Source organism: Salmo salar, unplaced genomic scaffold (assembly GCF_965601325.2).
Source record: "Salmo salar unplaced genomic scaffold, fSalSal1 ptg000117l, whole genome shotgun sequence".
NCBI lineage: Eukaryota > Metazoa > Chordata > Actinopteri > Salmoniformes > Salmonidae > Salmo > Salmo salar.
This window is the reverse complement of record NW_027675317.1, coordinates 185096-257184: the sequence shown is the minus strand read 5'-3', so window position 1 is coordinate 257184 and position 72089 is coordinate 185096. Positions and strand designations below refer to the sequence as shown.

Sequence of the window (72089 nt, the reverse complement as noted above, 5' to 3'; positions counted from 1 at the left end):
TCCTACATTTCTTTTGGACAAGTTTGCCTACCACCAACAGAAAACAACTTAATTTCCCATTATAATCAACTACAATGCTTCACCTTCACCAATATAAACATGGTGTCTACTGGCTGTCAACAATTAAAAAGAAGAAAAAAAACACGTATTTCTAAATAATAATATACAATAGTATCTTTTGTCCTTTTTCTTTCCATAGAATCCTTCCTAAAACTCACTAGCTTCTAGAACTCTCGTCTTCCTAAAACTCACTAGCTTCTAGAACTCTCGTCTTCCTAAAACTCACTAGCTTCTAGAACTCTTGTCTTCCTAAAACTCACTAGCTTCTAGAACTCTTGTCTTCCTAAAACTCACTAGCTTCTAGAACTCTCGTCTTCCTAAAACTCACTAGCTTCTAGAACTCTCGTCCCCTTGGAACGAGCCCAAACAAAACTCATCTCCAATACGGAAAAACATGCAGTCATAATAAATTGTGATCCATGGCAATGCACTGGCTAAACACAAAACACTCAACTTTTTAACTGCCCACCCTTGAGACAATCAGCAACCAAGTTGTCCTCACCACTGACATGTCTGATTTCAAGAGGAAACTCCTGCATTATCCATAGTAACTTTCCACCTCACTGCAGAGCTTCTCTCTCTTTTCAGGGTTCACTAGATAGGCATGTTGTTGGATCGGGGCCCAGTCCCCAATGTCATGCTCCAGTACATTTGGGTTGGCACATCTGAGAATGAACCCTGATATTATAAAAGCAGGGTAACAATGTCAATATAATAGTCAGTTGGTTACATAAATAATTATTACTAAATGTTACATGAAATGTAAATATGAAATATTTGGTTGCATAGTCTTATTTTCAACAGCTTTTCAATTACATGTTGCTAGGTGGGATATCCCCAATGTCAAAACACAATTTTAACATGTCCAAATCTAAACATAAAATGTGCTATATACACAAACATCTGCCACAATAATCATATTACTTGTATTATTTAAAACAAGCAGCTTATAAACTGCACAAGCACGAAAAACGCTGTTGTTTTGACAAGTAGCAATAAATCACTGATATCCATTTGGGGGGAAATCAGGTTGAATCTGCTCTTCAAACTAACACAACAAAACAAAAAACACATGGAAATGGAGATATATTTTACCTCACTGGTTAGAGGACAACCTGCAGAAGACAGTCAGCTACATTTTGGAGTGATGCATTTAAATTTAGGGGTCGCTAAACAAAGGAACACAACACTTATTTGTCATAACTCATAGATATCATGTTGAAATCAATTGTGCGAGAGGAGGGAGATGAGGTTGCACCTCCTGTTAAAACTAACAGCTCAAAAACCACACAGAATCTGGGAATAATGTGTACATCCCTGGTTAGAGGACAACTTGTAGAAAACAGCTATCTACATTTTGAAGTGGTGCGTTTTGATTCCAGTGGGTCACCAACATGGTAAATGTAACACAGCTCTTTTTTTGTTAGTCACTTTTAGTTAAATCTCATAAATAGTACTCTTCCATTTCAGAGACTGGATTTTCCCCCTGAGGCTAATATCCATATCATGTTGAAATCAATAGAACAGGGGACAAACGTTTAGGGTTCTACATTGTGACATCATTAAAATACTCCTTCTACAATGTTAAAACATTCTACATTGTGACATCATTTCATTGATATCATGAAACAACTCCTTCATGTATTTTCTGATGTTTGATCAGAGATCTTTTATCAGAGTATCTCTTGTCACATTGACCACAGTTAAAGTTTCTCTCCTGTGTGTGTTCTCTTGTGTTGAGTCAGATGTCCAGATTGACCAAAACTCTTCCCACATTGATCACACCTATAACGTTTCTCTCCTGTGTGTATTCTCTGGTGTAGAGTCAGAGAGCCAGATCGACCAAAACTCTTCCCACATTGATCACACCTATAAGGTTTCTCTCCTGTGTGTATTCTCTGGTGTAGAGTCAGAGAGCCAGATTGACTAAAACTCTTCCCACATTGATCACAGCTATAAGATTTCTCTCCTGTGTGTATTCTCTGGTGTAGAGTCAGAGAGCCAGATTGACTAAAACTCTTCCCACATTGATCACAGCTATAAGATTTCTCTCCTGTGTGTGTTCTCTGGTGTAGAGTCAGACTGCGAGATGCAGCAAAACTCTTCCCACATTGACCACAGATATAAGATTTCTCTCCTGTGTGTATTCTCTGGTGTGATACCAGATGGCCAGATTGACCAAAACACTTCCCACATTGATCACACCTATAAGGTTTCTCTCCTGTGTGTGTTCTCTGGTGTTGAGTCAGAGAGTCAGATCGACCAAAACTCTTCCCACATTGACCACAGCTATAAGGTTTCTCTCCTGTGTGTGTTCTCTGGTGTGATATCAGATGGCCAGATTGACTAAAACTCTTCCCACATTGATCACAGCTATAAGGTTTCTCTCCTGTGTGTGTTCTCTGATGAATTTTAATGCCTGATGAGGTGAATCTCTTCCCACAGTCAGAGCAGCAGTGAGTTCTCTTCCCTGTGGATGTCTGCAGGTGTTTATTGAGGTGTTCTAATGTGGAGAGACTCTTCTCTGCCTCTTCAGCATCATGATGTTGTTGAGGCTCCCCAGAGGATCCACGATAGTTAAGTATCTCTCCTGTGTGAACAACAAAGTCAGACAGATGATTAAAGGCCCACAACAGCGGTAATCCACTGTAAAAGGTGATGCCAACAGCGGAGCCATGATGTTGTACAACAATTGACGTCTGTAATGAATGTTAAAATTATTTGATATTTGCCTTAAAATGAGCAAGAAAAGTTATATTTTGTCTTGTTTTCACATTAGTAGTGAAATCGATGATTGTAGGCTAGAAATAAGTTATTCATGTTGTTGAAACTCGAAGCAGTGTGCCAGACGACTTTTGGTCTCCAATATAGGCCCCTTTCTGTGTTTGCTAAAATTGCAGCACGAGGGCAATTTGATTGTAGAAACACCTCCCTGCTAATGAGGAAACCGATAGTTATGGATGTAGTATATCTGGTAATGAGGAACCCACTAGTTATGGATGTAGTATATCTGGTAATGAGGAAACCACTAGTTATGGATGTACTATATCTGGTAATGAGGAAACCACTAGTTATGGATGTAGTATATCTGGTAATGAGGAAACCACTAGTTATGGATGTACTATATCTGGTAATGAGGAAACCACTAGTTATGGATGTAGTATATCTGCTAATGAGGAAACCACTAGTTATGGATGTAGTATATCTGGTAATGAGGAAACCACTAGTTATGGATGTAGTATATCTGGTAATGAGGAAACTACTAGTTATGGATGTAGTATATCTGGTAATGAGGAAATCACTAGTTATGGATGTAGTATATCTGGTAATGAGGAAACCACTAGTTATGGATGTAGTATATCTGGTAATGAGGAAACCACTAGTTATGGATGTAGTATATCTGCTAATGAGGAAACCACTAGTTATGGATGTAGTATATCTGGTAATGAGGAAACCACTAGTTATGGATGTAGTATATCTGCTAATGAGGAAACCACTAGTTATGGATGTAGTATATCTGGTCATGAGGAAACCACTAGTTATGGATGTAGTATATCTGGTAATGAGGAAACCATTAGTTATGGATGTAGTATATCTGGTAATGAGGAAACCACTAGTTATGGATGTAGTATATCTGGTAATGAGGAAACCATTAGTTATGGATGTAGTATATCTGGTAATGAGGAAACCACTAGTTATGGATGTAGTATATCTGGTAATGAGGAAACCATTAGTTATGGATGTAGTATATCTGGTAATGAGGAAACCACTAGTTATGGATGTAGTATATCTGGTAATGAGGAAACCATTAGTTATGGATGTAGTATATCTGGTAATGAGGAAACCACTAGTTATGGATGTAGTATATCTGCTAATGAGGAAACCACTAGTTATGGATGTAGTATATCTGCCTGGAGCAAAAAATGGTGAGCAAAGATTTTCGTTTTCACAATGTATTCTGAATATTACAGCACTAGATCAGGAGTGCTACTCAAGGAAACTCACATTAAGCTCTGTGTCTATTCACTAATTCACCACCGTGGGGGAAACTCAGGGGAGTTCTCATAGGCTGACAGCAAAAATAGCCTCCATTTACAGGTTGATTATGAGTGCATTTCACACTACTTTGGATTATAACTGTAAGGCTCGTTTGAATGTCCTGTTTAATATAATATAATAGTCTTCCCTGTGGCTCAGTTGGTAGAGCATGGTGTTTGCAACGCCAGGGTTGTGGGTTCGATTCCCACTGAAGGCCAGTACAAAAATAAAAAAATGTATGAAATGTATGCATTCACTACTTTAAGTCGCTCTAGATAAGAGCGTCTGCTAAATGACTAAAATGTAAAAAAATAATGTTTGTGTTATTGTTGCAAATCAACTGCTTTATACTTAACGCTTCAAATGCTATTTGGCTAGCTTTGCCATCAGCCTGACAATGAGGGTTTGTCCACTAAGTGTTTAACATAACTTCACCTAACAATAACATAGACCTACTGTAGGACCCATAACTTCACCTAACAATAACATAGACCTACTGTAGGACCCATAACTTCACCTAACAATAACATAGACCTACTGTAGGACCCATAACTTCACCTAATAACAACATAGACCTACTGTAGGACCCATAACTTCTAACAACAACATAGACCTACTGTAGGACCCATAACTTCACACAACAATAACATAGTCCTACTGTAGGACCCATAACTTCACCTAACAATAACATAGACCTACTGTAGGACCCATAACTTCACCTAACAATAACATAGACCTACTGTAGAGCCCATAACTTCGCCTAACAATAACATAGACCTACTGTAGGATCCATAACTTCACCTAACAATAACATAGACCTACTGTAGGACCCATAACTTCACCTAACAACAACATAGACCTACTGTAGGACCCATAACTTCTAACAACAACATAGACCTACTGTAGGACCCATAACTTCACACAACAATAACATAGTCCTACTGTAGGACCCATAACTTCACCTAACAATAACATAGACCTACTGTAGGATCCATAACTTCGCCTAACAATAACATAGACCTACTGTAGGATCCATAACTTCACCTAACAATAACATAGACCTACTGTAGCGCCCATAACTTCACCTAACAATATAGACCTACTGTAGGACCCATAACTTCACCTAACAACAACATAGACCTAATGTAGGACCCATAACTTCTAACAACAACATAGACCTACTGTAGGACCCATAACTTCACCTAACAACATAGACCTACTGTAGGACCCATAACTTCACCTAACAATAACATAGACCTACTGTAGGACCCATAACTTCGCCTAACAATAACATAGACCTACTGTAGGATCCATAACTTCACCTAACAATAACATAGACCTACTGTAGGACCCATAACTTCACCTAACAACAACATAGACCTACTGTAGGACCCATAACTTCACCTAACAACAACATAGACCTACTGTAGGAACCATAACTTCACCTAACAACAACATAGACCTACTGTAGGACCCATAACTTCACCTAACAACAACATAGACCTACTGTAGGACCCATAACTTCACCTAACAATAACATAGACCTACTGTAGGACCCATAACTTCACCTAACAACAACATAGACCTACTGTAGGACCCATAACTTCACCTAACAACAACATAGACCTACTGTAGGACCCATAACTTCTAACAACAACATAGACCTACTGTAGGACCCATAACTTCACCTAACAATAACATAGACCTACTGTAGGACCCATAACTTCACCTAACAATAACATAGACCTACTGTAGGACCCATAACTTCACCTAACAACAACATAGACCTACTGTAGGACCCATAACTTCACCTAACAATAACATAGACCTACTGTAGGACCCATAACTTCACCTAACAACAACATAGACCTACTGTAGGAAACATAACTTCACCTAACAACAACATAGACCTACTGTAGGACCCATAACTTCACCTAACAACAACATAGACCTACTGTAGGATTCAGATTCAGATCAATAACCTAAACCACAAGGCCAAATCTACACTGGAGGAGCTTACCAAGATGACATTGAATGTTCCTGAGTGGCCTAGTTACAGTTTGGACTTAAATCATCTTGAAAGTCTATGGCAAGACATTTGCTCAAAACATGTATTTGTTTCCTTTTAGTGTGTTTATACTTCACTGTATTTATCACTTTTCAACAGGAAAAGTTTAAAAAAAATCACTGTAGGACTTCATGGACAATTCCGACAGTACAAAAACATATTTGAGTGTAGAATGCACTTTTAAAAATCACACATTAGTTCAACAACTGCAGAGTTTGTGTCCCTGTTTTATTAGATAGTACTCACTGTATTTACTGGTGTTAATCAGATCAATGTCCCTGTTTTATTAGATAGCACTCACTGTATTTACTGGTGTTAATCAGATCAATGTCCCTGTTTTATTAGATAGCACTCACTGTATTTACTGGTGTTAATCAGATCAATGTCCCTGTTTTATTAGATAGTACTCACTGTATTTACTGGTGTTAATCAGATCAATGTCCCTGTTTTATTAGATAGTACTCACTGTATTTACTGGTGTTAATCAGTTCTCCAGTCTTCTCTTCTTCGTCCTCCTCTAATGTGACAGTAATCTCCCCCTCTTCATCCTCCACTCCAAAAACTGCATCTTCCTCCTTTTCTTTCACAGTAACATCCTCCTCCTCTTTCACTCTGAAGGCGTCTTCCTCTTCTTTCACTGAAACGTCTTTCTCTTCTTTTTTCACGGTAACAGCCTCACCCTCTACTTGTTTTTGTATTGTAACAGCCTCCTCTTCCTCCTCCTCTTTCACGAGAGCTTCTTTCTCCGTCCAGCAGACCTCTTCTTTAGCAGGAGGAGAGTAGCTTAGTGAACTCATGGTCGGGGATGTTAGCTAGCTAGGCTAGTGCTAACTTAACCAGCCAGAGAGTTGACTTACAACGTAAATATTACATTAAATGGGTAGCTAGTTGTTCCCACATAAGTATGTTTAAATCATAGTGACAAATAAACCAGGAAAGTGTCTAAAGAACTTGAATGTTCCGACTTTGTCGGCTAGCGAGCTACCGAGGTGGCTGCAGTTGTTGAAGAAGCGTTCCGTCCACTAGATTATACGTCACACTAGAAACATCGCCTGAAAGACACATATCGCCATCTGCTGTCTGGAGGGAGGAAACGCAGTTGAGGAGGGAAAACTATTTTTATTCTTCATTGAATTATAATATTATAAAGCAGTTCAGGGAAACGTTTTTTTCTCTCCATTAAATATGAATATTATATCAACACGTATAAAGAGCAACAAGTGTTGTTTGATTAGTTCAGATTTTAATGAGAATTTAAAACAAACTCTACATCTACTCCACATCTGTATTTCTGATTCAGTCAAATAACTAGATATCAAAATAAGCACCTAGTTATTGATACCCTTGATAAAGATGAGCTAAAATGACTGTATGAAATAAATAAATTAACTTTACCCACTACCAGGATATTTTAGCCCAAAACCTGGTTACCTCTCTGCTAGGAGGCTGAAACTTGGCCATAAGTGGATCTTCCAGCAAGACACATCAACATCCACAAAGAAATGGTTAATTGGGCACAAAAATCAACATTTTCAATGGCCATCTCAGTCTTCGGACTTGAACTCCATTGAAAACCTGTGGTTTGAATTGAACAGGGCAGTCCACAAGCGCAGACAAAATAAATCAAGGACATGGAGAGATTCTGTATGGAGGATTGGTCTAAGATCCCACCCAATGTGTTCTCTAATCTCATTAAACATTTCAGTGTCGTTATCCTCCCAAGGGGAGGGTGCTGGAGTATTGAAAACATGGGTGGCAGTAATTCAGACCCTTACCTTTTGAGAATAACATGTTCAACTAAATCTCTTTCTCTGAGCAATTGTTTCAGCATACAATAATATAATTCACCCTTTTTTTTACATAGAAGTATTTGAATTCTTTATTTTATAGAGTTGTTTTTGCTCATCTTTATCAAGGGTGTCAACAATTTTGTCCCCCACTGTACCTCCATACTGCTGCTACATGGTGTAACAATACATCATGCAGATGTATATAATGAACAGACTAGGTCTATACTGCTCCTACATGGTGTAACAATACATCATGTAGATGTATATAATGAACAGACTAGGTCTATACTGGTCCTACATGGTGTAACAATACATCATGTAGATGTATATAATGAACAGATTAGGTCTATACTGCTCCTACATGGTGTAACAATACATCATGTAGATGTATATAATGAACAGACTAGGTCTATACTGCTCCTACACGGTGTAACAATACATCATGTAGATGTATATAATCAACAGACTAGGTCTATACTGCTCCTACATGGTGTAACAATACATCATGTAGATGTATATAATGAACAGACTAGGTCTATACTGGTCCTACATGGTGTAACAATACATCATGTAGATGTATATAATGAACAGACTAGGTCTATACTGCTCCTACATGGTGTAACAATACATCATGTAGATGTATATAATGAACAGACTAGGTCTATACTGGTCCTACATGGTGTAACAATACATCATGTACATGTATATAATGAACAGATTAGGTCTATACTGCTCCTACATGGTGTAACAATACATCATGTAGATGTATATAATGAACAGACTAGGTCTATACTGCTCCTACATGGTGTAACAATACATCATGTAGATGTATATAATGAACAGACTAGGTCTATACTGCTCCTACATGGTGTAACAATACATCATGTAGATGTATATAATGAACAGACTAGGTCTATACTGCTCCTACATGGTGTAACAATACATCATGTAGATGTATATAATGAACAGATTAGGTCTATACTGCTCCTACATGGTGTAACAATACATCATGTAGATGTATATAATGAACAGACTAGGTCTATACTGCTCCTACATGGTGTAACAATACATCATGTAGATGTATATAATGAACAGACTAGGTCTATACTGCTCCTACATGGTGTAACAATACATCATATAGATGTATATAATGAACAGATTAGGTCTATACTGCTCCTACATGGTGTAACAATACATCATGTAGATGTATATAATGAACCGCCTAGGTCTATACTGCTCCTACATGGTGTAACAATACATCATGTAGATGTATATAATGAACAGACTAGGTCTATACTGCTCCTACACGGTGTAACAATACATCATGTAGATATATATAATGAACAGACTAGGTCTATACTGCTCCTACATGGTGTAACAATACATCATGTAGATGTATATAATGAACAGATTAGGTCTATACTGCTCCTACATGGTGTAACAATACATCATGTAGATGTATATAATGAACAGACTAGGTCTATACTGCTCCTACATGGTGTAACAATACATCATGTAGATGTATATAATGAACAGACTAGGTCTATACTGCTCCTACATGGTGTAATAATACATCATGTAGATGTATAATAATGAACAGACTAGGTCTATACTGCTCCTACACGGTGTAACAATACATCATGTAGATATATATAATGAACAGACTAGGTCTATACTGCTCCTACATGGTGTAACAATACATCATGTAGATGTATATAATGAACAGACTAGGTCTATACTGCTCCTACACGGTGTAACAATACATCATGTAGATGTATATAATGAACAGACTAGGTCTATACTGCTCCTACATGGTGTAACAATACATCATGTAGATGTATATAATGAACAGACTAGGTCTATACTGCTCCTACATGGTGTAACAAAAGTTTGGGGTCACTTAGAAATGTTCTTGTTTTTGAAAGAAAAACACTTTTTTTGTCCATTAAAATAACATCAAATTGATCTGAAATACAGTGTAGACATTGTTAATGTTGTAAATGACTATTGTAGCTGGAAACAGCTGATTGTTTATGGAATATCTACATAGGCGTACAGAGGCCCATTATCAGCAACCATCACTCCTGTGTTCCAATGGCACGTTGTGTCAGCTAATCCAAGTTTATCATTTTAAAAGACTAATTGATCATTAGAAAACCCTTTTGCAATTATGTTAGCACAGCTGAAAACTGTTGTGCTGATTAAAGAAGCAATAAAACTGTCCTTATTTAAGCTAGTTGAGTATCTGGAGCATCAGCATTTGTGAGTTCGATTACAGGCTCAAAATGGCCAGAAACAAATCATACTACTCCCTACACAGAACAGCGCAAACTGGCCTAACCAGAATGGAAGGAGGCCCCAGTGCATAACTGAGCAAGAGGACAAGTACGTTAGTGTCTAATTTGAGAAACAGACGCCTCACAAGTTTTCAACTGGAAGCTTTATCAAATAGTACCCGCAAAACACCAGTCTAAACGTCAACAGTGAAGAGGCGACTCCGGGATGTTGGCCTTCTAGGCAGAGTTGCAAAGAAAAGTCCATATCTCAGACCGTTTTAAAAAAAGCAAAAGATTAAGATGGGCAAACTAACACAGACATTGGGCAGAGGAAGATTGGAAAAAAGTGTTATGGACAGACGAATCTAAGTTTGAGGTGTTCGGATCACAAACAAGAACATTTGTGAGTTCCAGAAAAAATGAAAAGATGCTGGAGGAGTGCTTGACGCCTTCTGTCAAGCATGGTGGAGGCAATGTGATGGTCTGGGGGTGCTTTGGTGGTGGTAAAGTGGGAGATTTATACAGGGTGAAAGGGATCTTGAAGAAGGAAGGCTATCACTCCATTTTGCAACGCCATGCCATACCCTGTGACGGCGCTTAATTGGAGCCAACTTCCTCCTACACCAGGACAATGACCCAAAGCACAGCTCCATTTAGGGAAGAAGCATTCAGCTGGTATTCTGTCTATAATGGAGTGGTCAGCACAGTCACCGGATCTCAACCCTATTGAGCTGTTGTGGGGGCAGCTTGACCGTATGATACGTAAGAAGTGCCCATCAATCCAATCCAATTTGTGGGAGGTGCTTCAGGAAACATGGGGTGAAATCTCTTCAGATTACCTCAACAAATTGACAACTAGAATGCCAAAGATCTGCAAGGCTGTAATTGCTGCAAATGGAGGATTCAAAGTCTGAAGGCCACAATTATTATTCCAATTATAAATCATTATTTAAAACCTTGTCAAAGTCTTGACTATATTTACTATTCATTATGCAACTCATTTCATGAATGTTTTCATGGAAAACAAGGACATTTCTAATTGACTCCAAACTTTTGAACGGCAATGTAGGTTCAACAGGTTTGAGCACCGAATCGCATGCGCAGTGTGGCCTTTTTGTCATCTACTAAACCACTGGCCGTGTTCGAGAGCATCAAATCCATGCTGCATTGTGGGTAAATGGTGACTGGCTGACTGATTTATAAATAATAATGAGTAGTTATTTATGATGTAAGGTGATTTGTAGATCAGTCAGTCTGCAGTCGCCTGCAGTGTCGAACAAGCCCAATACCAAACCAATCAGGTGGTTGTTTGATCAAATGAAGCTTCAGACGCCATTGATGACGTGCTGCTGATAAAGTGATACAGGCATCGGTACACTGCTTTGAAGTTTACTGCTTAGCGATTTGGACGCAGGCCTCGTAGCTCCGGTATCAAACATAACATCCCTAATGAAAAGTTGTCAAAACTAAAAGTAGCAAGCAGGTTGATTTCCTCTGTCGATTTGAGCCCACAGCAAGAAGGCACCAGAGCCTACCGTGCTAACGGGTTCCCTCTAGATAACCCAATCACACAGTACATGGAAAGGTGTGGTTAACGTTTGCAAGCTTGAGCTAGATATCAACCTAGTGTGACCTTCCTGGTCCCTCAAGTCAGTGAGTCAACACAGGAAGGAGCAATGGATGGACAGTTCATTTATTTCCAAAGCTGCAATGATGGGACACACACAGTATGGATGAATGATCAGTAGTGACGGGATATAAATAGCACTCCCATAGCAATTCTCCATAAATCTGCCCTATAATATACTAACAAAAAACAATCAAGATGTCTGTCAAAGTTATTATGATCATATAGTGGATTTAACAGTTCCTAATAATTCCTAATTTACTATAATAAAATAAATACATTGTTTCCATGTGTAATCTCATATTCACAACATCAGAATAAACTGTCATCCATTTTAGTATCAAAATATATCAAATTAACCTGAAATATTACTCAACGTCCCCCTCTGGTGGTGAAGAAGTATAATCCACCTAAACTAACAGAACCGGGCTGATAAACTGGCTGGTGTTCATGAGTTTATAAAACACATACTTTATACATGTCATAAATTACCTGCATTGATGAGACACACAGTGTGGATGAATGATCAGGATATAAATAGCACTCCTAAAGAAGATGCAGTGTGGATGAATGATCAGAATATAAATAGCATTCCTAAAGAAGATGCAGTGTGGATGAATGATCAGGATATAAATAGCACTCCTAAAGAAGATGCAGTGTGGATGAATGATCAGGATATAAATAGCACTCCTAAAGAAGATGCAGTGAGGATGAATGATCAGGATATAAATAGCACTCCTAAAGAAGATGCAGTGTGGATGAATGATCAGTAATGACAGGATATAAATAGCACTCCTAAAGAAGATGCAGTGTGGATGAATGATCAGGATATAAATAGCACTCCTAAAGAAGATGCAGTGTGGATGAATGATCAGGATATAAATAGCACTCCTAAAGAAGATGCAGTGTGGATGAATGATCAGGATATTAATAGCTCTCCTAAAGAAGATGCAGTGTGGATGAATGATCAGGATATAAATAGCACTCCTAAAGAAGATGCAGTGTGGATGAATGATCAGGATATAAATAGCACTCCTAAAGAAGATGCAGTGTGGATGAATGATCAGGATATAAATAGCACTCCTAAAGAAGATGCAGTGTGGATGAATGATCAGGATATAAATAGCACTCCTAAAGAAGATGCAGTGTGGATGAATGATCAAGATATAAATAGCTCTCCTAAAGAAGATGCAGTGTGGATGAATGATCAGTAGTGACAGGATATAAATAGCACTCCTAAAGAAGATGCAGTGTGGATGAATGATCAGGATATAAATAGCACTCCTAAAGAAGATGCAGTGTGGATGAATGATCAGGATATAAATAGCACTCCTAAAGAAGATGCAGTGTGGATGAATGATCAGGATATAAATAGCACTCCTAAAGAAGATGCAGTGTGGATGAATGATCAAGATATAAATAGCTCTCCTAAAGAAGATGCAGTGTGGATGAATGATCAGTAGTGACAGGATATAAATAGCACTCCTAAAGAAGATGCAGTGTGGATGAATGATCAGGATATAAATAGCACTCCTAAAGAAGATGCAGTGTGGATGAATGATCAGGATATAAATAGCACTCCTAAAGAAGATGCAGTGTGGATGAATGATCAGGATATAAATAGCACTCCTAAAGAAGATGCAGTGTGGATGAATGATCAGGATATAAATAGCACTCCTGAAGAAGATGCATTTTCCAGTTTGCTACCAACTTGATAGAGGGAACTTTAGCATAAAACCCACATGGAAAACTGAGATTCGGCAAATAACATATAAAGAGAGGCCAAACCAACAACAGAAGTTACTAAAACATAAATTGCTAATTTATGATGTAAAAGGTGGATTTTATGATGTAATGTCAACTTTATACATTTCTATCCCAGGACCACCCAATTTTCAAATTCTCCATAAATCTGCTGTGGATTACCCAGAATCCCATACCTTTATCACTGAATGTAATGTAAACACACGAGCAGCAGTCTAAGGTCCTGCATCTCAGTGGTAGAGGCATCACTACAGACCCGGGATCAAAACTACAGACACGGGTCCGTTATTGTAAATAAGAATTTGTCCTTAGCTGGTTTGCCTTGTTAAATAAAGGTTAAATAAATGTTTTAAATGTAACTTCATTACACCGTTACACTGGCATACAAACCCGGTAGCATAGAGTTGATAATACATATGACGTTGGAAAATAGTGCATTGTGGGTAGTTTAGAAGATTTCCCTAAATAAGTTAATACTGTAACGACCCTGGGTTTATAAGCACGGATATTGACTCTGCCGTTCGATCTTTTGCGGCACAGTCGATAGCGCGCTGGACTTCGGGCTTGAAGGTCGAGGGTTCGAGACCTGCTCCCTGCTGTTTCATTACAATACATTTGTAATAACGCAAAAAACATAACTGTTTGTCCTTATAGGGAACCAGATCGTGACTACAACTAGCTTACTAAGTCTTTAACCACACTGTGTTGTTACACTGGTGAGTAAAAAAATCTTCCTACAATCAAACTTGTCTGAAAATAAAGTATACATTTTACTCAACTGCGTTACCCACTCCAGTCAGCAGATGGCGGTCTGGGAATTTAAGGTAATGCTGTTGGTGTGACGTATAATGTAGTGGACGGAACTCTTCTTTCAACAGCAGCAACAGTTATTCAGCCACCTCGGTAGCTTGCTAGACAAAATAGCCGAACCAATAAAGCTCTTTAGATGCTTTAGTGTATATTAGCCACTGTGTTTTAAACCCACTTCTGTCGTCTAGTTAGTTATCCGTTTTAATTTCATATTTACGGTGTTTTTGTTATTGATCAGCTAGCGGGCTGGTTAAGTTAGCATTAGCCTAGCTAACATCCCCGACCATGTGCTCACTAAGCTACTCTCCTCCTGCTAAAGAAGAGGTCTGCTGGACGGAGAAAGAGGGACTGTGGCTGAACGTTTTCGTGAAAGAGGAGAAGGAAGAGGAGGCTGTTTCAATACAAAAACAAGTAGAGGGTGAGGCTGTAACTGTGAAAGAAGAAGAGAAAGACGTTTCAGTGAAAGAAGAGGAAGTCGCGTTCAGAGTGAAAGAGGAGAAAGACGTTTCAGTGAAAGAAGAGGAAGACCCGTTCAGAGTGAAAGAGGAGGAGGATGCTACTGTAAAAGACGAGGAGGAAGAGAAAGAGGAGGATGCAGTTTATGGGGTGAAAGAGGAGGAGGGGGAGATGACTGTCACATTGGAAGAAGATGAAGAGGAGGAAACTGGACATCTGGGCCCGGTTTCCCAAACGCATCTTAAGGCGTCCAATGGTTCTAACGGTGAACTTAGCCATAAGATGGTTTTGAGAAACCGTTCCCTGATTAACACTAGTAAGTACTGTCTTAAATACAGAGGCACAAACTCTGCAGTTGTTGAACTGATTGTTACGGAGTCTAGTTGATAGGTAATCGACTAGCCGGACTGTTCCCCGGACTCCGCGTGTAGGGATTTGTACAATGCATGAACAAGGCTATTGAACTAGACATTGGTGTCTGTCTTTATTACTTTATCCAATATATCATACAGAAACATGGTATCAGAAGTGGCTCGAAAACCATACGTTTGTTATTTTTGTAGCTAAGTACAGTATAGGCGCGGTTACGTTCCATATGCGAACACTCGCCGATTCCTACTCACAACACTGATCAACTAGTTGTTAGCTGGTTAGCTAGCATCACTACCTACCTCGATGACTGAAGGCAAAGAAGTCTCCTATTCCATCGCTATGGCAGCGAACATTCCGCCACCTAATCCCATGGTTCTCACAGGGGACTGGAATACTAATTGGGACAATTTCAGGGATGAATTCGAGGACTATGCGCTGGCGACCGGTCTACATGAGAAACCCAACGAGGTACAAGCGGCAACTCTGAGGAGTTTAATGGGCAGCGAATGCAGGCATATCTACCGGCACAATCTCACCCTCACAGCGCGACAACAGTGTGATGCAAAGGCTATATTGGATGCATTGGAGAATTACTTCAAACCCGCCAGAAACGTAATTTACGAGCGGTTCGTTTTCGGAAGCTGCAAACAGGAAGAGGGTGAGTCAGTACACAACTTTGTAACCCGTTTGAGAGAAAAATCCGCCACTTGTGAATACGGGGGATTGAAAGATGAATTGATTCGTGACAAAATAGTACTGGGAATTGCAAATGAGGATACACGCCGGCGTCTACTGAGAGAGAGAGGCTTAACATTAGTAACTGCCATCGAAATGTGCCGCACTGCTGAAGTCACTGACATGAGAATGAGAGCAATGGAAATCGAAACCCCACGCTCCGACGTTGACACTGTTCACGCTGTTGCTAGGCAGACATTCAGGCAAAACCAATCAAGGCAGAGTAATTCACCACGAACGGTGAACACAGAGAGCCCAGTAGCATGTATATACTGTGGGAATACGCACACACGTGGCAAAGAGCACTGCCCTGCCTATGGAAAACCATGCAGAGCTTGTGGAACTAATAATCACTTTGCAAAAGTGTGTCTCAAAAGCAAAAGAAGGGTGAGTGAGGGCAAGATTCACTGTGTTGATGATGTCACTCAATGTTCAGGGCTGAACAGTGAAAGTAACATTTACATGCATGAATCCATTGGGGCTGTACACTCAAGAGGGAAGAAATGGTTTGTGACACTACGATTACACAACAAGCAACAACAATGTCAACTGGATTCCGGTGCTACATGCAACGTAATGAGCTACAAAGACAAAATCAATCTGGCACCTGACACGCATCTATTGCCCAGCGATACTAGACTAAAGCTGTACTCAGGAGAGCTAATGAGCTCTATGGGCACCTTTGAGACCGAATGTGTTATTCGGGGACGCAAACACAAGCTGGAGTTTGAGATTGTGAAAACCAGTCAACATCCTCTCCTCTCAGGCTCTACATGCGAACGCCTGGGACTGATGCAGTTCACTGTACCAAATGACCTGCACATTGTGGATCATGTCCAGCATGGACCCCTGTCCAAAGAACAACTACTCAACAGATATGACGATGTATTCAACATGCCCGTTGAATCAGTGCCTGGTGAGGTACACTTTGAAGTGGATGAGAGCATCACTCCAGTCCAGTGTGCTCCTCGCAATGTGCCCATTGCAATGAAAGTGGCTGTGAAGGCCCAGCTGGACAAGTATGAGGCCGATGGCCACATGACATCTGTGACCGAACCAACTGACTGGATCAGCAATATGGTCATAGTGAAAAAACCAGAGAAGCTGAGGGTCTGCATCGACCCAAAGCATCTGAACCAAGCATTGAAACGATCCCACTACATCATGCCGACACTAGAGGATGTCCTCTACAAGCTTCCCAAGGCCAGGATTTTCACCTTGGTGGATGCCCGAGATGCATTCCTTCAATGCAAGCTGGACGAAGAAAGCAGCTTCATGACTACCTTCTGGACCCCCTGGGGTCGGAAACGCTGGCTCAAGCTCCCGTTTGGTGTCTCAGTGGCACCTGAGGTATACCAACGCAAGCAGCACGAGTTACTGGCTGGGCTCAAGGGCATTGAACCCATCGCTGATGATGTCCTGATCGTAGGCTGTGGTGACACAGACGATGAAGCAGAACGCGACCACGATGTGAAGCTCCTGGCACTGATGGAGCGCTGTCGAACAGTTAAGCTTCGTCTTGGCCTGAAGAAGCTACAGTTCAAGGTGAAAGACGTCCACTTCCATGGCCACATTCTTTCGGCAAAAGGCCTGAAGCCGGACCCAGACAAGGTCCGAGCGATCCTCGACATGCCAAACCCATCTGATGCAAAAGGAGTACAGCGTCTCATCGGTTTTGCAAACTATCTTGCAAAGTTCATGCCACACCTATCAGCAGTCTGTGAGCCTCTGCGCCGGTTGCTGGACAAAGACACACCATGGCACTGGCTACCCAAGCACGAGGCAGCGGTGCAGGAGATGAAATCTCTGGCTTCATCCATGCCAGTGTTGCGCTACTACGACGTCACGAAGCCTGTCACAATCCAGAGTGACTCCAGTCAAAGGGGACTTGGATGCTGCCTTATGCAGGAAGGCCAACCCGTTGCGTTTGCCTCGAGAGCGCTCACCCCCACCGAACAGAACTATGCACAAATTGAGAAAGAGTGCCTCAGCATCGTCTTCTCTTGCCAGCGATTCCATCACTACTTGTATGGTCGAGAGCTGGTCACCGCTGAAACTGACCACAAACCACTCATTGCCATATTCAGTAAACCTCTCCTCAACGCGCCCAAGAGGCTTCAAAGCATGCTCCTGACTCTGCAAAACTACAGCCTGAAGGTCATTTACAAGCCAGGACCAGAGATGTACATCAGCGACACACTGAGCAGGGCAACGGCACAATGTACAGGCAGAGGCACTGCCTATCAGCGGCAGGCCATCTGTTCGCTACAGCAGGAACAACAAGATGTTCAACAGATCAATCAGGCAGACTACTTAAACGTCACAGATCACCGCCTAGCCCAGATCAGGCAACACACTGACAAGGACGAACACCTACAATCACTGAAGTCCATGGCTCTCGCAGGTTGGCCATACCTGAAAGAGGAGACACCTTTCACAGTGAGAGAATACTGGACCTTTCGAGATGAGATCAGCGTGCAAAATGGCGTCTTGTTCAGAGGTCAGAAGGTCATTATTCCCAAATCACTACGTCCAGAGATGCTTACCCGCATACACTCCAGTCACGTTGGAGGTGACGCATGCTACCGCCAGGCTCGTGAAACATTATACTGGCCAAACATGCAAGCAGAAATTAAAGACTTTGTCAGCAACTGTACCACGTGCAACGAGTACGCTCATGAACAGCAAAAGGAAACCATGATGTCACACGAACTGCCCACAAGGGCCTGGCAAATCGTCAGCATGGACTTATTCAGCCACAGACAAAAGGACTATCTTCTCATTGTGGATCACTACTCTGACTTTTGGGAAATTGAACTGCTCCCTGACTTGTCTGCAGAGACGGTCATAAAGCGCTGCAAGGCGCAGTTTGCCAGGCAAGGTCAGCCTGACAAGGTAATCACGGACAATGGCCCACAATTCACTGCACAGTTCAAGCGTTTCGCCTCAGAATGGGAGTTTGACCATGTAACCTCCTCTCCAAGACACCCAAAAGCAAATGGCAAGGCAGAGTCAGCTGTCAAGATTGCAAAAAACCTGTTAAGCAGGGCCGCGCGCGACAGCAACGACCCATGGAAAGCGATCTTACAGTGGAGGAACACACCCACCGAAAACATGGACAGCAGCCCAGCACAACGCCTTCTGTCCAGACGTCTGAAGACTACCATCCCCGTAGCTAACAAGCTACTTGAGCCCTGCGTCATGGTTGGCGTCACGGACAAACTGCGTCGCAGAAAGCAGCTCGCTAAGTGCTTCTACGACCGGACTGCTCGAGACCTACCAGAACTGGAGGTGGGTGAAACGATAAGGATGAAACCGCTGCCGGGAGACCACACAGGACTTTGGAGGCTGGGCACGTGCCTACAGAGAGTTGCACCACGCTCTTACCTGGTGGATGTTGGTGGCTCCCTCTATCGTCGCAATCGGGTGGATCTGCGCATAGCAGAGCGGACAAACCAGAACACGCCATACACTCACCTAGATGAGATGGATCACAGTCCAGGCCTAAGGGTAAGAGGTGCAGAATTGAGACATGAGCCAACTGAAGGTGAGGCTTCTACCCCACCAAGCTCTCCAGCTCGTGGCCCTAATCCTACCCCTGTCAGAGCCAATACTTACTCACGGGTGGGTCGGCTGTGCAAGCCACCGGACAGGCTTACTCTGTAAGCAAGAGACTGTGTTAACTTGTCCTCCTGTTTATAAAAATAAACATTTAAAAAATAAAAATAAATAAAATAAAATAAAATAAAGAAAAAAAGAAAATTTAAAAAGAAAGGAAGATGACAACTGAAGTAAAAAGAAAATGTCATGCGTTCTTAATTGTTATGACTTGATTGTTAAGAATTTAATGTTATGCTGTTATGTTTGCACTTTCTATTGAAAAGGATGATGTTACGGAGTCTAGTTGATAGGTAATCGACTAGCCGGACTGTTCCCCGGACTCCGCGTGTAGGGATTTGTACAATGCATGAACAAGGCTATTGAACTAGACATTGGTGTCTGTCTTTATTACTTTATCCAATATATCATACAGAAACACTGATGTTTGGTGTTAAAGTGGAAATATGCAATAGCTACATCCATATTTAGACTTTTTACATTATTTATTTATAGCCATTGATTCTTGAAGAATATAACACATGCCTCATGAGCTTAGTTCAACTGTTGTACCCCATCATAACCCTAAATAAGCTTTTTTTACTCCAATGTTTAGAAACAATGTAAATCAACACTGTATAGCCTCAACATGGTTAAAACTATAATGTTGATATCATGGATGGTCAGTCCTTGCATCCGCAGGTCTGTCTATGAATTTGAGATTAGTTACATTTCTCCAGCCCCATCATCATCTTATAACCAAACTAGTGGTGGAATGACAGCTTTGTTATTGTATGAACTGCAGATTGGTTGATAGATGTGTGGCTATTTTATAGGGGTAACCTAGGATTTAAACAGTAACAAAATGCCTGCTCAGAGACTTGGTTTGGTAAACAGCTGAGGGATGGGGGAAGGAGGAATCTAACCACTCTCAAATTCATAGAGAAAGCTATTGTAGCAACCGTAACCCAAAACCTAGGGACCTCGTCAAGAAGTTCAGACATCTTGACATAACAGTTATAAGGTGTTGGCTTGACAGTTGCTGGACCCAGGTTTGAGGTCAGCTCAGGACAACCCCCTGAATTGACTACACTATAAATACAAGGACTGGCCATCCATCAGGTCAAAATGATAGTTTTAACCAGATTTCACAGCTATACAGTGCTTGTTTACAAACAGTGGCGTTATACAAGCTTATGTTTTGGTTTCTGGTGGGGTAATACAGTTTGAGGCATTTATAATTTATATTCTTCAAGAATCAATGGTTATATAGTAAATGGGTCTTTCTATAACTGCCAGTGAAGATTTCCTGTGGGGGTCAAATTGTTAACCAGGTAGGCTAGTTGAGAACAAGTTCTCATTTGCAACTGCAACTGCGACCTGGCCAAGATAAAGCGTAGCAATTCGACACATACAACAACACATGGAATAAACAAAACATACAGTCAATAATACAGTAGAACAAAAGAAAACAAAAGGTCTATATACAGTGAGTGGAAATGAGGTAAGTTAAGGCAATAAATAGACCATGGTGGTCAAATAATTACAATAAAGCAATTAAACACTGGAATGGTAGATGTGCAGAAGACGAATGTGCAAGTAGAGATACTGGGGTGCAAAGGAGCAAGATAAATAAATACAGTATGGGGATGAGGTAGGTAGATAGATGGGCTGTTTACAGATGGGCTATGTACAGGTGCAGTGATCTGTGAGCTGCTCTGACAGCTGGTGCTTAAAGCTAGTGAGGGAGATATGAGTCTCCAGCTTCAGAGATTTTTGCAGTTCGTTCCAGTCATTGGCAGCAGAGAACTGTAAGGAAAGACGACCAAAGGAGGTGTTGGCTTTGGGGGTGACCAGTGAGATATACCTGCTGGAGCGCATGCTACGAGTGGGTGGTGCTATGGTGACCAGTGAGTTGAGATAAGACGGGGCTTTACCTAGCAGAGACTTGTAGATAACCTGTAGCCAGTGGGTTTGGCGACGAGTATGAAACGAGGGCCAACCAACGAGAGCGTACAGGTCGCAATGGTGGGTGGTATATGGGACTTTGGTGACAAAACGGATGGCACTGTGATAGACTGCATCCAGTTTGTTGAGTAGAGATTTGGAGGCTATTTTATAGATGACATCACCGAAGTCGAGGATCGGTAGGATGGTCAGTTTTACGAGGGTATGAAGGATGCTTTGTTGAGATATAGGAAGCCGATTCTAGATTTAATTTTGGATTGAAGATGCTTAATGTGAGTCTGGAAGGAGAGTTTACAGTCTAACCAGACACCCAGGTATTTGTAGTTGTCCACGTATTCTAAGTCAGAGCCGTTCAAAGTAGTGATGCTGGACGGGCGAGCAGGTGCGGGCAGTGATCGATTGAATAGCATGCATTTAGTTTTACCTGCGTTTAAGAGCAGTTGGAGGCCACGGAAGGAGAGTTGTATGGCATTGAAGCTCGTTTGGAGGTTAGTTAACTTCTCTAGGGCCAGTGGGACGATTTCGTCCCACCTACGTAACAGCCAGTGGCGCGTTATTCAAATACCTTAGAAATGCTATTACTTCAATTTCTCAAACATATGACTATTTTACACCATTTTAAAGACAAGACTCTTGTTAATCTAACCACACTGTCCGATTTCAAAAAGGCTTTACAACGAAAGCAAAACATTAGATTATGTCAGCAGAGTACCCAGCCAGAAATAATCAGACACCCATTTTTCAAGCTAGCATATAATGTCACATAAACCCAAAAGACAGCTAAATGCAGCACTAACCTTTGATGATCTTCATCAGATGACAACCCTAGGACATTATGTTATACAATACATGCATGTTTTGTTCAATCAAGTTCATATTTATATCAAAAAACAGCTTTTTACATTAGCATGTGACGTTCAGAACTAGCATACCCCCCGCAAACTTCCGGTGAATTTACTAAAAATGTACTAAATTACTCACGATAAACGTTCACAAAAAGCATAACAATTATTTTAAGAATTATAGATACAGAACTCCTCTATGCACTCGATATGTCCGATTTTAAAATAGCTTTTCGGTGAAAGCACATTTTGCAATATTCTAAGTAGATAGCCCGGCATCACAGGGCTAGCTATTTAGACACCCAGCAAGTTTAGCACTCACCAAACTCAGATTTACTATAAGAAAAATGTTATTACCTTTGCTGTTCTTCGTCAGAATGCACTCCCAGGACTTCTACTTCAATAACAAATGTTGGTTTGGTCCCAAATAATCCATAGTTATATCCAAATAGCGGCGTTTTGTTCGTGCGTTCAAGACACTATCTGAAAGGGTAAATAAGGGTTACGCGCCCGGCGCGTTTTGTGACAAAAAAATTCTAAATATTCCATTACCGTACTTCGAAGCATGTCAACCGCTGTTTAAAATCAATTTTTATGCAATTTTTCTCGTAAAAAAGCGATAATATTCCGACAGGGAAAGCGTGTTTACGTTCAAAGAGAGAGAAAGTAAAAGCATGGGATCCCCTCGTGCACGAGCCTCAGTCTGATGGCCCTCTGATCGACTTCCATCCAAACGCGCTAAAGTTTTTCAGCCAGCGGCTGGAATTACATCATTCAGCTTTTTCCCGGGTTCTGAGAGCCTATGGGAGCCGTAGGAAGTGTCACGTTACAGCAAATATCCTAAATTTTCTTTAAACAGAGCCAAGAAGCCCAAGGAATGGTCAGAGAGGGTACTTCCTGTTTGGAATCTTCTCAGGTTTTTGCCTGCCATATGAGTTCTGTTATACTCACAGACACCATTCAAACAGTTTTAGAAACTGTAGGGTGTTTTCTATCCAAAGCCAATAATTATATGCATATTCTAGTTTCTGGGCAGTAGTAATAACCAGATTAAATCGGGTACGTTTTTTATCCGGCCGTGTAAATACTGCCCCCTAGCCCTAACAGGTTAACACAGTGTCCAAAGAGGGGCCAGAAGTATACAGAATGGTGTCATCTGCGTAGAGGTGGATCAGAGACTCACCAGCAGCAAGAGCGACATCATTGATGTATACAGAGAAGAGAGTCGGCCTGAGAATTGAACCCTGTGGCACCCCCATAGACTGCCAGAGGCCCGGACAACAGGCCCTCCGATTTGACACACTGAACTCTATCAGAGAAGTAGTAGGTAAACCAGGCGAGGCAATCATTTGAGAAACCAAGGCTGTCGAGTTTGCCAATAAGAATGTGGTGATTGACAGAGTCGAAAGCCTTGGCCAGGTCGATGAATACGGCTGCACAGTAATGTCTCTTATCGATGGCGGTTATGATGTCGTTGATGTAGTTAGTATGCCAAAAGTTCCCGGATGTCGTACTAAATTCGCCAAAATATGACGTATACACGCAGTACTTTAGGGCCCATAATGCAATTCTTCAGGAAATGGACGTAGCTTCACATCATTTTCAGATTTGAAGAAAATGGCGGAAAATATGCAGCCGAAGTCCAACGAGAGCCGATACAAATTCATTGCTTTAACTAATTATGACAAATGTTAAGAACATGTTAAGCAATGTAATAAAGACATTTCTTTTCAAGTAAGTTACCTTACACGATATTTTGGCTGACAATTTGCTTGCATGTTATTACAGCAGTATGTACCGGCATGTTAAAACCTCTCTGGGGTAGGTGGGACGCTACCGTCACACCTCGCCAACAGCCATTGAAATAGCAGGGCGCCAAATTCAAAACAACAAAAATCTCATAATTCAAATTTCTCACACATACAAGTATTATACACCATTGTAAAGGTACACTTCTCATTAATCCAACCACAGTGTCCGATTTCAAAAACACTTTACGGCGAAAGATTATGTTAGGACACCACCTAGACAAGAAAAACCACACAGCCATTTTCCAAGCAAGGAGAGGCGTCACAAAAACCAGAAATATAGCTAAAATTAATCACTAACCTTTGATGATCTTCATCAGATGGCACTCATAGGACTTCATGTTACACAATATATGTATGTTTTGCTCGATAAAGTTCATATTTATATCCAAAAACCCCATTTTACATTGGTATGTAATGTTCAGAAATGTTTTGCCTCCAAAACCCCCGATGAATGAGCACATCAATTTACAGAAATACTCATCATAAACGTTGATAAAATATACAACTGTTATGCATAGAATTAAAGATATACTTCTCCTTAATGCAACCGCTGTGTCAGATTTCAAAAAAGCTTTACGGCGAAAGCACACTTTGCAATAATCTGAGTACAGCGCTCAGACACCAAAACAAGCCATACAGATACCCGCCATGTTGTGGAGTCAACAGAAGTCAGAAATACCATTATAAATATTCACTTACCTTTGATGATTTTCATCGGAATGCACTCCCAGGAATCCCAGTTCCACAATACATGTACGTTTTGTTCGATAAAGTTCATGTTTATGTCCAAATACCTCCATTTTGTTCGCGCGTTAGGTTCACTATTCCAAATGCAGAAGGCGCGCGCACTAAAGTCCAGACGAAAAGTCAAAAAAGTTATATTACAGTTTGTAGAAACACGTCAAACGATGTGTAGAATCAATCTTTAGGATGTTTTTATCATAAATCTTCAAAAATATTCCAACCGGATAATTCCTTTGTCTTCATAAAGGAAAGAGAACTGAGCTTGTGCTCATGGCTGCGTGCGTAACTAAAATAATGGCTGACGGCCAGACACCTGACTCAATCAGCTCTTATTCTCTCCCCATTCACAGTAGAAGCCTGAAACAACATTCTAAAGACTGTTGACATCTAGTGGAAGCCTTAGGAAGTGCAATATGACCCCATAGACACTGTATATTGGATGTATATTGTGTGTTAGATAGGCAATCACTTGAAAAACTACAAACCTCAGATTTCCACACTTCCTGGTTGGATTTTTCTAAGGTTTTGCCTGACATATGAGTTCTGTTATACTCACAGACATTATTCAAACCGTTTTAGACACTTCAGTGTTTTCTATCCAAATCTACTAATTATATGCATATTCTAGCTTTTGGGCCTGAGTAGCAGGCAGTTTACTCTGGGCATGCTTTTCATCCGGACATGAAAATACTGCCCCCTACCCCGATGAAGTTAAGCATTTCCAATCCAAAATGAAATCTAGAATCAGCTTCATATTTCGCAACAAAGCCTCCTTCACTCACGCTGCCAAACATACCCTCGTTAAACTGACTTTCTTGCCGATCCTTGACTTCGGCGATGTCATTTTCAAAATAGCCTCCAACACTCTACTCAGCAAACTGGATGCAGTCTATCACAGTGCCATCCGTTTTGTCACCAAATCCCCATATACCACCCACCACTGCGACCTGTATGCTCTCGTTGGCTGGCCTTCTCTACATATTCGTCGCCAAACCCACTGGCTCCAGGTCATCTATAGGTCTTTGCTAGGCCACCTTCACTCAGCTCACAGGTCACCATAGCAACACCCACCCATAGCACGCACTCAAAGAGGTATATCTCACTGGTCATCACCAAAGCCAACACCTACTTTGGACACATTTCTTTCCAGTTCTCTGCTGCCAATGACTTGAACGAATTGCAAAAATCGCTGAAGTTGGAGACATATATCTTCCTCACTAACTTTAAGCATCAGCTATCTGAGCAGCTTACCGATCGCTGCAGCTGTACACAGTCCATCTGTAAATAGTCCATCCAACTGCCTACCTCATCCCCATGTTTTTATTTACTTTTTTGCTCTTTTGCACACCAGTATTTCTACTTGCACATCATCATCTGCACATCTATCACTCCAGTGTTCATTTGTTAAATTGTAATTACTTCGCTACTATGGCCTATTTATTGCCTTACCTCCGTACTCCATTTGCACACACTGTATATAGATATTTGCACACACTGTATATAGATTTTTCTATTGTGTTATTGACTGTACGTTTGTTTATTCCATGTGTAACTCTGTATTGTTTGTGTCGCACTGCTTTGCTTTATCTTGGCCAGGTCGCAGTTGTAAATGAGAACTTGTTCTCAACTGGCCTACCTGCTTAAATAAAGGTGAAAAACAAAATGTAATTAAAAATACATTTAAAAAATCATAACTTTATTGACAACACCCAAATGGATACGGTCATTAACTCGGTTCTTAATACTGTAGCAAACATTATATTAAGCAGGACATTCAAGCGAGCTTTACAATTATAATCCAAAGTAGCGTGAAATGCACTCATAAGCAACCTGGAAATGGAAGTTACTTCCCTGAGTTTTTCCCCGTTCACATTCAGAATACATTGTGAAAAACGAAAATCTTTGCTCACCATTTTTGCTCCAGGCAGATATACTACATCCATAACTATCGGTTTCCTCATTAGCAGATATACTACATCCATAACTAGTGGTTTCCTCATTAGCAGATACACTACATCCATAACTATCGGTTTCCTCATTAGCAGGGAGGAGTTTCTACAACCAAATTGCATGTGCATCGCCCTCGTGCCGCAATTTTAGCAAACACAGAAAGGGGCCTATATTGGAGACCAAAAGTCGTCTGGCACACTGCTTAGAGTTTCAACAACATGAATAACTTATTTCTAGCCTACAATCTTAGATGTTACTACTAATGTGAAAACAAGACAAAATATGACTGTTCTTGCTCATTTTAAGACAATTGTTAAATCATTTTAACATTCATTACAGACGTCAATTGTTGTATAACATCATGGCTACGCTGTTGGCATCACCTTTTACAGTGGATTTCTGCTGTTGTGGGCCTTTAAATCATCTGTCTGACTTTGTTGTTCACACAGGAGAGATACTTCACTATCTTGGATCCTCTGGGGAGCCTCAACAACCTCGTGATGCTGACGAGGCAGAGAAGAGTCTCTCCAGATCAGAACACCTCAATAAACACCTGCAGACATCCACAGGGAAGAGAACTCACTGCTGCTCTGACTGTGGGAAGAGATTCACCTCATCAGGCATTAAAATTCATCAGAGAATCCACACAGGAGAGACATCTTATAGCTGTGGTCAATGTGGGAAGAGTTTTGTTCAATCTGGCCAGCTGACATTACACCAGAGAACACACACAGGAGAGAAATCTTATATCTGTGATCAATGTGGGAAGAGTTTTAGTAAGTCTGGCTCTCTGACTTTACACCAGAGAACACACACAGGAGAGAAACCATATAGCTGTGGTCAATGTGGGAAAAGTTTTGCTGCACCTAGCACTCTCACTCGACACCAGAGAACGCACACAGGAGAGAAACCTTATAGCTGTGATCAGTGTGGGAAGCGTTTTGGTCGATCTGGAGATCTGACAGTGCACCAGAGAACACACACAGGAGAGAAACCTTATAGCTGTGATCAATGTGGGAAGAGTTTTAGTAAGTCTGGCTCTCTGACTTTACACCAGAGAACCCACACAGGAGAGAAATCTTATAGCTGTGGTCAATGTGGGAAGAGGTTCACTCAGTCAACCAGCCTGATATCACACCAGAGAACACACACAGGAGAGAAACCTTATAGCTGTGATCAATGTGGGAAGGGTTTTAGTATGTCTGGCTCTCTGACTTTACACCAGAGAACACACACAGGAGAGAAACCTTATAGCTGTGGTCAATGTGGGAAGAGTTTTGCTGCATCTAGCACGCTGACTCTACACCAGAGAATACACACAGGAGAGAAACCTTATAGCTGTGATCAGTGTGGGAAGAGTTATGGTCGATCTGGAGAGCTGACAGTGCACCAGAGAATACACACAGGAGAGAAACCTTATAGCTGTGATCAATGTGGGAAGAGTTTTAGTAAGTCTGGCTCTCTGACTTTACACCAGAGAACACACACAGGAGAGAAATCTTTTAGCTGTGATCAGTGTGGGAAGAGTTATGGTCGATCTGGAGAGCTGACAGTGCACCAGAGAATACACACAGGAGAGAAACCTTATAGCTGTGATCAATGTGGGAAGAGTTTTAGTAAGTCTGGCTCTCTGACTTTACACCAGAGAACACACACAGGAGAGAAATCTTTTAGCTGTGATCAGTGTGGGAAGAGTTTTGGTCGATCTGGAGAGCTGACAGTGCACCAGAGAATACACACAGGAGAGAAACCTTATAGCTGTGATCAATGTGGGAAGAGTTTTGGTCGATCTGGAGAGCTGACAGTGCACCAGAGAATACACACAGGAGAGAAACCTTTTAGCTGTAATCATTGTGGGAAGAGTTTTGGTCGATCTGGAGAGCTGACAGTACACAAGAGAACACACACAGCCTTATAGCTGTGACCAGAGATAATCTGATAAAAGACCTCTGATCAAATATCAGAAAATACATGAAGGAGTTGTTAAATGATATCAATATATTTTAATGATGTCACAATGTAGAATGTTTTAACATTGTAGTAGGAGTATTTTAATGATGTCACAATGTAGAACCCTAAACGTTTGTCCCCTGTTCTATTGATTTCAACATGATATGGATATTAGCCTCAGGGGGAAAATCCAGGCTCTGAAATGGAAGAGTTACTATTTATGTGATTTAACAAAAAGTGACTAACAAAAAAAGAGCTGTGTTACATTTACAGCATTGGTGACCCACTTGAATCAAAATGTAGCCAGCTGTTTTCTACCAGTTGTCCTCTAACCAGGGATGTACACATTATTCCCAGATTCCGTGTGGTTTTTGAGCTGTTAGTTTTAACAGGACGTGCAACCTCATCTCCCTCCTCTCGCACAATTGATTTCAACATGATATCGATGAGTGATGACAAATAAGTGTTATGTTCCTTTGTTTAGTGACCCCTACATTTAAATGCATCACTCCAAAATGTAGCTGACTGTCTTCTGCAGGTTGTCCTCTAACCAGTGAGGTAAAATATATCTCCATTTCCATGTGTTTTGTTGTGTTAGTTTCAGGAGCAGGTTCAACCTGATTTCCCCCCAAATGGATATAAGATTTGTGTTTTGTGTTTAGGCAGTGCGTTGCCATGGATCAGAATTTATTTTGACTGCACGTTTTTCCGTATTGGAGATGAGTTTTGTTTGGGCTCGTTCCAAGGGGACGAGAGTTCTAGAAGCTAGTGGGTTTTAGGAAGATGAGAGTTCTAGAATCTAGTGAGTTTTAGGAAGAGGAGAGTTCTAGAATCTAGTGAGTTTTAGGAAGATGAGTGTTCTAGAAGCTAGTGAGTTTTAGGAAGACGAGAGTTCTAGAAGCTAGTGGGATTTAGGAAGACGAGAGTTCTAGAAGCTAGTGAGTTGTAGGAAGACGAGAGTTCTAGAAGCTAGTGAGATTTAGAAAGACGAGAGTTCTAGAAGCTAGTGAGTTTTAGGAAGACGAGAGTTCTAGAAGCTAGTGAGTTGTAGGAAGACGAGAGTTCTAGAAGCTAGTGGGATTTAGGATTCTATAGAAAGAAAAAGGAGAAACAAATAATCCTATTGTATATTATTATTTAGAAATACGTGTTTTTTTCTTGTTTTTAATTGTTGACAGCCAGTAGACACCATGTTTATATTGTAGAAGGTGAATCATTGTGGTTGATTATAATGTGAAATGGAAGTTGTTTTCTGTTGGTGGTGAGCAAACTTGTCCAAAAGAAATATAGGATATATTTGTTGTCTTAAGGTGTTACAGGCTTTGGTTTTTACATTTATGTTTTGAGGTTGGACTTTAGCACGTCTAGCTCGTTAGCATGTCTAGCCCGTTAGCCCGTCTAGCTCGTTAGCACGTCTAGCACGTCTAGCCCGTCTAGCTCGTTAGCACGTCTAGCACGTCTAGCTCGTTGGGCGCACTGATTGGTGTCACCTCGTTAGTCAGTATGTGTTACACCTGTGCTGGCTTGTCCATCTCGTTAGTGGGAAGGTGTTTCACCTGAGCTGGTCCAGGTTCTATTTAAGAGTGTCTGGCCCAGTGCTCCAGTTGTCTTGATACATGTGGAGAGTCAACACCTTTAGTTGCTCCACCTTTTTGGTTTGCTTCCTGTTTTTAAGTTTGGTGTGGGTTTTTATTTTGTTTTACTCTTCTTGGGCAGATTTAGTGGGTCTCATGGTGGGTGTCTTTTAGGTCCCAGTTGTTGTTACCAGTCAACTTTCAGTGGACACTGAGAGAGCAAAACTGCAACATTGTTATAATACTTTTATTGCATCAAATGGTTGTTTTATGCAACAGAATAGAGGGTTCTTAGAACTATTGTGTCTGTGTGTTCTACTGAGGATGGGCCTCTGGGAGAAAACACTGACAGGAGATTTACAATGTCTTTTGGGTGATAAAACCTAAAGAGACTGCATTCCAGAACATGAGTTAATGTTTCTGTTCTATATGGTACCAGGGAGAGATGACCTCAGGGCCAGACCCTGGTCTCTACATAAAGAGTACTGTTTTTACAGAAGATACTGTCTGCTGAGAATTATAAGTATCTTTCATACAAATCTTAACCTTGTGACCCGTTCTATACATCTGTTGTTGGTCATGTAGGTTGAAAGGGGTGTATCTTGGCTGTAAAAGACCTTTGTACTTTTGTATCGTGGCTCTCAACGAATCATCTGGGGGTGATTCATCTCTCAACGAATCATCTGGGGGTGATTCATCTCTCAACGAATCATCTGGGGGTGATTTGTCGACCAGCCATCATTTTCGTAGAACACTCAATTGATTCACTTTATATGTGTGTTGTATTGACCTGCTCCCGTATTAATAAGTGAATAAAGATTTAGTTTTAGAATAACGCTGACTTGTGTGATAAGTTTGTTTCCTCAATTGATATTAAAGAAATTAACCTCCACATTTGGCGATGGGGATGTGAATCTTGACCTGACTCCTGACGACCTGGGTCAATGACCTGACTCCTGACGACCTGGGTAAATGACCTGGCTCCTGATGACCTGGGTAAATGACCTGATGACCTGGGTAAATGACCTGACTCCTGACGACCTGGGTAAATGACCTGACTCCTGACGACCTGGGTAAATGACCTGACTCCTGATGACCTGGGTAAATGACCTGACTCCTGATGACCTGGGTAAATGACCTGACTCCTGATGACCTGGGTAAATGACCTGACTCCTGACGACCTGGGTAAATGACCTGTCTCCTGATGACCTGGGTAAATGACCTGGCTCCTGATGACCTGGGTAAATGACCTGACTCCTGACGACCTGGGTAAATGACCTGACTCCTGATGACCTGGGTAAATGACCTGTCTCCTGACGACCTGGGTAAATGACCTGACTCCTGATGACCTGGGTAAATGACCTGACTCCTGATGACCTGGGTAAATGACCTGGCTCCTGACGACCTGGGTAAATGACCTGGCTCCTGACGACCTGGATAAATTACCTGACTCCTGACGACCTGGGTAAATGGTGCACGAGGGATCCCTCTAACTTGGGATCTCAGGGAGACTTCGGGAACGGAGCAGATGAACCCACCTTTGATCTGAGTGGATACCACAACTCAAACCTAATTTTTAAAAAAGAATGAGGTGAGCGAAACACGCAAAGTGGAGATTTTAGAAAATCCTCGTAGGCTCTGTGTGTATTCCTGTGTGGAGGTGTGAACTGGATGAAAACTAGAATCTGTGTTTACTAGTTAAGACCATTTATGATATAGTATAAGATAGTAAGGTGCACCTGTAATTGTTTTAAACCTGGACCCCATTTTAGAAGTATTGAGAGATGTAAATGTATGACTTACATTATCCTAGGAACTAACCATGAGATAGAAATGTGAAAATATTCCTGCAGGTTAAAATATTGTTGAAAAACAACTAATTGATTAGGTATGTTTGGGAATAGCATTGTGTGACTGTGATATGAGAGTTGTGTGACTGTGATAGAGTTGTGTGACTGGTATGAGAGTTGTGTGACTGTGATATGAGAGTTGTGACTGTGATATGAGAGTTGTGTGACTGTGATATGAGAGTTGTGTGACTGTGATATGAGAGTTGTGTGACTGTGATATGGGAGTTGTGTGACTGATATGAGAGTTGTGTGACTGTGATATGAGTCTTAATCTGACGTTTGGATAGTAACATAGAAATATGCTTAATCAGATGATTGAAATGTGGATAATAAGCGGGATGATATTTTAGAAAGCAGTGGAATGTCTATAGTTCCTGGGAGGCTTGATTTTGCCGTGGTCTCTGGGAGGTTAGAGAACCGTTGAGGATCCCATGGTCATTGTTCGGGAAACAAAAGTTAATTTTTTGTTCTGCTGGGAGTATGTTTGGAGAGTCCTTGAAAAAGCAAATGGAATGGTTGTTGTGAGTACCTGAGAATTTCTTACGTTTTATATGGATTCTGTGAATATATGAAAATATGATGAATTGTATGCGTGTATAATGATTACTAGAGATTTGATGAAGTAATACTGGGAATATAATTAGATTCAATTTAAACAATCCATATGTAGACGAACGTAGGTTTTGAGTTGGTATCTTTAATGGATCATTTGATAAAGATGAGTTTTAAGCATTATTAAACTGTCTACAAAGTCTGGGCAGTTGTCTCAGAAACTGATGGGAGTGTGTCCACTTTAGGTTAAGTTACCCTAACGATGTAACTATAAAACGCTAATTGGATTTTCTCCATCCAGGTACTACATTTGAAATAAAACTGCCCTTAAGGCCTGTGGGGGGGGGGGGGGGGGGGGGGGTTCTTCCCAGTATGAGAGGAGTTGCTAGATTTATTGAATAAACCTTTTTCCATAAAGTTAGAGTGAACCAAGGTGGCTGACTAGCTGTTGATGCTGAACAAGCGTCCTGTCCACTAGATTATACGTCACAGTGGCAGAATCACCTGAAAGACGCACATCGCCATCTGCTGACTGGAGTTGGTATCGCAGTTGAGAAAATACTTTCAGACAAAAAGCTCAAAAGCGACTGCCACTAAAAACCAACGACTCCCTTTGAAAACGGATGATGTGGCATCATAAACATTTATTATAGTGTAAAAATGTACTACAAGTGTAGACAAATAGAATAACTTTGGTCATACCTACTCAGCACGTGACGTCCAAGGATGTTGAATTATGGTCGATATCAGGTCTGTCTGTTGTGGCCGCTATTTCGCCCTAAAATAATCATCCCAATTTGGGCTGTGTATAACTATGTAAATGTCTCTCGGACAAGGTGACTTTTATCAATATACACTCTAAAAAGTAAAGGTTCCTGGAGTATCCTGTAGGGGTTCTTCAAATTGAAACTGTGGGGGAACCCCTAAAAGTTATTTGAAGAACCTTTTGTGGGAACCTCTAAGTTCTTTGAAGAACCCCTTATCATGGTTCCTCAAATAACCTTTTGGGGTTCATTTTTTAAACTCCCTGTCCACCCTCCCTCCATTATAAAAACATATTTTAATATTAATAATAGCAATATTGACAGTATTGATTTAAATAATTCATTGTTTATTTAGTGGCACCACAAATGTAAATTCATATTAACAAAACAATTTACCAAACAAAACACATTACAAAATTGCAACATTTCTGCAGGCATGTCAGACCATAATACATAATACATTTACTTTGTATAGTGCTTTTCATGACATTTTTTTTACATTTTACATTTTAGTTATTTAGCAGACGCTCTTATCCAGAGCGACTTACAGTAGTGAATGCATACATTTCATTTCATGCATTTTTGTTGTTGTTGTACTGGCCCCCCGTGGGAATCAAACCCACAACCCTGGCATTGCAAACACCATCCTCTACCAACTGAGCCACAGGGGAATACATGACATGACATTTAAAAAATACAACTAATGATGTACAATAAAAACAACATTAAAGATGAATCATAGGTAAACTAACAATATTGTAGACTTGATGCTAAATACAGATTTCTTCAGCTTTAGTGTGTATTGTCACGTCCTGACCAGTAAAAGGGGTTATTTGTTATTGTAGTTTGGTCAGGGCGTGGCAGGGGGTGTTTGTTTTGTGTGTTTTGGGGGTTTTGGGTGATGTTCTATGTTATTCTATTTCTATGTTTAATCTAGGTTGTCTATGTTGGAACTATTTGGGGTTGGTCTCTAATTGGAGGCAGCTGAATCTTGTTGCCTCTGATTAGAGACCAAATTTAAGTAGGGGGTTTTCTCATTGTGTTTTGTGGGTGATTATTTTCTGTTTAGTGTTTAGTGTACCTGACAGAACTGTTTGGCTGTCGTTTTTCTTGTTTTGTTTAAATGTTCGAATAAATATTTAAATATGAGCACTCAACCCGCTGCGCCTTGGTCTACTCCCTTCGACGGCCGTTACAGAACCACCCACCACAAGAAGACCAAGCAGCGTGGACTGGAGCACCGGGGAGAAGGATCGACATGGAAGGAGGAACGATGATTCTGGGAGGACAAATTAAGGGAGCTACAGGAGCCTGAGAGGCAGCCCCCCCAAAAAATGGGGGGGGGGGGCACACAGGGAGTTGGGGTAAGTCAGGTTGGAGACCTGAGCCAACTCCTCGTGCTTATTATGGGGAGCGACGGATCAAGCAGGCACCCTGTTATGCTGAGTTACGCACTGTGTCGCCAGTGCGCAGCTATAGCCCGGTGCGGTCGATACGGGCTCCTCAGCATTGCCGTGCTAGAGTTGGCACTCAGCCAGGGAGAAGTTCGCCGGCACAGCACATCTGGCCACCAGTGCGTCTCCTAGGTCCAGCCTACCCTGCGCCTGCTCTACGCACGGCAGCCATCATTCCCCAGCACAGCCCAGTTCGCCCTGTGCCAGCGCTCTGCCCGTGCCGGGCTATAGTGACCATCCAGCCAGGACGGTGTGTGCCAGCCCTGAGCTCCAGATCTCCGGTACGCCTCCATAGCCCAGTACGTCCTGTTCCTGCTCCTCGCACTAGCCCTGAGGTGCGTGTCACTAGTCTGGCGCCTCCAAAGCCAGTCCCACGCATCAGGCCTCCAGTGCGCCTGCCCAGTCCAGTATGTCCTGTTCCTGCTCCTCGCACTAGCCCTGAGGTGCGTGTCACTAGTCTGGCGCCTCCAAAGCCAGTCCCACGCATCAGGCCTCCAGTGCGCCTGCCCAGTCCAGTATGTCCTGTTTCTGCTCCTCGCACTAGCCCGGCGCCTCCAAAGCCATTCCCACGCATCAGGCCTCCAGTGCGCCTGCCCAGTCCAGTATGTCCTGTTCCTGCTCCTCGCACTAGCCCGGCGCCTCCAAAGCCATTCCCACGCATCAGGCCTCCAGTGCGCCTGCTCAGTCCAGTACGTCCTGTTTCTGCTCCTCGCACTAGCCCTGTGGTGCGTGTTACTAGTCTGGCGCCTCCAAAGCCAGCCCCACGCATCAGGCCTCCAGTGCGCATTCCCCGTCCAGAGCTTCCGGCGACAGTTCCCCGTCCAGAGCTTCCGATGACAGTTCCCCGTCCAGAGCTTCCCGCGACAGTTCCCCGTCCAGAGCTTCCCGCGACAGTTCCCCGTCCAGAGCTTCCGGCGACAGTTCCCCGTCCAGAGCTTCCGGCGATAGTTCCCTGTTCGGAGCTTCCGGCAACAGTTCCCCGCCCGGAGCTTCCGGCGACAGTTTACAGTCCGGAGCCTGCAGAGACGGCCTACAGTCCGGAGCCGGCAGAGACGGCCTACAGTCCGGAGCCGGCAGAGACGGCCTACAGTCCGGAGCCGGCAGAGACGGCCTACAGTCCGGAGCCGGCAGAGATGCTCCCCAGCCAGGTGTCTGCAGCGACGCTCCCCAGCCTAGAGTCTACGGAATGGGAGCTACGCCCAGAGCCACCTCCGTGGGGGGAGGATTGGGAAGGGGGGGGTGTAGCACAGGAACCGTCCTTGACGGTGGCCACCCTCCCTTTAAGTTTGGGGTTGTTTTTGTGGGTTTTTTTTGTTTGAGGTGCATTTCGGGGTCTGCACCTTTGGGGGGGGGAGGGTGCTGTCACGTCCTGACCAGTAAAAGGGGTTATTTGTTATTGTAGTTTGGTCAGGGCGTGGCAGGGAGTGTTTGTTTTGTGTTTTGGGTGATGTTCTATGTTTGTATTGACTGCTATGTAGGTTAAATGTACACTTCAAATGCAGCTGTCCTACAACATATCTGTACCTTCTTCTTGATCCCAATTGCATTGTGTCCATGTTCTGTCCTATAAGAGTTTCAAAGGAAGAGAAAATGTGTCAAAGAATAGTCTTACAAGCATTAATATATATATATATATATATATATATTAAATAAATATTGAAAGATAAATGGCATCGACAAATAATATAATGTAAAATGGAATAACATATTGGAGAAAGCACTAGCCAATACAGTACTGCCATACAGCCCTAACAATTCCAAAATGGGATAGTATTGTACATGTAATGTTTCCAAAATGGGATAGTATTGTACATGTAATGTTACCAAAATGGGATAGTATTGTACATGTAATGTTACCAAAATGGGATAGTATTGTACATGTAATGTTTCCAAAATGGGATAGTATTGTACATGTAATGTTACCAAAATGGGATAGTATTGTACATGTAATGTTTCCAAAATGGGATAGTATTGTACATGTAATGTTTCCAAAATGGGATAGTATTGTACATGTAATGTTACCAAAATGGGATAGTATTGTACATGTAACGTTTCCAAAATGGGATAGTATTGTACATGTAACGTTTCCAAAATGGGATAGTATTATACATGTAACGTTTCCAAAATGGCATAGTATTGTCCATGTAACGTTTCCTAAATGGGATAGTATTGTACATGTAACGTTATGCCCCCTTGTGAGTTAATAGTATTGCATGCTGTAGCAGGCTATATAAAGAGGAAGACCTCCATTGACGATTCAGTACGTTGTAACATCTGGTCTGGACAGGTCACCGTCCTTAGTTAGTTAGTTAGTTAGTTAGTTAGTTAGTTAGTTAACGAAGCTAACGTTAGCTAGTTCATTATCACAAAAGTGAGAACTGCTCTAGATTGGAAACTTACGTTAATGAGTGTAAAGCCATGTTGGCTTTATAGAAACGATATACAATATATGGGAAAGAATATAGTTGAGGAAATAATCCAAACCTAGTTGTGCCTAGTTAGGACATAACGTTAGCTAGCTAGCTAACGGTACTGTACTGTAGCTCATACAACGCCGACGGTCAAACCCGGCTTTCTAATATTTACGTTCATTAACTATAGTAACGTTATGGAAGATATTCACAGAAAACCATCATTGTCTTCGTTATTCATTATTAGTATGTAATATTATTAGAATAAATTATTTCGAGACATATTCAGAGCCAAACATCAACCCAACTTAACCTTTTTAACTGTTGTCGCATCCAAACTTGTCACCATCGTTTTCAGTTGTAATTGCGAAGTTCCCGGAAGAAGTCCAGCAACAACGGAGGTTCCTCGATGAACCCACCTTCTAACAAGTTCTTTGAAGAACCTTTTGGGGATGTTTTTCATTGACCAAGAACCCTACGGTTCTTAGGGGATCTGAGAACAACTCCAGTTGAACCCTTCATTTTTAGAGTGTAGTCGGCTCTATTTACTCTCAGATTCAAACATGATGATTAGCATCAACGATCAAGTCAGCTGCTGCTGCTCCAATACAGTATGAGGTGAGACGGTGAACTGATGTTGAACTGGGCAGTCAGCTGCTGCTGCTCCAATACAGTATGAGGTGAGACGGTGAACTGATGTTGAACCGGGCAGTCAGCTGCTGCTGCTCCAATACAGTATGAGGTGAGACGGTGAACTGATGTTGAACCGGGCAGTCAGCTGCTGCTGCTCCAATACAGTATGAGGTGAGACGGTGAACTGATGTTGAACCGGGCAGTCAGCTGCTGCTGCTCCAATACAATATGAGGTGAGACGGTGAACTGATGTTGAACTGGGCAGTCAGCTGCTGCTGCTCCAATACAGTATGAGGTGAGACGGTGAACTGATGTTGAACTGGGCAGTCAGCTGCTACTGCTCCAATACAGTATGAGGTGAGACGGTGAACTGATGTTGAACCGGGCAGTCAGCTGCTGCTGCTCCAATACAGTATGAGGTGAGACGATGAACTGATGTTGAACCGGGCAGTCAGCTGCTGCTGCTCCAATACAGTATGAGGTGAGACGGTGAACTGATGTTGAACTGGGCAGTCAGCTGCTGCTGCTCCAATACAGTATGAGGTGAGACGGTGAACTGATGTTGAACTGGGCAGTCAGCTGCTGCTGCTCCAATACAGTATGAGGTGAGACGGTGAACTGGGCAGTCAGCTGCTGCTGCTCCAATACAGTATGAGGTGAGACGGTGAACTGATGTTGAATCATAATGATTAAGTTAATTAAAATGAATTTGTGAAACGGTTAAAAAATAGTATTTGTCATATTAAATATATTACTCTATTGTTATCAGATAGAAACATCATGGAATATTGTACATCATATTAAATATATTACTGTATTGTTATCATATAGAAACATCATGGAATATTGTACATCATATTAAATATATTACTCTATTGTTATCATATAGAAACATCATGGAATATTGTACATCATATTAAATATATTACTCTATTGTTATCATATAGAAACATCATGGAATATTGTACATCATATTAGCATCAACATACATTATTGTTTCATTCAATTTCACATAATAAGGATATTTAATATTTTCAAGTTCAGAAGTCAGAACTCATCACCTGCTATGTAAAAGAGACAGAAGAATGCACAATGGTCAATGCTATCTGGGATCCTTGGGACATCCCTACCCTAAACCCTAACCTTAACCCCTACCTTAACCATTTTAAATGTCAACTTCAACGGGCTAGGGACGTCCCAAGGATGTATCTCTACCTGAAAATACATGATCTAAGTGATTGATAGTTTGTATTCAGCACTCATAAAGCCTTATTTACTTTAATGAACTACTAAAATAGTGATTTTGTCAGACAGCATAAACAGCAGCTCTACACTTTATTGAGTGACTGATCCATTCATCCTTCCATCCCTACTCAGCCTTCCTCTCCTCTGAAGACCCAGTGAGGGTGGAGCTCAGTCAGAGAGCTGTTGAGGGACTGGTTAGGAAGAACACTTCTACAGCCAGAGAGGTGAGAGGTCACACATGGTTTAGATGGTAAATATTTATGTCCCCTTAGTGGTTCATCACGTCAGCTAAAGGGAATATGTTCCATCTATGTTCATTTACATTAGTGCAAATTGTCCACTGATATTGGTGTAATTTCTCACCCCTTTTGGCTGTATGAAAGTTAATTTCCCCTCAGACACACACATTTGTTCTTTTATATAATGAAGGTAATTTGTGTCAAATGTATTTTTCCCCTCATTCACCCCATCTCTTTACATTGCTTATGCATATTCAGTGGCCTGACTGCATCCAGACTGTGTCAAAGGCCCATCCTGGTAGATCTGAACCTAATGCAGCTTGGAGTGATCAGATGACAGAAGTCACATTTAGGTGCCAGGTGTAACTGAGGCCATAGATGCTCCATATACATTACATTGAGTGTTTTATATAATATGACTAAATGTGTTTCTGTGTTGCAGGGGCAGTCAATAAATGGAACAGCAAGGCCACAGAACATGACATAAGCAGAGCTGTGGGAGACCACCTCAAGCCCCTGGTAGAGCCGGGGGTGGTGTTTACCTCTTCAGCAGTCTGTTGATTGGTCAGTCACTGGGTTCATTTGTTTTATTATATGGTCAAATCAAATCAAGCTTGATTCATACAGCACATTTCAGACATGGATGCAACAAAATGGCTTCACAGGAAAAATATTTTTAAAAACATTGAAAATAAACAGAAATATTTAGTACACAGCAAACATAAGAGGATAAAAAACAGAAGACTAAACTGAAAAACTATTGATTAAAATGTTAATTGGATGCAATATCCAACCCAAAATATAAGCTTGGGACACTGAAAGTTGACTAGTAACAACAACTGGGACCTAAAAGACACCCACCATGAGACCCACTAAATCTGCCCAAGAAGAGGCAAACAAAAGAAAAACCCACACCAAACTTAAAGACAGGAAGCAAACCAAAAAGGTGGAGCAACTAAAGGTGTTGACTCTCCACATGTATCAAGACAACTGGAGCACTGGGCCAGACACTCTTAAATAGAACCTGGACCAGCTCAGGTGAAACACCTTCCCACTAACGAGATGGACAAGCCAGCACAGGTGTAACACATACTGACTAACGAGGTGACACCAATCAGTGCGTCCTACGTGCTAACGAGCTAGACCTGCTAACGAGCTAGACGGGCTAACGAGCTAGACGTGCTAACGGGCTAGACGTGCTAGACGTGCTGACGGAGCGAGACGTGCTAACGAGCGAGACGTGCTAACGAGCTAGACGTGCTAACGAGCGAGACGGGCTAACGAGCTAGACGTGCTAACGAGCTAGACGTGCTAAAGTCCAACCTCAAAACATAAATGGAAAAACCAAAGCCTGTAACACCTTCCCCTTTAAGACAACAAATATATCCTATATTTTTGTTGGAAAAGTTTGCTCACCACCAACAGAAAACAACTTCCATTTCACATTATAATCAACTACAATGCTTCACCTTCTACAATATAATCACTGGCTGTCAACAATTAAAAACAAGAAAAAAACACGTATTTCTAAATAAAAATATACAATAGTATAATTTTTCTCCTTTTTCTTTCTATAGAATCCTAAAACTCACTAGCTTCTAGAACACTCATCTTCCTAAAACTCACAAGCTTCTAGAACTCTCCTCTTCCTAAAACTCACTAGCTTCTAGAACTCTCGTCTTCCTAAAACTCACTAGCTTCTAGAACACTCATCTTCCTAAAACTCACAAGCTTCTAGAACTCTCCTCTTCCTAAAACTCACTAGCTTCTAGAACTCTCGTCTTCCTAAAACTCACTAGCTTCTAGAACTCTCGTCTTCCTAAAACTCACTAGCTTCTAGAACTCTTGTCCCCTTGGAACGAGCCCAAACAAAATGTATCTCCAATACGGAAAAACGTGCAGTCAAAATAAATAAAGATCCATAGCAACGCACTAGCTAAACACAAATCTAATATCCATTTGGGGGGAAAATCAGGTTGAATCTGCTCCTGAAACTAACACAACAAAAAAAAAAAACACTTGGAAATGGAGATATCTTTCACCTCACTGGTTAGAGGACAACCTGCAGAAGACAGTCAGCTACATTTTGAAGTGATGCAGTTAAATTTAGGGGTCGGTAAACAAAGGAACACAACACTTATTTGTCATAACTCATCGATATCATGTTGAAATCAATTGTACGACAGGAGGGAGATGAGGTTGCATGTCCTGTTAAAACGAACAGCTCAAAAACCACACAGAATCTGTGAATAATGTGTACATCCCTGGTTAGAGGACAATTTGTAGAAAACAGCTAGCTACATTTTGAAGTGTTGCATTTTGATTCCAGTGGGTCACCAACATGGTAAGTGTAACACAACTCTTTTTTTGTTAGTCACTTTTTATTAAATCTCATAAATAGTAACTCTTCCATTTCAGAGCCTGGATTTCCCCCCTGAGGCTAATATCCATATCATGTTGAAATCAATAGAACAGGGGACAAACGTTTAGGGTTCTACATTGTGACATTATTAAAATACTCCTTCTACAATGTTAAACATTCTACATTGCGAGATTTCATTGATATCATGAAACAACTCCTTCATGTATTTTCTGATGTTTGATCAGATGTCTTATCGGAGAATCTCTTGTCACACTGATCACAGCTATGATTTCTCTCCTGTGTGTGTTCTCTGGTGTAGAGTCAGAGAGCCAGATGTAGTAAAACTCTTCCCACATTGATCACAGCTATAAGGTTTCTCTCCTGTGTGTGTTCTCTGGTGTAGAGTCAGAGAGCCAGATGTAGTAAAACTCTTCCCACATTGATCACAGCTATAAGGTTTCTCTCCTGTGTGTGTTCTCTGGTGTAATATCAGGTTGTCTGACCGAGTAAAACTCTTCCCACATTGATTACAGCTATAAGGTTTCTCTCCTGTGTGTATTCGCTGGTGTCTAGTCAGATGGCAAGATGAAATATAAGTCTTCCCACATTGATCACAGCTATAAGGTTTCTCTCCTGTGTGTGTTCTCTGGTGTACAGTCAGGTAACTAGATGAAATAAAACTTTTCACACATTGATTACAACTAAAAGATTTCTCTCCTGTGTGTATCCTCTGGTGTGATAACAGGTTGCTTGACTGAGTAAAACTCTTCCCACATTCAGTACAGCTGTACGGTTTCTCTCCTGTATGTGTTCTCTGGTGTATAGTCAGATAGCTAAATGTAGTAAAACTCTTCCCACATTGATCACAGCTGTAAGGTTTCTCTCCAGTGTGAATTCTCAGGTGTACTTTTAGTGCTTTTAATCTTAAGTAACTCTTCCCACAATCAAAACAGTGGTGAGATTTCTCTCCTGTGTGTGTTCGCTGGTGTATTTTAAGTTCTGATGAAGATTTGCAATGTTTTCCACAGTCAGAGCAGCAGATAGATTTCTTCCCTGTGGGTCTCTGCTGGTGTTTCTTGAGGTGATAGAATCTGGACAGACTCTTCTCTGACTCGTTAGCATCATGATGTTGAGGCTCCCCAGAGGATCCATGATAGTCACGTCTCTCTCCTGTGTGAACAAGTCAGACAGATAGTTAAAGGCTCACAACAGCAGAAATCCACTGAAAAAGGTGATGCCAACAGCGTAGCCATGATACTGTACAACAATTGACGTCTGTAATGAATGTTAAAATTACTTGACAATTGTCTTAAGACAGTCAAGTGAGCAACAATAGTCATATTTAGTCTTGTTTTCACATTAGTAGTAACTAGAAATAAGTAAAAGGTGTTGAACTCCTAAGCAGTGTGCCAGGCCACTTTTGTTCTCAAATATAGGCACCTTTCTGTGTTTGCTAAAATTGCGACAAGGGCGATGCACACACAATTTGATTGCAGAAACACCTCCCTGCTAATGCAGAAACCGCTAGTTATGGATGTAGTATATCTGCCTGGAGCAAAAATGGTGAGCAAGTGGCCTAAGCTGTGCCATTAGAGATTCTGGGTTCGAGTCCAAGCTCTGTTGCAGCCGGCCGAAACCGGGAGGCCCATGGGGCGACACACAATTGGCCCACCGTTGTCCGGGTTAGGGGAGGGTTTGGCCGATTTTGATCTTAAGTAACTCTTCCCACAATCAAAACAGTGGTGAGATTTCTCTCCTGTGTGTACTCGCTGGTGTATTTTAAGTTCCGATGAAGATTTGCAGTAAGATTTCCATGTGAGAGATCTTCGTCTCTGCAGGTGTTTCTTGAGGTGTTCTGATGTGGAGAGACTCTTCTCTGCCTCTTCAGCATCATGAGGTTGTTGAGGCTCCCCAGAGGATCCATGATAGTCCTGTCTCTCTCCTGTGTGAACAACAAAGTCAGACAGATGGTTAAAGGCCCACAAAAGCGGAAATCCACTGTAAAAGGTGATGCCAACAGCGTAGCCATGATGTTGTAAACAATTTAAGTCAGTAATGAATGTTACAATTATTTGACAATTGTCCTAAAATGAGCAAGAATAGTCATATTTTTTTGTCTTGTTTTCACATTAGTAGTAACATGATGTTTGTAGGCTAGAAATAAGTTATTAAAGTTGTTGAAATCCTAAGCAGTGTGCCAGACGACTTTTGGTGTCAAATTTTGGCCCCTTTCTGTGTTTGCTAAAATTGCGGCACGAGGGCGATGCACACAATTTGCAAAAACACTTGCAGAAACACCTGCCTGCTGATGAGGAAACCGATAGTTATGGATGTAGTATATCTGGTAATGAGGAAACCACTAGTTATGGATGTAGTATATCTGGTAATGAGGAAACCACTAGTTATGGATGTAGTATATCTGGTAATGAGGAAACCACTAGTTATGGATGTAGTATATCTGGTAATGAGGAAACCACTAGTTATGGATGTAGTATATCTGGTGATGAGGAATCCACTAGTTATGGATGTAGTATATCTGGTAATGAGGAAACCACTAGTTATGGATGTAGTATATCTGGTAATGAGGAAACCACTAGTTATGGATGTAGTTTTTTCTCTCTGCCTGGAGAAAAAATGGTGAGCGACGATTTTAGTTTTTCACAAGGCATTCTGAATATTACAGCGCACTATCAGGTGTGCTACTGAAGGAAACTCACATTAAGCTCTGTGTCTATTCACTAACTCACCACCGTGGGGGAAAACTCGGGGGAGTTCTCATAGGCTGACTGCAAAAATAGCCTCCATTTACAGGTTGTTTATGAGTGCATTTCACATTACTTTTGGATTATAATTGTAACGCTTGTTTGAATGTCCTGTTTGTGTTGTTGTAGCAAATCAACTGCTTTATACATAAACACTTAAACCTGTAAAATGCTCTTTGGCTAGCTTTGCCATCAGCCTGACAGAGGGTTGTACACTAAGTATTTGCCAAATTTGCCCATAACATCACCTAACAATAACATAGACCTACTGTAGGACCCATAACTTCACCTAACAACAACATAGACCTACTGTAGGACCCATAAGTTCACCTAACAACAACATAGACCTACTGTAGGACCCATAAGTTCACCTAACAATAACATACACCTACTGTAGGACCCATAACTTCACCTAACAATAACATAGACCTAGGACTATATATTTAATATTTCAGGTGAAACAAGGAGACTAAAATGTCTTTGTCATGACAATTCATAACCTGATCACCAGATAATTTTGTGAATAATCCCACTAGGCTACTCTGTAATGTGTTGTCATTCTAAATGTCCTGAATAAAGGAAAATAGCTCTGTGTGTTGTACAATAGCCTATCCATCAAGGAACAGATCTCTACACATTATGAGCTAAGTATCTCCGTTTCCAAACGGACTAACGAGACCCTACTGTAAATCAAGTAGACAACACATTATAAATATCGATTTGTTTGGGATGTTGGATCCAACGTGGAGCACGGCATAACTGTCTTTACCGGTGTAATGAATGAAGAACTACATTTGACTGGCATGCAGAAAATGATTTCCTGGATCAGCTGATGATAGTTGAACATGTGACTGTAACTAAACAGCTACAGTATTAAGTATTATGCATAATTATTTAAGAACCGCATTAATGACAGTATCCATTTGGGAGTTGTCAATAAAGTTAAGGTGACTCTCGGTTAGAACCATTGGATTTAGTAAACTGAAATGATTTAGGATTTCTGTGCCCATGAAAACTGTTTTCCCAGCGTAACATAAGGAGGCACTAAATGTTACGTAGGTAGAGAGCATTTCAGCGATCTGAATACAAAAAAAACTGTCCGACAGCAAGATCCAGTATTTAAGTTAAAGTTCATCATATGACAAGCTTAACGTTATGACTATAACTACTGTTCCCTGAAGGAGGGAAACTAGGTACAACATACTATTAAATCCACACGTTATGACTATAACTACTGTTCCCTGAAGGAGGGAAACTAGGTACAACATACTATTAACCTCTCTGGGCTAGGTGGCACCAAATCGTCCCACCTACGTAACAGCCAGTTGAATCCTGTGGCGCGATTTTCAAATACCTTAGAAATGCTATTACTTCAATTTCTCAAACATATGACTATTTTACAGCATTTTAAAGACAAGACTCTCGTTAATCTAACCACACTGTCCGATTTCAAAAAGTCTTTACAACGAAAGCAAAACATTAGATTATGTCAGCAGAGTACCCAGCCAGAAATAATCAGACACCCATTTTTCAAGCTAGCATATAATGTCACAAAAACCCAGAAGACAGCTAAATGCAGCACTAACCTTTGATGATCTTCATCAGATGACACACCTAGGACATTATGTTATACAATACATGCATGTTTTGTTCAATCAAGTTCATATTTATATCAAAAAACAGCTTTTTACATTAGCATGTGACGTTCAGAACTAGCATACCCCCCGCAAACTTCCGGGGAATTTACTAACAATTTACTAAATTACTCACGATAAACGTTCACAAAAAGCATAACAATTATTTTAAGAATTATAGATACAGAACTCCTCTATGCACTCGATATGTCCGATTTTAAAATAGCTTTTTGGTGAAAGCACATTTTGCAATATTCTAAGTACATAGCCCAGCCATCACGGGCTAGCTATTTAGACACCCGGCAAGTTTAGCCTTCACCAAAATCAGATTTACTATAAGAAAAATGTTACTACCTTTCCTGTTCTTCGTCAGAATGCACTCCCAGGACTTCTACTTCAATAACAAATGTAGGTTTGGTCCCAAATAATCCATCGTTATATCCAAACAGCGGCGTTTTGTTCATGCGTTCTAGACACTATCCGAAATGGTAAATAAGGGTCGCGCGCATGGCGCATTTCGTGACAAAAAAAATCTAAATATTTCATTACCGTACTTCGAAGCATGTCAACCGCTGTTTAAAATCCATTTTTATGCAATTTATCTCGTAAAAAAGCGATAATATGCCGACCGGGAATCTACGTTTCGGTAAATAGAGGGAAAAACAGAAAGACGGGGGAGGCCAGTGCACGAGCCTAAGCCCTTTGTCCTCTGATAGACCACATAGCAAAAGCGCTCGTGTGTTTCAGCCAGGGCATTGAATTACGTCATTCAGGTTTTTCCCGGGCTCTGAGAGCCCATTGGAGCCGTGGGAAGTGTCACGTTACCGCAGAGATCCTTTGTTTTGGGAAGAGATGTCAAAGAAAGCCAATAAATGGTCAGACAGGCCACTTCCTGTAAAGGAATCTCTCAGGTTTTTGCCTGCCATATGAGTTCTGTTATACTCACAGACACCATTCAAACAGTTTTAGAAACTTTAGGGTGTGTTCTATCCATATATAATAAGTATATGCATATTCTAGTTACTGGATAGGATTAGTAACCAGATTAAATCGGGTACGTTTTTTATCCGGCCGTGTAAATACTGCCCCCTAGCCCTAACAGGTTAAATCCACACCTCGCTGGAAGCCCCGCATTCCACAGGTGATGAGCGTGAGACTTGGATATATTCCTTAAATGATTTAATCCTTAAATGTAATACCTCACTTCACCGACCCAGGAAGTGGAGGAGCCAAACAGGTGTTGTAACTCGTTCATAACTGGCATGCAGATCGGTAGAAATGGTAAGATAAATTGGCACTTCAAACGGAAATGGAAAAAGTTTGCCTATTTTACCGGAAACTTCAGGAGCGTAATGTCAGAATTAACGAAGGCCAGCAGCAGGTGGGGAATTGGTTATTTTCTTCTGGTTATATTGACCTCTGGCTTCCTCAAGTCATTTGTGTGTGTTAATTATTTAATCAAACGCTTGAAGCATCAGTTCAATTCAAGTTCTGCACATACAGTTGATTTTATTAAACACACGGGGTGTGTCTATATGAACAAATACACGTCATAACATTTCAACCAATCAATTGGTAGAAAGAAAATACAATTTTTTTTAAATCTGCCCTAGAACATACAACATACATGCATTCAGACCCCTTCCCTTTTTACATATTTGGTTATTATATATATATATTTTTTTCAATTATCAATTTTCAGACAATACCTCATAAAGACATCACAATACCCCATAAAAGTTAGAAAAAAAGTTTAGAAATGCTTAGATGACCTAGATATATATATCTAGGTCATGCCAGTAGGTTACAGAAGGTTGTATCTCTCTAGGTCATGCCAGTAGGTTACAGTAGGTTGGAACTCTCTAGGTCATGCAGGTAGGTTACAGCAGGTTGTAACTCTAGGTCATGCCAGTAGGCTACAGTAGGTTGTAACTCTCTAGGTCATGCCAGTAGGTTACAGTAGGTTGTATCTCTCTAGGTTATGCCAGTAGGTTACAGTAGGTTGTAACTCTCTAGGTCATGCCAGTAGGTTACAGTAGGTTGTAACTCTAGGTCATGCCAGTAGGCTACAGTAGGTTGTAACTCTCTAGGTCATGCCAGTAGGTTACAGTAGGTTGTATCTCTCTAGGTCATGCCAGTAGGTTACAGAAGGTTGTATCTCTCTAGGTCATGCCAGTAGGTTACAGTAGGTTGTATCTCTCTAGGTCATGCCAGTAGGTTACAGTAGGTTGTAACTCTAGGTCATGCCAGTAGGTTAAAGTAGGTTGTAACTCTCTAGGTCATGCCAGTAGGTTACAGTAGGTTGTAACTCTCTAGGTCATGCCAGTAGGTTACAGTAGGTTGTAACTCTCTAGGTCATGCCAGTAGGTTACAGTAGGTTGTAACTCTAGGTCATGCCAGTAGGTTACAGTAGGTTGTATCTCTCTAGGTCATGCCAGTAGGCTACAGTAGGTTGTAACTCTCTAAGTCATGCCAGTAAGTTACAGTAGGTTGTATCTCTCTAGGTCATGCCAGTAGACTACAGTAGGTTGTATCTCTCTAGATCATACCAGTAGGCTACAGTAGGTTGTGTCTCTAGGTCATGCCAGTAGGTTACAGTAGGTTGTAACTCTCTAGGTCATGCCAGTAGGTTACAGTAGGTTGTATCTCTCTAGGTCATGCCAGTAGGTTGTATCTCTAGGTCATGCCAGTAGGTTACAGTAGGTTGTATCTCTCTAGGTCATGCCAGTAGGTTACAGTAGGTTGTAACTCTCTAGGTCATGCCAGTAGGTTACAGTAGGTTGTAACTCTCTAGGTCATGCCAGTAGACTACAGTAGGTTGTATCTCTCTAGGTCATGCCAGTAGGCTACAGTAGGTTGTAACTCTCTAGGTCATGCCAGTAGGTTGTATCTCTCTAGGTCATGCCAGTAGGCTACAGTAGGTTGTAACTCTCTAGGTCATGCCAGTAGGTTACAGTAGGTTGTAACTCTCTAGGTCATGCCAGTAGGTTACAGTAGGTTGTATCTCTCTAGGTCATGCCAGTAGGTTACAGTAGGTTGTATCTCTCTAGGTCATGCCAGTAGGTTACAGAAGGTTGTATCTCTCTAGGTCATGCCAGTAGGTTACAGCAGGTTCTAACTCTCTAGGTCATGCCAGTAGGTTACAGTAGGTTGTATCTCTCTAGGTCATGCCAGTAGGTTACAGTAGGTTGTATCTCTCTAGGTCATGCCAGTAGGTTACAGTAGGTTGTAACTCTCTAGGTCATGCCAGTAGTTTACAGTAGGTTGTAACTCTCTAGGTCATGCCAGTAGGTTACAGCAGGTTGTAACTCTAGGTCATGCCAGTAGGTTAAAGTAGGTTGTAACTCTCTAGGTCATGCCAGTAGGTTACAGTAGGTTGTAACTCTCTAGGTCATGCCAGTAGGTTACAGTAGGTTGTAACTCTAGGTCATGCCAGTAGGTTACAGTAGGTTGTATCTCTCTAGGTCATGCCAGTAGGCTACAGTAGGTTGTAACTCTCTAGGTCATGCCAGTAGGTTACAGTAGGTTGTATCTCTCTAGGTCATGCCAGTAGGCTACAGTAGGTTGTATCTCTCTAGATCATGCCAGTAGGTTGTGTCTCTAGGTCATGCCAGTAGGTTATAGTAGGTTGTAACTCTCTAGGTCATGCCAGTAGGTTACAGTAGGTTGTATCTCTCTAGGTCATGCCAGTAGGTTGTATCTCTAGGTCATGCCAGTAGGTTACAGTAGGTTGTATCTCTCTAGGTCATTACAGTAGGTTGTATCTCTCTAGGTCATGCCAGTAGGCTACAGTAGGTTGTAACTCTCTAGGTCATGCCAGTAGGTTACAGTAGGTTGTAACTCTCTAGGTCATGCCAGTAGGTTACAGTAGGTTGTAACTCTCTAGGTCATGCCAGTAGGTTACAGTAGGTTGTAACTCTCTAGGTCATGCCAGTAGGTTACAGTAGGTTGTAACTCTCTAGGTCATGCCAGTAGGTTACAGTAGGTTGTAACTCTCTAGGTCATGCCAGTAGGTTACAGTAGGTTGTATCTCTCTAGGTCATGCCAGTAGGTTACAGTAGGTTGTAACTCTCTAGGTCATGCCAGTAGGTTACAGTAGGTTGTAACTCTAGGTCATGCCAGTAGGCTACAGTAGGTTGTATCTCTCTAGGTCATGCCAGTAGGTTGTATCTCTAGGTCATGCCAGTAGGTTACAGTAGGTTGTATCTCTCTAGGTCATTACAGTAGGTTGTATCTCTCTAGGTCATGCCAGTAGGCTACAGTAGGTTGTAACTCTCTAGGTCATGCCAGTAGGTTACAGTAGGTTGTAACTCTCTAGGTCATGCCAGTAGGTTACAGTAGGTTGTAACTCTCTAGGTCATGCCAGTAGGTTACAGTAGGTTGTAACTCTCTAGGTCATGCCAGTAGGTTACAGTAGGTTGTAACTCTCTAGGTCATGCCAGTAGGTTACAGTAGGTTGTAACTCTAGGTCATGCCAGTAGGCTACAGTAGGTTGTAACTCTCTAGGTCATGCCAGTAGGTTACAGTAGGTTGTATCTCTCTAGGTCATGCCAGTAGGTTACAGTAGGTTGTAACTCTCTAGGTCATGCCAGTAGGTTACAGTAGGTTGTATCTCTCTAGGTCATGCCAGTAGGTTACAGTAGGTTGTAACTCTCTAGGTCATGCCAGTAGGTTACAGTAGGTTGTATCTCTCTAGGTCATGCCAGTAGGCTACAGTAGGTTGTATCTCTCTAGGTCATGGCAGTAGGTTACAGTAGGTTGTATCTCTCTAGGTCATGCCAGTAGGTTACAGTAGGTTGTATCTCTCTAGGTCATGCCAGTAGGCTACAGTAGGTTGTATCTCTCTAGGTCATGCCAGTAGGTTGTATCTCTCTAGGTCATGCCAGTAGGTTACAGTAGGTTGTATCCAAGTGGAAACAATTATCAACCCAATGTGGAAAGTGTTGAATGTGGTCAACAACAAAATGAATGGCTTATTTGCTACGTGAGGTTTACTTGATCTAACAGAAGTTTCGTAATGATTAAGTTGTTACGTGGACACGTGACATATCGACAACTTTGATAAAAACACTATTGGAGTTGTCTCCAGATCGCTATGCATATTCATGCTAGTAGCTTAGCATCTCTCTCCATTGAATACAGGCGGTTGACGACAACAACCCTCAGAATATAAACAATAGATTACAATAATAAGATGTATCCACCAATCCAAAGAAAAGATAAACGGGAGCTAGAAGACCCGCAGTGCAGCTTTGTGGACAACGACTCCCCTTGTTAGGACGGAGAGACATCTTGTCAGTATATCCATAATCTTTGGTGTAGCCAACCCAACTCTCACATGGCTCTAATGGGGGGAACGGTGTGTAGTAAAACATCACTACATTAAAATCACTACATGCCGTGGCCCCCAGTCTGCGGTCTGCAGATAGACCTTCTCAAATATATATGTTAAGTCACTTTTTGGAAACGGAACGGAGAAAACAAGGGGTAGCTTGTCTCTACGTCGTCTGATTCTAGACATATCAGTCATCAACACAGGACCCTCAGTTGAAGAGGTATTGACGAGCCAACTCCGAATATCCAAAGTTAAAAACTAATTGAAGGCGGTACTTACTGGTGTTAATCAGATCTCCTGTCTCCTCCTCTTCATCTTTCAATGTGACAGTAATCTCTCCTTCCTTCTTCACTCCAAAAACAGCATCATCCTCTTCTTCCTCTTGTTTAACTGAAACGTCTTTCTCTTCATCTTTCACTGTAACAGCCTCACCCTCTACTTCTTGTTTTACTGTAAGATCCTCCTCTTCCTTCTCCTCTTTCACGACAATGTTCAGCCCCAGAGCTTCTTTCTCCGTCCAGCAGACCTCCTCTTCTTTAACAGGAGGGGAGTAGTTTAGGGAGCTCATGTTCGGGGATGTTAGCTAACTAGCTATCATTAGCGACTAGGCTAATGCTAACTTAACCAGTCAGCTACTATAGCTGACTAATAAAAAATAACGTAATATTAAATTAAATAGGTTAACAAGTAGATACGACAGAAGTGTGTCTAAAACACAGTAGCTAATATAGACCGAAAGCGTATAAATAGCTTGAATCTTTCGGCTATGTTGGCTAGCAAGCTACCGAGGTGGTTGACGAGCTGTTTATGAAGAACCGTCCACTAGATTATACGTCACGCTGCAGCATCGCCTGAAAGACGCACATCGCCGTCTGCTGACTGGAGGGAAACGCAGTTGAGGATCACATTTTATATTCAGTCAAAGATTATTTTACATGGATTTAATTAAATAATACTATTGAGACATACAAAGACAGGAATGTGGTGATTGATTAGTGAGAATAAAAAATGTTTACTACAGCACATTTAAGGCAGTTTCATTCAGTCAAACAACATATAAATAAGTAGCCAGCTACTGTAGGTCTATACTGCTCCTACATGGTGTAACAATACATCATGTAGATGTATATAATGAACAGACTAGGTCTATACTGCTCCTACATGGACTAACAATACATCATGTAGATGTATATAATGAACAGACTAGGTCTATACTGCTCCTACATGGTGTAACAATACATCATGTAGATGTATATAATGAACAGACTAGGTCTATACTGCTCCTACATGGTGTAACAATACATCATGTAGATGTATATAATGAACAGATTAGGTCTATACTGCTCCTACATGGACTAACAATACATAATGTAGATGTATATAATGAACAGACTAGGTCTATACTGCTCCTACATGGTGTAACAATACATCATGTAGATGTATATAATGAACAGACTAGGTCTATACTGCTCCTACATGGTGTAACAATACATCATGTAGATGTATATAATGAACAGACTAGGTCTATACTGCTCCTACATGGTGTAACAATACATCATGTAGATGTATATAATGAACAGACTAGGTCTATACTGCTCCTACATGGTGTAACAATACATCATGTAGATGTATATAATGAACAGACTAGGTCTATACTGCTCCTACATGGTGTAACAATACATCATGTAGATGTATATAATGAACAGACTAGGTCTATACTGCTCCTACATGGTGTAACAATACGCCACTACCGTTCAAATGTTTGGGGTCACTTAAATATCATTTTTTTAAGAAAAGCACATTATTTGTAAACAGTGTTTTTGCATGCAGCAATTCAACCATGAAGGCCTGATTCACGCAGTCTCTGACTAAATCACAGACAGTGTCACCAGCAAAGCACCCCCCACCATCACATCTCCATTTTTCACGGTGGGAATCGCACACGCGGAGATCATCCGTTCACATACTCTGCGTCTCACAAAGACACGGCGGTTAGAATCAAAGATCTCAAATTTGGACTCATCAGACCAAAGGACAGATTTCCCTGGTCTAATGTCTATTTCTTGGCCCAAGAAAGTCTCTTCTTATTATTGGTGTCCTTTAGTAGTGGTTTCTTTGCAGCAATTCGACCATGAAGGCCTGATTCACACAGTCTCCTCTGAACAGTTGATGTTGATATGTGTCTGTTACTTGAACTCTGAAGCATATATTTGGGCTGCAATCTGAGGTGCAGTTAACTCTAAGGAACATATCTTCCGCAGCAGAGGTAACTCTGGGTCTTCATTTCCTGTGGCAATCCTCATGAGAGCTTCCCATACCTTGTCACAACACAACTGATTGGCTCAAACGCATTAAGAAGGAAAGAAATTCCTCAAATTAACATTTCACTAGGCACACCTGTTAACAAATTAATTCCAGGTGACTACCTCATGAAACTGGTTGAGAGAATGCCAAGAGTGTGCAAAACTGTCATCAAGGCAAGGAGTGACTGCTTTGAAATATCTCAAATATAAAATATATTTTGATTTGTTTAACCCTTTTGTCACAAAAAATGTCATGGTGTTGCAGGGAAGACCAAAATGCAGCAGAGTGGATCTTTTAATTCACAAAAACAAGAGTAAAACACAGAAAAAAACAAAACAATAAACGATGCTCACGACACCAACAGTTTTGCAGGCTATACTAACGCAGTGCAAAAACAATTCCCCACAAACACACCCAACTAATATAGGACTTCCAATCAAAGGCAACACCACACAGCTGCCTTCAATTGGAAGTCCACCCCAATTAACTCTACATAGAAACACCCAACCTAGACAGAACATAGAAAACAGAACTTCTACTGCCACGCCCTGACCAAAACTATACACCTACTCCACCTGCTGGTCAGGACGTGACACCTTTTTTGGTTACTACATGATTCCATGTGTTATTTCATAGTTTTGATGTCTTCAATGTTATTCTACAATGTAGAAAATAGTCAAAATAAAGAAAAACCATTGAATGAGTAGATGTGTATAAACTTTTGACTGGTACTGTATGTAAATGTGATATTTCAGTTGTTGCTTTTGTTACATTTGCAAACATTTCTAAAAAACGTTTTTTGCTTTGTCATTATGGGGTATTGTGATGTCATTATGGGGTATTGTGATGTTATTATGGGCTATTGTGATGTCGTTATGGGGTATTGTGAAGTCATTATGGGGTATTGTGTGTAGATGGATTAAATCAATGTTTTCCTCATAAATTTTAGAATAATGTAACAAAATGTGTAAAAAGTGAAGGGGTCTGAATACTTTCCGACAGCACTGTATAAATTGGGGCAGTACTTAGTGACATCACTTCCTGAAACAGGAGGTGCAAATATATAACAGGTTCACAATATCAACATTCAATGTATCAAAATATATGACCAAGCTGGAAGTGTAAACACCAGCCCAGCCACAATCCTAGAGGTTCACTGATGATCAACCTCCTCCTTCACATCTGACTCCCGATGATCAACCTCCTCCTTCACATCTGACTCCTGATGATCAACCTCCTCCTTCACATCTGACTCCTGATGATCAACCTCCTCCTTCACATCTGACTCCTGATGATCAACCTCCTCCTTCACATCTGACTCCTGACGATCAACCTCCTCCTTCACATCTGACTGCTGATGATCAACCTCCTCCTTCACATCTGACTCCTGATGATCAACCTCCTCCTTCACATCTGACTCCTGATGATCAACCTCCTCCTTCACATCTGACTCCTGATGATCAACCTCCTCCTTCACATCTGACTCCTGATGATCAACCTCCTCCTTCACATCAGACCAGCTATCTATTTATCACTGTAAAAAACAAACTCCAAATGTAGAACAGCCATGGAGGAGGGTGAAAGGATAGCAGCCCCAACTGTCAGTGAGAGAGGAGGCTATTCTGGATAGGGCAGGTACTTTTGTGTAGTTCCTGTCCCTAGAAGTGAGGACGGAGATAATAGTAACATAATATTCAGTGTGGTGTAATCTGACTATAATGAAGTCTGTTTCTTGTGAGGTTTTCTGTCCTCAGATAAAGAGCTCTATGAAAGCCAGTCTACATATGAAGAGGTCCCAATGAAGAGCAGTGGTTCTCAGTCCTGGGGACTCAAAGGGGCACATTTTGGTTTTTGCCTTCACACTGCACAGCTGATTCAAATGATCAACTCATTATCAAGCTTCAAGTGGTATTTATGTATTCATTTGTGATGCTGTCCTTGATATGATTCTGTTATTGTCACATGCTACACATGTACATATGTGTGCCCATGCATCTATCAATCCAATGTTATCATGATTTGTTATCAGGGATATTATACTTTAGTAATCCACAATGACCTGGTGATGTAACAGTTTAATAATTACATTGTCTTCCATATTCCTACAGATACCTTGTAACTGGAGATTTCTTCAGAACGATTGCCTACAGTTACCGTGTAGGGCACTGCAAGGTTGGGTGACCAGGGTCATCTGGGACTGCCTCCTGGAGGAATTCAGGTGTGTGAAGGCTACCTGTGTCCTGCGTAACTTCATGAGGATGGACACGAGGACCAGGAGGGGATCTGCAGCTCGCCGCCGTGTGCCAGAGGAGGAGTCTGCTGCTCTGCAGGATGTTTCAAGGATGGGGTCCAACAACGCAGCAAGAGAGGCAATCCGTGTGCAGGAGATCTTCACCTCCTACTTCTTCAAAGAGGGTGCTGTTCCCTGGCAACACCATAGACTACACTATGCACAACCAAAGGCTCTTTTAAGAGCCATTCACATTGCAATAAGAGTATTCTTCCATTTACTGAGCTATGTCAACTGCAGTTATTCAATTCCCAATTTCTTTCCTTTGATTTCTACTTCTCAGGTGAGGGTGCTGTGTAGGTAAGGGTGTGATGTCTGTGCAAAAACAAAACAGGCTTTTTTAAATCACCCATATTGAAAAAATGTAGAACAATTAGACACCCTATAACCCACACCTACACACTCATGTATCAATCTGATTGATGGATTGTGTTGTGCAGTAAGCAGGTTCAGGTGTATAACTGTGGCTCCTTCCACCTTCAAAGAATAGGCAAGAGGGCCAACCATGGAGAATAGTAAGACACTTCATTATTTCTATAACTACACTATATTGTTTGTCCTCGTGTGTCCGTTCATGTTTTTCAGCATAAAGTACTCTGCAACCACTTAGTGTGGTGTGGACACCAGGTGAGGCCACACACAGATTCCTGTGAACACTGTCGCTTTAACTACCTTATTTTCTCAATAACAGTCTCTCTCCTTCACTTCATCCCTCTCTCCTCTTCTCCCTAAATCATCTAGGTTATATCAGCTGTGTCGGTGAACCCCTCCTGCATCTGAACTGGCTACATAGAGGGCACAGCATGAACAGAGGTGAGAGGTCACTTGGTCAGGTCAACAGGAAGTATTATTAAAGAGATGCTTTACATTGAAATACAGATAGAGATGCAGTAGTCACAGAGTTAATGATCCCAGGTCAGTTTTTTATTTCACCTCCTGATTGATGACTAACAATGTTAGAATAAAAAATATAAACACAAGGTTTAAACATGCTCTCTCTCTCCATCTGTCTCTCGTCTGCAGATATGTTTTGATGTGAGAGGATGCCAACCCCCAGTCCCATCATCACCACCTCACCTGCTTTTAAGAACCTTTGGGCCGACGAGAGACACTATTATGTAATTGTGATGAACTGAGAGAATATTTATGTAGCACTGTGATTCATTAATCATGTGCTGCCTTCCCTGCTCCTATGTGCTTACCTCTTTCCCTTTCTGTCTTTTACACCTCTCTCACCACCTCCTCTTTCTTCCTCTGTTTTTATAATGCACAACAGATGTGCATTGAAGTACAGATTAAACTTGTATTTATAACACTTGGATAATGAGCTTTTCAATAAAGCGTTTCACATTCTCCACTGGTTGAAATGAAGTGTAATGTGATGAAATACTCCACCTATCCTGTGTTTATCAGATCAATGCAGATGAAGGGCATTAGATGTTGAGATGAACCAGTGTTAGAGTATTTACATGATGCATAGGAAGTGTAGTGTACTGTTTTTTAACATTATATTTCTGTATATATGAATTAACTAGTTAAATCCTGTTTCTAGTCTATTAGTTACAATGTGTAACCATTGATGTCCCAGGACCAAGATTGGTAAACACTGTTGAAGTGTATAATTGTAATACATACATGCAGACACAGCGTCATTCAAAGACTGGAATTTGATGGTATTGGATATGACTGAAAAATAATCTCAAAGACATTCATACCTAAACTGCACCTTTATTTGCCAAGGTAGAGTACATGATCAGTGAATATATTAAATGTACAGGCTACAAAGTGGGGATCTCATGCATGGTAATAACTACATGTATATACGACTTGCATCCTTGGCACAAAGTTATATTATATTCTACTCAATCCATAGGCTTCATTAATGTCATTCAGGCTGTTTTGAAGTTGATACAACTGGCTATGATAGCTGAGGTTCATAGGTTCTGAACTAATATGTATACCAAACGTTTGGGTCCATACACAGATCGGCTAGATAGCTAGCTACACATCCATAGGCATACAGGTATTTTAATCATCCACTGCACAATAAGCAAGAACATAGCTAGCTACGTTATTTCATCTATCTGCATGGCAAATATCAGCAAGGCAAGCTTACAAAATTGTACATTCAATTTGCAGTAAATTCTTCAGCTAACTAGATTCTATACATTCACTGTTTCACAAAACGACAGCCTGGTTTGCTGGTTGTTTCAGGAGTCCCTAAAACAGCCAGAATGACAATTTCATACTCATGTCACAACAGCCATAAAGCTAGCCAGCTAGCTGGCTAATGTTAGCTAGTCAGCTAGCTGGTTAATGTTAGCTAGTCAGCTAGCTGGCTAATGTTTGCTAGTCAGCTAGCTGGCTAATGTTAGCTAGTCAGCTAGCTGGTTAATGTTAGCTAGTCAGCTAGCTGGCTAGTGTTAGCTAGTCAGCTAGCTGGCTAATGTTAGCTAGTCAGCTAGCTGGCTAATGTTAGCTAGTCAGCTAGCTGGCTAATGTTAGCTAGTTAGCTAGCTGGTTAATGTTAGCTAGTCAGCTAGCTGGTTAATGTTAGCTAGTCAGCTAGCTGGTTAATGTTAGCTAGTCAGCTAGCTGGCTAGTGTTAGCTAGTCAGCTAGCTGGCTAATGTCAGCTAGTCAGCTAGCTGGCTAGTGTTAGCTAGTCAGCTAGTTGGTTAATGTTAGCTAGTCAGCAAGCTGGCTAATGTTAGCTAGTCAGCTAGTTGGCTAATGTTAGCTAGTCAGCTAGCTTGCTAAATCGCGATTTTCATAAATGAACTTTACGATTAAAAAAAAGCATAATCGTTTGTCTCTACATTAACTAACATTCCTGTCAACTGTACATGTTTTTGCATGATTCGTTATGACGTTATAATCCCTTACATTTGCTTCCATCCTAGTATTTCTGTCCGCCATCTTTGACCCAGATCAGTTCTGTGTAGGGGTACGCCTCTCTCCTAGTGTTTCTGTCCGCCATCTTTGATCCAGTTCAGTTCTGTGTAGGGGTACCCCTCTCTCCTAGTATTTCTGTCTGCCATCTTTGATCCAGATCAGTTCTGTGTAGGGGTACCCCTCTCTCCTAGTATTTCTGTCCACCATCTTTGATCCAGTTCAGTTCTGTGTAGGGGTACCCCTCTCTCCTAGTATTTCTGTCCGCCATCTTTGATCCAGTTCAGTTCTGTGTAGGGGTACCCCTCTCTCCTAGTATTTCTGTCCGCCATCTTTGATCCAGTTCAGTTCTGTGTAGGGGTATCCCTCTCTCCTAGTATTTCTGTCCGCCATCTTTAGATCCAGATCAGTTCTGTGTAGGGGTACCCCTCTCTCCTAGTATTTCTGTCCACCATCTTTGATCCAGATCAGTTCTGTGTAGGGGTACCCCTCTCTCCTAGTATTTCTGTCCACCATCTTTGATCCAGTTCAGTTCTGTGTAGGGGTACCCCTCTCTCCTAGTATTTCTGTCCTCCATCTTTGATCCAGTTCAGTTCTGTGTAGGGGTACCCCTCTCTCCTAGTATTTCTGTCCGCCATCTTTGATCCAGTTCAGTTCTGTGTAGGGGTACCACTCTCTCCTAGTATTTCTGAAGAAAGTCTAACAGTCACTAGTGCAGCAGCAGCCTCCCCTGGTCCTTGTGCGGCCCGGTAAGAAGTTTAAGATGCGATGGAACAAAATATAAATCACAGAAAAAATATATTGACTGATATTGATTTATTTAAGGGGGGCTAATGAATATTTAGGCTAATGAATATTTTAGGACCAGCGATGTCCCTTATTCCTACCCTTTAACTTTTTGTCTGACAAAATAAACATTTTACTCAACTGCGTTACCCACTCCAGTCAGCAGATGGCGGTCTGGGAATTTAACGCAATGCTGTTGGTGTGACGTATAATCTAGTGGACGGAACTCTTCTTTCAACAGCAGCAACAGTTAGTCGGACACCACGGTAGTTTGCTAGACAAAATAGCCGAACCAATAAAGCTCTTTAGACGCGTTAGTGTATATTAGCCTCTGTGTTTTAAACCCACTTTTGTCGTCTAGTTAGTTATCAGATTTAATTTCATATTTACGGTGTTGTTGTTATTATTCAGCTAGTGGGCTGGTTAAGTTAGCATTAGCCTAGCTAGCTAACATCCCCGACCATGCGTTCACTGAGCTACTCTCCTGCTAAAGAAGAGAATATCACAGTAAAACAAGAAGTAGAGGGTGAGGCCATTACTGTGAAAGAAGAAGAGAAAGAACGGGCCCTGATAAACACTAGTAAGTACTGTCTTAAATACAGAGGCACAAACTCTGCAGTTGTTGAACTGATGTGTGGTGTTAAAGCGGAAATATTCAACAGCTACATCCATATTTAGACTTTTAAAATTATTTATAACCATTGATTGTTGAAGAATATACCACATGCCTCATGAGCTTAGTTCAACTGTTGTACCCCATCAGAACCCCAAATAAGCTTTTTTTTTACTCCAATGTTTAGAAATGTAAACCAACACTGTATAGCCTCAACATAGTTAAAACTATAATGTTGATATCATGGATGGTCAGTCCTTGCATCCATAGGTCAGTCTATGAATTTGAAAGTAGTTACATTTCTCCAACCCCATAATCATCTTATAACCAAAACAGTGGTGGAATGACAGCTTTGTTGTTGTATGAACTGCAAATTGCTGGGTTGTGTGGGTTTTTTCGACAGTAACAAAATGGCTGCCCAGAGGCTTGGTTTGGTAAACAGCTGAGGGATGGGGGAAGGAGGAGTGTAACCACTCAAATTTATTCATCCAGGATGTCATAATTATAGTTTAACCAGGTTTCTAGGATATATAGTATATTCTAGAATTCATCCATGATGTCATAATGATAGTTTAACCAGGTTTCTAGGCTATATAGTATATTCTAGAATTCATCCATGATGTCATAATGATAGTTTAACCAGGTTTCTGGGCTATATAGTATATTCTAGAATTGCCAGTGTAGATTTCCTGTGGAGGCAAATTATTAGAGCTGTTGATAAGTCATTGTATAGTATTCAGCCAATTGTTTTTCATGCCATTACATTAAAGGCAAGACATACCTAGATTCAATTACATTCATGAATTGGTTTGAAATCTTTGTTTTAAACCCGTCTCAAAATTGGTGCCTTGCCGGATTTGTAAAAAATGGTTTGTCATGAAACTCTATTTTTTAAATGTATTTAAATGTAACCTTTATTTAACTAGGCAAGTCAGTTAAGAACAAATTCTTATTTACAATGCCTGCCTACCCCGGACAACGCTGGGCCAATTGTGCGCCGCCCTATGGGACTCCAAATCACGGCCGGTTGTGATACAGCCTGGATTTGAACCAGGGTGTCTGTAGTGAAGCCTCAAGCACTGAGATGCAGTGTCCGCTGCGCCACTCGGGAGCCCCAAAATCATGTTCTAGTGCTGTCCCCAACTAAAATACATCTTGGTCAACCAAGAGTCATCTGTTCTTTCTACCAATCACCCCATGTGTTTTTATAAAATCTGTATGTACTGAACTTGTCTGATGCTTTAAGCACGCTGTTTGATTAAATAAATAAGACACACAAATGACGAGAGGAGCCAGTCGTCAACATGACCTGACTGGAGGGAGCCAGTCGTCAACATGACCTGACTGGAGGGAGCCAGTCGTCAACATGACCTGACTGGAGGGAGCCAGTCGTCAACATGACCTGACTGGAGGGAGCCAGTCGTCAACATGACCTGACTGGAGGGAGCCAGTCTTCAACATGACCTGACTGGAGGGAGCCAGTCTTCAACATGACCTGACTGGAGGGAGCCGACCAGTTCTGAAAGCCTTTTGCCGTACCCTCATCCTACTCCTCTGGTGATGTAGACGTTATCCCAGGCGCTCTCATTTGTTGACTTCTGTAACCGTAAAAGCCTTGGTTTCATGCATGTTAACATCAGAAGCCTCCTCCCTAAGTTTGTTTTACTCACTGCTTTAGCACACTCCGCCAACCTTGATGTCCTTGCCGTGTCTGAATCCTGGCTTTGGAAGGTCACCAAAAATTCTGAAATTTCCATCCCCAACTACAACATTTTCCATCAAAATGAGAGGAGTTGCAATCTACTGCAGAGATGGCCTGCAATGTTCTATCATACATTCCAGGTCTAAGCCCAAACAGTTCAAGCTTTTAATTTAAAAAATGAATCTCTCCAGAAATAAGTCTCTCACTGTTGCCGCCTGTTACAGACCCCCCTCAGCTCCCAGCTGCCCTGGACACCATATGTGAATTGATTGGCTCCCATCTATCTTCAGAGTTTGTTCTGTTAGGTGACCTAAACTGGGATATACTTAACCTCTCTAGGGGGTTTTCAAAACGTTTGAAATGCTATTACTTCAATTTCTCAAACATATGACTATTTTACAGCTATTTAAAGACAAGACTCTCGTTAATCTAACCACACTGTCCGATTTCAAAAAGGCTTTACAGCGAAAGCAAAACATTAGATTATGTCAGCAGACTACCCAGCCAGAAATAATCAGACTACCCATTTTTCAAGCTAGCATATAATGTCACAAAAACCCAAAAGACAGCTAAATGCAGCACTAACCTTTGATGATCTTCATCAGATGACACACCTAGGACATTATGTTATACAATACATGCATGTTTTGTTCAATCAAGTTCATATTTATATCAAAAAACAGCTTTTTACATTAGCATGTGACGTTCAGAACTAGCATACCCCCCGCAAACTTCCGGGGAATTTACTAACAATTTACTAAATTACTCACGATAAACGTTCACAAAAAGCATAACAATTATTTTAAGAATTATAGATACAGAACTCCTCTATGCACTCGATATGTCCGATTTTAAAATAGCTTTTCGGATGAAGCACATTTTGCAATATTCTAAGTACATAGCCCAGCCATCACGGGCTAGCTATTTATCCACCCGGCAAGTTTAGCCTTCACCAAAATCAGATTTACTATAAGAAAAATGGTCTTACCTTTCCTGTTCTTCGTCTGAATGCACTCCCAGGACTTCTACTTCAATAACAAATGTAGGTTTGGTCCCAAATAATCCATCGTTATATCCAAATATCCTCTGTTTTGTTCGTGCGTTCTAGACACTATCCCAATGGTAAATCACGGTCGCACGCATGGCGCATAACGTGACATTTTTTTGAAATATTCCATTACCGTACTTCGAAGCATGTCAACCGCTGTTTAAAATCAATTTTTATGCAATTTATCTCGTAGAAAAGCGATAATATTCCGACCGGGAATCTGTGTGTCTGTAAACGGAGGGAAAAACAGAAAGGCGGGGGCGGCCAGTGCTCGAGCCTAAGCCCTTTGTCCTCTGATAGACCACTTAGCAAAAGCGCTCTGAGAGCCCATTGGAGCCGTAGGAAGTGTCACGTAACAGCAGAGATGCTTTGTAATGAATAGAGATGACAAAGAAGGGCAAGAAATGGTCAGACAGGGTACTTCCTGTACAGAATCTTCTCAGGTTTTGGCCTGCCAAATGAGTTCTGTTATACTCACAGACACCATTCAAACAGTTTTAGAAACTTTGGAGTGTTTTCTATCCAAAGCTAATAATTATATGCATATTCTAGTTTCTGGGCAGGACTAATAATCAGATTAAATCGGGTACGTTTTTTATCCAGCCGTGAAAATACTGCCCCCTAGCCATAAGAGGTTAACCTCTCTAGGGGGTGTGGGACGCTACCGTCCCACATGGCCAACATCCAGTGAAATTGCAGAGCACCAAATTCAAAAACAGAAATACTCATAAGAATTCATAAAACATACAAGTGTTATACATCGGTTTAAAGATTAACTTCTTGTTAATCAAACCACGGTGTCAGATTTCATAAAGGCTTTACCGTGAAAGCATACCATGCGATTATCTGAGAACAGCGCCCAGCAGACAAATCATTACAAACAGTTACCAGCCAAGTAGAGGAGTTACACAAGTCAGAAATAGCGATAAAATGAATCACTTACTTTTGATGATCTTCATATCGTTGCAACTCACAAGACTCCCATTTACTCAATAAATGTTTGTTTTGTTCGATAAAGTCTCTCTTTATATCCAAAAACCTCCGTTTTGTTCATGCGTTTTGTTCAGTAATCCACAGGCTCAAAGGCAATCACAACAGCCAGACGAAAAATCCGAAAAGTATCAGTAAAGTTCGTAGAAACATGTCAAACGATGTTTATAATCAATCCTCAGGTTGTTTTTAGCCTAAATAATATATAACATTTCAACCGGACAATAACGTCGTCAATATAAAAGGTAAACAAGAAAGGTGCGCTCTCGGTCTCGCGCATGAAAAATCTCTGAGATACTGAATGGTCCACTCATTCAGAGTGGTCTTACACTCTCATTTTTCAGGATGCAAGCCTGAAACTATTTCTAAAGACTGTTGACATCTAGTGGAAGCCATAGGAAGTGCAATTTGAGACCTAAGTCAATGGAATCTGTATAGGCAGTCAATGGAAAACTACAACAACAACAAATCCCACTTCCTGGATGTATTTTTCTCAGGTTTTTGCCTGTCATATCAGTTCTGTTATACTCACAGACATTATTTTAACAGTTTTGGAAACTTTAGAGTGTTTTCTATCCAAATCTACCAAGTTTACTTTGGCACGCTTTTCATCCAGAGGGGAAAATAGTGCCCCCTACCCTAGTGAGGTTAACACCCCAGCTGTCCTACAATTCAAGCTAGATGCCCTCAATCTCACACAAATTATCAAGGAACCCACCAGGTACAACCCCTAAATCTGTAAACATGGGTACCCTCATAGATATTATCCTGACCAACTTGCCCTCCAAATACACCTCTGCTGTTTTCAATCAGGATCTCAGCGATTACTGCCTCATCGCCTGCATCCGTTATGGGTTTGCGGTCAAACGGCCACCCCTCATCACTGTCAAATGCTCCCTAGAACACTTCTGCGAGCAGGCCTTTCTAATCGACCTGGTATACATATTCGTCGCCAAACCCACTGGCTCCAGGTCATCTATAAGTCTTTGCTAGGCCGACTTCACTCTGCTCACTGGTCACCATAGCAACACCCACCCATAGCACGCGCTCCAGGAGGTATATCTCACTGGTCATCCCCAAAGCCAACACCTACTTTGGCTGCATTTCCTTCCAGTTCTCTGCTGCCAGTGACTGGAACGAATTGCAAAAATCGCTGAAGTTGGAGACTTATATCCCCCTCACTAACTTCAAGCATCAGCTATCTGAGCAGCTTACCGATCGCTGCAGCTGTACACAGCCCATCTGTAAATAGCCCATCCAACTGCCTACCTCATCCCCATGTTTTTATTTACTTTTTCTGCTCTTTTGCACACCAGTATTTCTACTTGCACATCATCATCTGCACATCTATCTCTCCAGTGTTAATTTGCTAAATTGTAATTACTTCACTACTATGGTCTATTTATTGCCTTGCCTCCGTACTCCATTTGCACACATTGTATGTAGATTTTTCTATTGTGTTATTGACTGTACGTTTGTTTATCCAACGTGTAACTCTGTTTTTTTGTCGCACTGCTTTGCTTTATCTTGGCCAGGTCACAGTTGTAAATGAGAACTTGTTCTCAACTGGCCTACCTGGTTAAATAAATAAATAAAATCTTAACTTTATTGACAACACCCAAATGGATACTGTCATTAACGCGGTTCTTCAATAATTACACATAATTCTTAATGCTTTAGCAAGCATTATATTAAACAGGACATTCAAATATCCTTACAATTTTAATCCAAGGTAGTGTGAAATGCATTCATAAGCAACCTGGAAATGGAGGTTACTCCCCTGAGTTTCCCCCATTCACATTCAGAATACATTGTGAAAAACTAAAATCTTTGCTCACCATTTTTGCTCCAGGCAGATATAGTACATCCATAACTAGTGGTTTCCTCATTAGCAGGGAGGAGTTTCTGCAATCAAATTGCCCTCGTGCCGCAATTTTAGCAAACACAGAAAGGGGCCTATATTGGAGACCAAAAGTCGTCTGGCACACTGCTTAGAGTTTCAACAACATGAATAACTTATTTCTAGCCTACAATCATTGATGTTACTACGAATGTGAAAACAAGACAAAATATGACTATTCTTGCTCATTTTAAGGCAAATATCAAATAATTTTAACATTCATTACAGACGTCAATTGTTGTCCAACATCATGGCTCCGCTGTTGGCATCACCTTTTACAGTGGATTTCTGCTGTTGTGGGCCTTTAACCATCTGTCTGACTTTGTTGTTCACACAGGAGAGATACGGGACTATTGTGGATCCTCTGGGGAGCCTCAACAACCTCATGATGCTGAAGAGGCAGAGAAGAGTCTCTCCAGATCAGAACACCTCAAGAAACACCTGCAGACATCCACAGGGAAGAGAACTCACTGCTGCTCTGACTGTGGGAAGAGATTCACCTCATCAGGCATTAAAATTCATCAGAGAACACACACAGGAGAGAGACCTTATAGCTGTGGTCAATGTGGGAAGAGTTTTGGTCGATCTGACTCTCTGACTCTACACCAGAGAATACACACAGGAGAGAAACCTTATAGCTGTGATCAATGTGGGAAGTGTTTTACTACATTTGGCACTCTGACTCTACACCAGAGAATACACACAGGAGAGAAACCTTATAGGTGTGATCAATGTGGGAAGAGTTTTGGTCGATCTGACTCTCTGACTCTACACCAGAGAATACACACAGGAGAGAAACCTTATAGCTGTGATCAATGTGGGAAGAGTTTTACTACATTTGGCACTCTGACTCTACACCAGAGAATACACACAGGAGAGAAACCATACAGCTGTGATCAATGTGGGAAGTGTTTTGGTCAATCTGGCCATCTGGTATCACACCAGAGAATACACACAGGAGAGAAACCTTATAGCTGTGGTCAATGTGGGAAGAGTTTTGCTGCATCTCGCAGTCTGACTCTACACCAGAGAATACACACAGGAGAGAAGCCTTATAGCTGTGATCAATGTGGGAAGAGTTTTGCTGCATCTCGCAGTCTGACTCTACACCAGAGAATACACACAGGAGAGAAATCTTATAGCTGTGATCAATGTGGGAAGCGTTTTAGTCAATCTGGTTCTCTGACTCTACACCAGAGAATACACACAGGAGAGAAACCTTATAGCTGTGGTCAATGTGGGAAGAGTTTTACTACATCTAGATATCTGACTTTACACCAGAGAACACACACAGGATAGAAATCTTATAGCTGTGGTCAATGTGGGAAGAGTTTTACTACATCTAGCACTCTGACTCAACACCAGAGAACACACACAGGAGAGAAACTTTATAGCTGTGGTCAATGTGGGAAGAGTTTTACTACATCTAGATATCTGACTTTACACCAGAGAACACACACAGGATAGAAATCTTATAGCTGTGGTCAATGTGGGAAGAGTTTTACTACATCTAGCACTCTGACTCAACACCAGAGAACACACACAGGAGAGAAACTTTATAGCTGTGGTCAATGTGGGAAGAGTTTTACTACATCTAGATATCTGACTTTACACCAGAGAACACACACAGGAGAGAAACCTTATAGCTGTGGTCAATGTGGGAAGAGTTTTACTACATCTAGCACTCTGACTCAACACCAGAGAACACACACAGGAGAGAAACCTTATAGCTGTGATCAGTGTGACAAGAGATTCACAGATAAAAGACCTCTGATCAAACATCAGAAAATACATACATGAAGGAGTTGTTTCATGATATCAATGAATTAATGTCACAATGTAGAATGTTTTAACATTGTAGTAGGTGTATATTAATGATGTCACAATGTAGAACCCTAAACGTTTGTCCCCTGTTCTATTGATTTCAACATGATATGGATATTAGCCTCAGGGGGAGAATCCAGGCTCTGAATTGGAAGAGTTACTATTTATGAGATTTAACAAAAAGTGACTAACACAAAAAGAGTTGGTGTAATTCATTGATATCATGAAACAACTCCATCAATTCATTCATGTATTTTCTGTATGTAGTAAATGATGTAGTAAAACTCTTCCCACATTGACCACAGCTATAAGATTTCTCTCCTGTGTGTGTTCTCTGGTGCACTGGCAGATAGCTAGATTGACCAAAACTCTTCCCACATTGACCACAGCAATAAGGTTTATCTCCTGTGTGTGTTCTCTGGTGCACTGGCAGATAGCTAGATTGACCAAAACTCTTCCCACATTGACCACAGCTATAAGGTTTATCTCCTGTGTGTGTTCTCTGGTGTACAGTCAGACCTCTAGATGAAACATAACTCTTCCCACATTGATCACAGCTATAAGATTTATCTCCTGTGTGTGTTCTCTGGTTTAAAGTCATTGAGCCAGATGTAATAAAACTCTTCCCACATTGATCACAGATAAAAGGTTTCTCTCCTGTGTGTGTTCTCTGGTGTGATATCAGGCTGATTGACTGAGTAAAACTCTTCCCACATTGATCACAGCTATAAGATTTCTCTCCTGTGTGGATTCTCTGATGAATTTTAATGCCTGATGAGGTGAATCTCTTCCCACAGCAGCAGTGAGTTCTCTTCCCTGTGGGTCTTTGCAGGTGTTTCTTGAGGTGTTCTGATCTGGAGAGACTCTTCTCTGCCTCGTCAGCTTCATGATGTTGTTGAGGCTCCCCAGAGGATCCACGATAGTCCCATATCTCTCCTGTGTGAACAACAAAGTCAGACAGATGATTAAAGGCCCACAACAGCGGAAATCCACTGTAAAAGGTGATGCCAACAGTGGAGCCATGATGTTGTACAACAATTGACGTCTGTAATGAATGTTAAAATTATTTGACAATTGTCTTAAAATGAGTAGGAATAGTCATATTTTGTCTTCTTTTCACATTAGTAGTGACATCGATGATTGTAGGCTAGAAATAAGTTATTCATGTTGTTGAAACTCTAAGCAGTGTGCCAGACGACTAATTGGTCTCCAATATAGGCCCCTTTCTGTGTTTGCTAAAATTGCAGCACGAGGGCAATTTGATTGCAGAAACTCCTCCCTGCTAATGAAGAAACCGATAGTTATGGATGTAGTATATCTGCCAGGAGCAAAAATGGTGAGCAAAGATTTTAGTTTTTCACGATGTATTCTGAATGTGAATGGGGGAAATTCAGGGGAGTAACCTCCATTACCAGGTTGATGATGAGTTCATTTCACACTACTTTGGATTATAATTGTAAGGCTCATTTGAATGTCCTGTTTAATATAATATTTGCTACAGTATTATGAATTGTGTGTAATTATTGAAGAACCGTGTTAATGACAGTATCCATTTGGGTGTTGTCAATAAAGTTAAGATTTTATTTTTTATTTCACCTTTATTTAACCAGGTAGGCCAGTCGAGAACAAGTTCTCATTTCCAACTGCGACCTGGCCAAGATAAAGCAAAGCAGTGCGACAAAAACACAACAGAGTTACACATGGGATAAACAAACGAACAGTCAATAACACAATAGAAAAATCTGGAGTACGGAGGAAAAGCAATAAATAGGCCATAGTAGCGAAGTAATTACAATTTAACACTGAAGTGATGGATGTGCAGATGATGATGTGCAAGTAGAAATACTGGGGTGGAAAAGAGCAGAGAAAGTAAATAAAAACATGGGGATGAGGTAGGCAGTTGGATGGGCTATTTACAGATGGGCTGTGTACAGCTGCAGCGATCGGTAAGCTGCTCAGATAGCTGATGCTTAAAGTTAGTGAGGGAGATATAAGTCTCCAACTTCAGACATTTTTGCAATTCGTTCCAGTGATTGGCAGCAGAGAACTGGAAAGAAATGTGTCCAAAGTAGGTGTTGGCTTTGGGGATGACCAGTGAGATATACCTGCTGGAGCGCGTGCTATGGGTGGGTGTTGCTATGGTGACCAGTGAGCTGAGTTAAGGCGGCCTAGCAAAGACTTATAGATGACCTGGAGCCAGTGGGTTTGGCGACGAATATGTAGCGAGGGCCAGCCGACGAGAGCATACAGGTCCCAGTGGTGGGTGGTATATGGGGCTTTGGTGACAAAACGGATGGCACTGTGATAGACTGCATCCAGTTTGCTGAGTAGAGTGTTGGAGGCTATTTTGAAAATGACATCGCCAAAGTCAAGGATCGGTAGGATAGTCAGTTTTACGAGGGTATGTTTGGCAGCGTGAGTGAAAGAGGCTTTGTTGCGAAATAGGAAGCCGATTCTAGATTACATTTTGGATTGGAAATGCTTAATATTAGCCTGGAAGGAGAGTTTACAGTCTAGCAAGACACCTAGGTATTTATAGTTGTCCACATATTCTAAGTCAGAAACGTCCAGAGTAGTGATGCTGGATGGGCGGGTGCAGGCAGCGATCGGTTGAAGAGCATACATTTAGTTCTACTAGCGTTTAAGAGCAGTTGGAGGCCATGGAAGGAGTGTTGTATGGCATTGAAGCTCGTTTGGAGGTTTGCAAACACAGTGTAAACAGAATGGGCCAGATGTAAACAGAATGGTGTCTTCTGCGTAGAGGTTGATCAAAGAATCACCCGCAGCAAGAGCAACATCATTGGTATATACAGAGAAAAGAGTCGGTCCGAGAATTGAACCCTGTGGTACTCCCATAGAGACTGCCAGAGGTCCGGACAACAGGCCCTCCGATTTGACACACTGAACTCTGTCTGAGAAGTAGCTGGTGAACCAGGGGAGTCAGTCATTTGAGAAACCAAGGCTATTGAGTCTGCCGATAAGAATACGGTGATTGACAGAGTCGAAAGCCTTGGCCAGGTTGATGAAGACGGCTGCACAGTACTGTCTTTTATCGATGGCGGTTATGATATCATTTAGTACCTTGAGCGTGGCTGAGGTGCACCTGTGACTAGCTCGGAAACTGGATTGCACAGCGGAGAAGGTACGATGGGATTCAAAATGGTCAGTGATCTGTTTGTTAACCTCTTATGGCTAGGGGGCAGTATTTTCACGGCTGGATAAAAAACGTACCCGATTTAATCTGATTATTAGTCCTGCCCAGAAACTAGAATATGCGTATAATTATTAGCTTTGGATAGAAAACACTCCAAAGTTTCTAAAACTGTTTGAATGGTGTCTGTGAGTATAACAGAACTCATTTGGCAGGCCAAAACGTGAGAAGATTCTGTACAGGAAGTACCCTGTCTGACCATTTCTTGAACTTGTTTGCCATCTCTATCCATTACAAATGATCTCTGCTCTAACGTGACACTTCCTACGGCTCACATGGTCTCTCAGAAGGCGGCAAAAAGCTGAATGACGTAATTCAAAACCCTGGCTGAAACACACGAGCGCTTTTGCTAAGTGGTCTATCAGAGGACAAAGGGCTTAGGCTCGAGCACTGGCCGCCCCCGCCTTTCTGTTTTTCCCTCCGTTTACAGACACGCAGATTCCCGGTCGGAATATTATCGCTTTTCTATGAGATAAATTGCATAAAAATGGATTTTAAACAGCGGTTGACATGCTTCGAAGTACGGTAATGGAATATTTAGAATTTTTTTGTCACGAAATGCGCCATGCGCACGACCCTGATTTACCATTCGGATAGTGTCTAGAACGCAAGAACAAAACACCGCTGTTGGACATAACGATGGATTATTTGGGACCAAACCAACATTTGTTATTGAAGTAGAAGTCCTGGGAGTGCATTCTGACGAAGAACAGGAAAGGTAAGACCATTTTTATTATAGTAAATCTGATTTTGGTGAAGGCTAAACTTGCCGGGTGTCTAAATAGCTAGCCCTGTGATGGCCGGGCTATGTACTTAGAATATTGCAAAATGTGCTTTCACCAAAAAGCTATTTTAAA

General features: G+C 41.4%; 1 protein-coding gene and 1 pseudogene across 1 annotated transcript; one reads left to right on the top strand and one right to left on the bottom strand.

Moving 5' to 3' along the window:
* Positions 1–40152: 40152 nt before the first annotated feature.
* On the bottom strand, positions 40153–52469 carry LOC145866017 (uncharacterized). Its single transcript, XM_082970898.1, has 2 exons — positions 51953–52469; positions 40153–43112 (listed from the first exon to the last, which is right to left on the bottom strand). Exons 1-2 carry the CDS (start codon positions 52239–52241, stop codon positions 42226–42228), a joined length of 1176 nt encoding a protein of 391 aa, XP_082827024.1. The 5' UTR covers positions 52242–52469; the 3' UTR covers positions 40153–42225.
* A 1853-nt stretch (positions 52470–54322) lies between these two features.
* LOC145865985 (uncharacterized) lies at positions 54323–67997 on the top strand (annotated as a pseudogene).
* The last annotated feature ends 4092 nt before the right edge of the window (positions 67998–72089 follow it).

Bases quoted from the DNA above. Each gene is read 5' to 3' on its own strand.
- LOC145866017 (XM_082970898.1), bottom strand. From the start codon at position 52,241: ATGAGCTCCCTAAACTACTCCCCTCCTGTTAAAGAAGAGGAGGTCTGC. The intron at 43,113-51,952 runs GTAAGTACCGCC...TTGTTCACACAG, and splicing joins AGGAGATCTGATTAACACCA to GAGAGAGACGTGACTATCAT.